General features: G+C 36.7%; 1 pseudogene; it reads left to right on the top strand.

The window, feature by feature from the left end:
• Nucleotides 1–18,028: 18,028 nt before the first annotated feature.
• Nucleotides 18,029–63,252, top strand: LOC129399650 (uncharacterized; annotated as a pseudogene).
• The last annotated feature ends 8,837 nt before the right edge of the window (nucleotides 63,253–72,089 follow it).

The following is a 72,089-nucleotide window of genomic DNA, read 5'->3' as shown; positions in this document are numbered from 1 at the left end:
ACAAAAGCAACCAATGTTGGTGTAGATATGGGGATAAAGATACTCTCCTTCACTGCTGGTGGGAAGGAGACTGGTATTTCTCAAAAATGTCAAGGTCAGCAAAATCATTAATGTCTGAGAAGCAGACTTAAGAAGCTTAAAGAGACATGGCAACTCAACTGGTACACCCTTTTTGGAAAACAGTATGGATGCTTCTCAAAAACTTAGAAATTGAGCTCCCATCTGACCCAGCAATATTATTCTGGAAATTTATCCTAGAGATGAAAAAAAGTACAGTAGAAATGGCATCTTCACTAGTATGTTCATTGCAGCACTGTTTACAATAGCCAGAATCTGGAAAAAATCTGAGTACCCAAGAACAGATGACTGGTTAAAGAAACTTTGGTATATCTACACAATGGAATACTATGCAACTGTTAGAAAAGATAAAGTTATGAACTTTGCATATAAGTGGATCAACATGTAAAGTATCGTATTCAGTGAAATGAGTCAGAAAAAGTGGGACATAGAAAGATTTCACTCATTTGTGGAAAATAAAGAAACAGAATGGGAGACTAACACCCAAGAATAGTAGAGATAAGTACCAGGAGGATTACTCCTCATCTTAGAAGCCAGCCTCACATGCTTAGGGGAAAGGCAGCTCAGATAGAGACCACCAAGTAAAGGGTGCCCAGGATGAGAGATGCGTGCTGAAAATAGACTACTGACAGAACATGATGGTCACTTAATACCTCTATTGTGAACCACAATACCCAAGGAGGGAGATAGCAAAAGGAATGCCCTGCCACAGAGGCACGGTGGGGTGGGGGCTACGGGGTGAGGGTGGTGGGAGGGATACTGGAACCATTGATGGTGGAAAATGGGCTCTGGTGGAGGGATGGGTACTCAATCATTGTATGACTGAAACGCAAGCATGAAAGTTTGTAAGTCTGTAACTGCACCTCACGGCAATTCACTAATAAATTTTTTTTAAATAATAGAAAGTAAAATTTCTATTATTATGTTAACAAATAAAATATAAGCAATCTATCAATAAATAGACTTATTTAGTAGGAAATTTGAACGTTTAAAGTTATTGTGATTTTTTAATAGAAAATGGAACCTGGGGTATATTTTTATGTGATCTATTGTTCATGAGGTCAGCGAAGAGAACTTATATATATGAATTAGTGGTTTTGTACCAAGATGCACAAAAACTGCATTCATGATTCTAAATAAGCATTCCTCACTTTGATAGCTGGTATCCATGGTAGAAATATTAATCCCATCTTATAGATGGAAATGGCAGGTTCAATGTTTGATTTTTTAATTAAAGAGAAGTCATTTCCAGGACCCAGATCTATGACCTCAGAGTCTTCTTTCTGAAGAGTGCTGTGCAGACAGAAAGATGAAAAAGTTAAATTTACAGTAAGAAGCCTGACAGGCATGACTTTAGCCAGAAAGTCAATGTCATTAGCAATAAGGGTGAGTCCTGAGTAGAGGACACACCCTTGATATGGTGAGATTGGTAACAGTACATCACCTCTGTGGATCTCTTAACCTCAAAGAGCCATAACCACAGTCCAATCAGGACAGAATCATCACACAAATTTAAACTCTGGAATATTCTACAAAATACTTAACTGGTATTTCTCAAAAATGTCAAGGGCAGCAAAATCATTAATGTCTGAGAAGCAGACTTAAGAAGCTTAAAGAGACATGGCAACTCAATATAATGTGATGTCCCCAAACGGACAAAAAACATTAGATAAAAACAAGGGAAATGTGAATAAAACATAGGTTTTAGTTAATATGGTGTTAATATTGACTTACTAATTGAAACAAGAGCAGTTCTAATTTTAGGAGTTAATAATAGCAAACCTTGGTGTGCCTCATAGGGAAAATCTCTGTGATATTTCCACATTTCTTTCTGGGAATCTAAAATGTGGCAGGGCAGGGCAGAGCAGACTCCGAAATTCTTTGGCAAAGATAGCAGGATATTGTGTTCATTCTTCCTACTGTTGTCTCCTCAGTGTCTGGCATAAAAACTGGCATATCACAGATGATTAGAAAGAGAAAATGATGGATGAAACATTAATGAATGAGCCAAAGGAACATCAATTCAACTGAATGATTAAAATAAAATGAAACAACAGCAGACAAGGGGGAAATAAGCCAATGAAAAGAAATCAAGCAAAGGGAAAATTTTCAAACTACTGAAAAGAAATCAATATTATTTAACATAATGTTGAGAAAAACACCAAGCAGATTGATTGTATTTTTCAGTTCCATATTTTGATGCTATGTAGGTATGGACTATCTTTCTCTAAAGCCCTAACAATCATTTACCTAATGATCTCCAATTCAGTAATGCATGAAAACTTACACCATGAGTATGTTTATACTTGCAGCACAAGAACAAAGTAAATTCCTTTCAAAATAGACAGGAATAGCAAATCTTTTCCTTTATAATACTTTAAAATAAGAATATAAAAAACACCTTTTTGAAATAAAGAGGATACCTGGAGGAGATTAAGTGGCTTGAGATGTGAACACTATTTTCAGGTAAGTGGACAGGAAAGTGCTCTTGTTATGCAATTCTCTTTTCATATAGCATTTTCCTTCTGTTCAATATTGTTTGTCTATTATATATAAGTAAACAAAAGTGTCTACAATATGCCAGAGCTATTTCCTGCTGAACAAAACAGTGTTCATTTCTTATATAAATGTTGGACTTCATTTTAATGCTCTTAAATTATAGTGTGTTACAAAATTGCACACCAAGACAGTTTTGTGTGTGTGAAGAAGACCTAGAAAAGCACACAAAGCTATAAAAACATGAATACTGATTCTTCAATAATTCAGAGGCTTGCATGATTTTGAATAAAAATTGGGGAAAGTAATGGTGAAATGCAATCTCATGGATAGTTTAAAGCAACTAATCGAGTATAATCTGTATTCATTGATATGTCATTTATATAGATAATCTTTATTTCTTGTGTTTTTCTTTAAAATGCAGACATTTTTAAGCATAAAGTTTGTATGATTTCCTTTCTGTAAGCTCAAATCTGATTCTCTGACTCACATTTGTTAAGGTGGTTCTTCAAATATCACATAAAATAAAGGAAAACAGGAAAACATGAATTTTATATTTGGTTTTTTTAAAACTCAATCTATATTCTGTGCAGACAAGGCAGAATTCTTATTGTGTTGAGTGCTCATTCTACAAAGCATGCTGCAATAGCTCCAAGTGGCTTTGAATTATTTTTGGTAAGTGAGCAAAATAAATATATTCTAAACTTGCAGATCATAATGAGGATTGAGCACTTTTTCCGTATATGTTCTATTCTTTTTCAGGTGGTGCTACCCAGTGATGCTCAGAATTTAGCACTGTAGCACTGTCCTTTCGTTGTTCATCAATTTGCTCGAGCAAGCACCAGTAACATCTCCATTGTGAGACTTGTTGTTACTGTTTCTGGCATATTGAATACGCCATGGGGTGTTTGCTAAGCTCTGCCATGTGGGTGGAATACTCTTGGTATCTTGCCAGGCTCCCTGAGAGGGAAGGAGGAATCAAAACTGGGTCGGCCATGTTCAAGGCAAACGCCCTACCCACTGTGCTATCGCAATTTATTTCTGATATTTTCCTCAAAGTCCTAACAGTTGCTTGCCATATGTATTGCAGGGGATTTAACCAGGGTCCACCATATGCAATGCAATTGCCATAACTATGATGAAATCTCTATGACCCTATATCCAACTCTTAAGATGGATTAACATCATTTACTATATAAAAATTTTCTATTCTTTATAGATGGGCTGGAACGATAGCACAGCAGGTAGGGCATTTGCCTTGCATGTGGCTGACCTGGATTTGATTCCTCTGTTCCTCTCAAAGAGCCAGGCAGGTTACTGAGAGTATTGTGCCCACATGGCAGAGCCTGGAAAGCTACCTGTAGCGTATTACAATGAAAATGTTACTGGTGCCCGCTCAAGCAAATCGATGAACAATGGACAACAGTGCTACAGTGCTATATACATGTTGATATAAATCTAAGGATGCACTACTTCATATGACTTCTATAAACAAAGTACCACCATCAAGATAGTTTAAAAGAGCATGTATTTTTTTTTCTTTTTGGGTCTTACCTGGCTATGTACAGGGGTAACTCCTGGATCATGAAATCAGGAGTTACTCTTGGCATTGCTCTGGGGGACCATATGTGATGCTGCAAATTGAACCCGGGTTGCCGCGTGCAAGGCAAATGCCCTACCCGATCTGCTATCGCTCTAGTCCCAAAAGAGCATGCATTTATTCTGGAAGTTAGAAGTTATAATTCATGATGTCATATCAATCAAAGACTGACAAAGTTTTCATCTTTAACTCTTTTATTTTCTTTCTGGTTGCATTTGTACTACATTATCTATCTATCTATCTATCTATCTATCATCTATCTACCTATCTATCTATCTACTTGTGTACTCATAAGTTCTTTGCTGCCTCTGGCTACATATGAAAAATTATCACAAACATATTAGATATTTGATAGGGCTCATCGTAATGCCAGGGTAATTTCATTTCCAGCTACTACATTAAGTAGGACTTACAAAGACTCTTATTTATAAAGAAAATCATACGGAGATCCAGTGAGTGAAAATGCAGGCTTGTGTTTGGGACACAAAGTTTACCACAGTGTCAAGTATATGTGTCTAGATAAAGATAAAAATATGCAAATTGAATTATATTCCCATTAGAAAATAAATGGAACCCTTAAGTTAAGGTATATTTTCAGATACATTAGTCTATCTGCAAAGCTCTCGGGATGATACAAAAAAGTCAGATGGCCATTATAGCCCTCTCTATTACCTACGCAGAGGATGTGGTACAGAGAGTAGTATGGACAGGTGCTCTGCATTGCTTGGCAAGGGTAGTGAATCATCACTGAATGGAGCTACGGTCACAGGTTGTATCACCATGGTCCCCCTCCCTCTAATCAATAAAAAATCTATACTAACCAAACACAAAATGTGCCCAGAAGTCCTACCTTACTTATACAGGTCAGTCTCTCAAACCAAAGCACAGAGTTATAAAAGGGAAAGCAGATCTGAAAATGTGAAGGAGAGTTTTCACTATGAGTAGTTACTGTGCAAACACAATGTAGTGACAAATTTTTGGTTCTAATTTTTCATGAATGAGATTATTTTACAATATCATTACATAAGAGATCAACTTCTAAGTAAAAGTGTCTTAAATATGTTATAGTTAACTTTTTCAATACCTAATTATATAATCAACCATTTCAAAGTTGACTATTGTAGATCTTATAAAATTGGGCACACCTGATTTGAGTGTAAGAAAGTACTTTTTGTGGTCCAAAGAGAGTATTAGCATCGTGTCCATACTGGGTTTGATAGCAGCATCAGATCACAATCCCAATTCTTTCAACAAAGCATGGAAACTCTAACTAAAAATGGGTGAGCACCTCAACCAATGTGAATTTAAAGTTTAGGTTCAGACCCTGGTCCTAACACTATCTTTTTGTGTGACCAATCTGCCTTGCTGAAAATCCATTTCATTTACACATAATAGAAATATATTCTGCTGCCCCCTACTTAGAAGATTGAATAAAACATATGTATATAAAAGCATGCAAAAATTTTCTCCATAATCATATTAAACACTTGTCACTTGAATCTCAAATATAATTTAATGTCTACTTCTTAATAATTGTAGCCATCAGGATATTTTAATTAATTTTTCCCTAAAAATAGTTGAATTAACTTTCTTGTACCAGGGTCTTAGTCTAACACTTGGACAAAAACCTTCAAGAGACTCAAGAGAATTTGTATTACCAGGTGGAAAATGGTGGATATGCAAACAAATAAATTTTCTATTCTTTAACACTGCACTTTATCTGGGATGCAGTTTTCATTTAAATTTATAAGCTTTATCAGAAGCATAAAAATTCATACAAAAACAGAAAATTTAAACAATGTTTCTTATTTGTCAGGAACCAAATTTTCCTCATCAATAGCATAATGCATGAGGGAGAAACATTTGAATCTTGGTCACCTTACCTGTAAAATGGTCTAATACCAATTACTTATATCACTAGCAAACACAAATAACTGTGATCACACTTGAATATTGTCAGGACTTCATAAGAAACACACAGATACAATATAGAATCTTTTCCCTCCCCAGTTTTATGCAAACAAGGAACTAGGTTTGAGTGTTTTAACAGTGAGAAAAAAAGAAGATGATAGGCAGAGATTGGACAAGACTATGAAGTTCAAGAGACCACACATAATGACACCATTTAGCTTACTTTCACAAGTTCATACTGAGTATTAGCATTGCACTGCTCTTAATTCATCTATGAATTATTTCACATGAGATCATAATATTCAGGTTATAATTTGGTAAACAAGAAGCACTGCATCAGAAAAAGAATTTCATTTTTTTTAGCTGCTCTTACTCCGCTGCTTAGACCTTCTGTTAAGTTTACATTTTCACCTACTTAATCCTTCAGTTCTGTCACTTTTGACTATAGTTTTTCTCTTTCAACTTTCATTCTCTTGTTTTTTATTGGCTACCTGTACTATTATTTCTTTGATCTAATGGAAACAACCTCAAATAATGTCCCTAAAGTCATGTTTTGTTGGAGACTTCCCTTTAAATGTAGGCCCTGGAACATGGTCAGTATCTGTAAAATTCAAGTTAGGGAGAGAACAAACTTACATGCTTGCACAGATTTACAGGTACATAGACAGTCTTGAGGAGAAAGTTCTTAGGAAAGACGTAGATCATCTCCATAGTCTCAAGGCTGTTTCTTATCCACCCTGTTTCCCATGCCCCACACCAAAAGCTTCACTAAGGCTGCACTGACAGTATTTCTTTGTTCCTCATACTAAAGCATTAAGTATGGAATAAGTAGCTGGAGGGAGTAGGAAACAGAGATGGTATCTAATAAAAAGGCTGAGTAGTTCTTTGTTCTGAGCTGTGGAGATCAGCTTACTACCTAGATACTTGGCTATGCTTGATTCATTCTCTGAGACAACTCTGTGGGTTGGAGTTGAAGGTACCAGCAGACTAGCACTTGGGGTGATAAACATCCACAGTTTTCTGAAGGATTGCGGAGTTGGTTGGTACTGGTTGATCCCTGTGTGCTATTAGCTTCACTCATTGACTTGCTTGGGTTTTCTATACCTTACCTATTGTGTCTTTTGTGGTTGGGTTGAATCTTGTCCTTTGCCAGCTGTTCCTTGCTGAGAGCTCTCTAAATAATTCCAATGAGTGTTGTTTGTGCTTTTCCTTACTTTCTGGACATATCAGTAACTTTATGCTCACTCTGATTTGTTTCTTAGAGATCCTATAGAGGGCTACTTTAGATATCATTGACACTGCTTCTCCCAAGCTGTTATTCAGGCTCATTATTTCTTACTAGCATCACATAGCTGGAAAGTGTTTTCCTGGAGGCCAGGTGTTAGAACTCGAAATGAGTTACTATTAGCACGATGCTCAGCTAGAGGGCAGCCAGAGCTATGTACATTTGTCTGTGGGTTCACTGCAGGAGGTGTAAATTTGTGCTCTGTGGAGTGAGGCAGAAAGCTAATATGTGGCCAAAGCTGCACAATTCTGGAGATCCCAAGAAACAATTCAACCTGCAAGCAAAGACAAAACTCATTTGTACGGGCACAATCATCCAGGATCTTCGGTCCCCACTGTGGGGAGACACTGGAAAGTAGCAGGACTCAGGGTGCAAAGAAGCCCCAGTGGATTTGGGATGAGGGACCTCTGAAAGACAGACAAAGATGCATGTTTCAGCAGTTTTATGTCCTCCTGAAGTGGGCACGAATTCTTAGACATAATAACAAATCTTAAAAAATTGTTAGTAATACAAGTATACGACCAGGGAAGAGTTTTGCCCCAAGCCCTCCACATGGAATTTCCTTGCCTCATTTTCCATCCTCATTTATCTTACTTGTACTTCATTCACACCCACACACTATTTGGTGACAAATTTGGAAATAACTCCCAGATTGGCAGGAAGCACATTTCAATACAGCTCAACTTTTATGTGCCATTAGTATCCCACACAGACCATACCTGTGGTCCTTAAAAAACTATTAATGTGAAAGAGAAAGCACATTTTAGGGTCTGAGAAATACGCGTTTCCAACTTTTTTTTGTTTTATCTCACTTCTTATGGTTAGACATAGGCATAGCAAACAATATAACTGTTTGCTTAGCAGCAAGATCAAAGAAGGAAATCACATACACAGGAGCACCCCTTAGATTCACAGCAGATCTACCAGAGGAAACCTTCCAAGCCTGAAGACAATGGTGGGATATAGTGAAAAAACTCAATGAAATAAATGCCTCACCAAGAATACTCTACCCAGCTAAATTCTCAGTTAAACTTGAAGGGACCATACACAATTTCTCAGGAACTTCATAGAAAAAATAGTTCAGAAACTTCATAGACTCGAGACCAAACTTAAAAGAAGGACTAAAAAAACTACTATAAGACAGTGAAAAACCTTACAAGAACAATAAACCCTAGAGAAAGATGGCACAAAATCCCATGACAACAATTTCTCTTAATGTCAACAATCTAAATGCACCAATCAAGAGGCACAGAGGCACAGAGTGGCAATCCACAAAGTGGATTCGGAAACTAAACCCAATTTTCTGCAGCCTACAAGAAACACATCTGAATAGCCAGAACAAACACAGATTCAAAGTCAAAGGACGGAAAACATTCCTGCAAGCAAACAACTCCCTCAACAAAGCTGGGGTGGCCATATTAGTATCCAACAACATAGATATCAGGCTGAAAAAGATCAGAAGGGACAGAGAAGGTCATTTTCTATTCATCAAGGGATATGTACAACAGGAAGAAATCACACTCTTAAACATATACGCACCTAACGAACGACCAGCTAAATACTTAAAAGAACTCCTAACAGAATTTAAGGGGGACATCACTAGCACCACGATAGTAGTTAGAGACTTCAACACTGCCTTATCACCTCTGGATAGATCAAAAAGAACAACACTCAGCAAGGAAACAATGGCTCTGAAAGAAAAAATGGAGGAGACAGGGCTAATAGACCTATACAGGGCTATACACCCCAAAAAGAAAGAATACACATTCTTTTCCAGCGCACACGGAACATTTTCCAAAAAGACCACATTCTGGGTCACAAATCATACCTTAGTAGAATCGGGAAGATAGAAATTGTATCAACTATCTTTTCAGACCATGATGTGCTGAAGATAGAAGTTAATCACACACAGACGCAGAGAACCAAATCAAACACTTGGAAATTAAACAACTCACTATTGAACAATGAGTGGGTCACAAAGGAAATCAAGAAAGAAATAAAAAAATACCTCGAAACAAATGAGAATGAAGACACAAGCTACCAGAGCCTATGGGATGCAGCTAAAGCTGTGTTAAGGGGAAAAATTATAGCTCTGCAAGCATTCCCCAGGAAGGAAGAAAGGGCCTACATAGATAGCTTGACTTCACAGCTTAAGATCTTAGAAAAGGACCAGCAAAAGGAACCCAAACCAGATCGAAGGAAAGAAATAATAAAATTAAGAGCAGAAATTAATGACATGGAAACCCAAAGAACAATACGAAAGGTAAATGAAACAAAGAGCTGGTTCTTCGAGAAAATAAATAAGATTGATAAACCACTAGCAAAACTCACAAAGAAAGAGAGAGATAGAACCCTGATAAACCGAATCAGAAATGAAAATGGGGACAACACAACAGAAACCAATGAAATTCAAAACATCATCAGAGACTACTTTAAAAGTCTGTATGCCACTAAACAAGAGAACCTAAAAGAAATGGATATATTCCTGGATTCCTACCATCTCCCAAGACTGAATCAAGAACACTTGAAATACCTGAACAGACCCATTAATATAAAGGAAATTGAAACTGTCATCAAAAATCTTCCCAAAAACAAAAGCCCAGGCCGAGATGCTTTCACTAGCGAATTCTTCCAAACATTTAAAGAGGACCTGTTGACAGTTCTCCTCAAGCTTTTCAAGGAAATCGAAAAAACAGGAAGCCTCCCAAACAGTTTCTATGAAGCACATATAATACCAAAAGCAGACAAAGACACTTCGAACAAGGAAAACTATAGGCCAATATCCCTGATGAACATGGATGCGAAGATCCTCAACAAAATACTAGCAAATAGAATACAACAAATCATCAAAAAGATCATACATCACGATCAAGTCGAATTCATCCTTAGAATGCAAGGATAGTTTAACATTTGGAAATCAATCAATGTAATCCATCACATCAACAAAAGTAAAAATAAATACCATATGATCATTTCAATAGATGCAGAGAAAACATTTGACAAGATCCAACATCCATTTTTGATGAAAACTCTCACCAAAATGGGTTTAGAAGGAACTTTTCTTAAGATAGTCAAAGCCATCTACCACAAACCTAAGGCAAGCATTATCCTCAATGGAGAAAAACTAAGGTCCTTGTCTATAAGATCAGGGACAAGACAAGGATGCCCACTCTCACCACTTCATGCAAAAAAATGGGCTCAGATCTCCACCTATCACCATTTACAAAAGTCAGATCAAAATGAATTAAAGACCTCAACATCAGACCACCATCCATAAGGTACATTGAAGACAAGGTCGGCAAAACCCTCCATGACATTGAAGCCAACGGTATCTTCATATATGACCTAACACTGGCCAAGCAAGTGAAAACAGAGATAAATAAATGGGACTATCTTAAACTAAGAAGTTTCTGCACCTCAAAAGAAATAGTGACCAAAGTACAAAGACAGCCTACAGAACGATAAAGGATATTTACCCAATACTCATCTGATAAGCGATTGATATCAAGGATATACAAGACACTGGTTGAACTCCAGACGAAGAAAACTGCCAACCCAATCGAAAAATGGGGTGATGAAATGAACAGAAACTTTCCCAAAGAAGAAATCGAATGGCTGAGAGACACATGAGAAAGTGTTCTACATCACTAATCATTTGGGTGATGCAGATCAGAACAACAATGAGATATCTCACACCACAGAGACTGGCACACATACAAAAAAAAACCCAAAAGCAGCTGGTGTTGTCGTGGATGTGGGGAGGAAGGGACTCTCCTTCACTACTGGTGAGAATGCCCACTGGTTCAGCCCTTTTGGAAAACAATATGGATGATTCTCATAAAAACTAGAAATTGAACTCTCATTTGACCCAGCAATTCCATTCCTGGGAATATATCCCAGAGAGGCAAAAAGGTACAGTAGAAATGACATCTGCATTTCTATGTTCATTGCAGCACTATTTACAATAGCCAAAATCTGGAAAAAACAGAGTGCCCAAAAACAGATGACTGGTTAAAGAAACTTTGGTACATCTACACAATGAAATAGTATGCAGCTATTAGAAAAGATGAAGTCATGAAATTTGCCTATAAGTGGATCAACATGGAGAGTGTCATGTTGAGTGAAATGAGTCAGAAGGAAGGAGACAGACATAGAAAGATCGCACTCATATGTGGAATATAAAGTAACAAAATGAGACACTAACACGCAAGAGTAGTAAAGATTAGAACCAGGAGGTCTGCCCCACAGATTGGAAATTGGCCACACATGCTGGGGGAAAAGGCATCAGAGACAGAGAAGGGAACACCTAGTAGAGAATATTGGGAGGACCCACTCGGGTTGAAAGCCGAGTACCAAAAGTGGACTATAGACCGAACATGATGGCCACTCAATCCCTCTATTGCAAACTACAACATCCAGTAGGAGAGAGAACAAAAGGGAATGCCCTGCCACAGAGGCAAGGTTGGGTGGTGGGGGTTGGGGTGGGGGTGGTGGGAGGGATACTGGGAACATTGGTGGAGGACAATGGAAACTGGGATATAAGTCAAATACAAACATGAAAGTTCATAAGTTTGTAACTGTACCCCACACTGATTTACTAATAAAAATTTTAAAAAATAACTGTTTGCTTGAATTTTTACTTTTTAACCAGTGCCATACTAGGATGTAGCTACAGTTAATAACTGCTATTTAGAATTATTGGTATCAAGGATATAGTTGAAGAGGCAAAACAGAATAAATCAGAAAGAAAAAGGGGTAAGGTTAATTTCCCTTTCCAAACATGTTTCTCAATTTAGGACCTTGTTTAACTGCTTATAAATAATTTGGTGTGATTTATTGTGTAATTGATACAGAAAGCACATTTTGAGATAGAAAACAATTCTATTGGGTTGCTAAGTTCCTGAACATTTTGGCAATGACTCAGAGAAAAAACTGTACCTTTGAAATTTCTCACATCTATTCTCAAGCTCTGAGCAGTGAAATTTCCATAAATAGAAATCAATTAACTTCATTTGGAATACAACCTTGGCCATATTATGTCTCTATTAGGTTGAGCATCTCTGAATGTAGCAGTTATGTGTACCTAGGTCGAGAACCCAACATGACGAATCAACTGTCACCTGAGCTGCTCTGGAGAGAGCAGTGTGGAACGCCTTCAAGAATGTCGAAGAAGTTAAGAGGACGAAGAACCTCTGGCTCCAGGCACATATTTTTGACTCCACTTTTCTTTCTGCACTTTCATATGCTTCAGAGACCTGGACCCTGGTCTCTGAATAGGATAAGAGCACTATTTGGGTCTCCCAAAGAGGAATCGAAAGAGCTATGCTTGGAATATCACATTTCATTCAAGTGAGAGAAGAAATCCAGAGTTCCAACCTCCATCAACGATTGATAATCAGGGATGCTGTCTCATTTGTCAAGGCGTCGAAAATCAAATGGGTCAGACGCATAATACAATTTGGAGATGACCGCTGGATTAGATCTGTTACCAACTGGATTCCACGGCATGTCAAAAGAATGCCTGGCTTCCCACCTACGAGATGGTCAGACTTCTTCATCAAGACTCTGAACGAACTTTTTGAGGCTCTTAATGTTAATGTTCCTGGAGTGAGCAGACACCATTGGGCTACACTAGCATGTGACAGGGACGAATAGAGACATTACTGGTGCCTGCTCTAGCAAACTGATGAGCAACCCGATGACAAGTGATACAAGTGAAGTGATGGGTTGAGATGACTACCTGCTTGTCTCATATCTCTGAATGCTATTAGGGCTGTTTCAAGTGTCATCTGGAGTGAATACCTGCTTCCTTTTGTTTGGAATGTCTGTGTAAAAGTCATGAGGATTTCAAGACATGAAATTGGGTAATATTTTAAATATTCAAATTTTGTTAAGATTTTTTCATCTTATTTTTTTATCTGTTGCTGTGCTGGGTATCACACTCAGTTACACACATATAAAGCAGATGCTGAAAGACTGAGGCAGTCTCTACTCTTAGGTTTCTACATAGTTGATTGGATAGAAAGTGGTACTCTTGGTTAGATGTACTGGAACATCTCAAAAGTTGAATATACTTTCTAAGTTTATGGACATGGTCTCTTTTGAATAGTTTATATCTGTTACTGAACTTGTAAATTATTCATCTTTTGATTAATATGCTAATTAAGGATTTGCTGTTTAAAAAGTATAAATATCCTTCATTGCCTACAGTAATCAGAATACGTAATTACTTAAGCATTATGATTCTGATGTTAAATAATTACTACTAGAGTAAAAGGAAGGAGATATTAAATATGCTTGATATAATTTCAAAACTGTTGAAGTGAATAACAATATTTCATGTTGTTTACATAAATATATACATATGTTTGGAAGACTCAAATATTTATTTCCTTTAACATAAGTCATCTTAGATTTTACTTGACTGATAATACAGAGCAGTAATTATACTCTTTAAGTCTTTTTAAAAAGAAAATGTATACTTATTATGCAAATATTTTATTTAAAAATTATTTTAGTAATTAATTTTAAAAGTGCCTATTATTGGAATGGTGCGAATAGCTAGTAATGTCAAATTGAAGTTTTAGAGTTACCTGAAGCTTTTGTAAATGACTGTATATAAACATCATGGCTAGAACATAGACTTCTGCATATATGATATAGTTTTCTTCTGATTTCATACAACGTCATTTGTTTTAAAAGAAGTTTATACTCGATAATAAGTGAGCATATATATATTTTTCATTTTTTGGCTTTTTTTGAGGGTATCCCACCCAGCAATGTACAGGGGTTACCCTTGGCTCTGCAGTCAGCACTCCTGGCATTGCCCTGGGGACCATATGGGATGCTGGGGATCCAACCTGGGTTGGTCATGCCCTACCTTCTCAACTACACTCGGACATCTTAGACATCTTAATTTTCTTTTTTGCTTTTATAACCACCCCTGTTTGTGACTGTGAGGTTACTTCTGGCTCAGTCTTGTATGTAGTTTCAAATATTGTTCAGGAACCATGTGGTGCCAGACTTTTAATTTGTTGGGGATGGGAGGTCCAGAAGTCATACCTAGAGATGCTAAGGGTTTATTCCTGGAGCTGAACTCAGTTGTCAACTCTGGTAGGCTCAGCGCATGTTGAGGAACAAACCTGGGTCTGTCTTATGTAAGGCAACAGAGATCTACCCTCTGTACTGTCTCTCCAGCCTCCACGAGGCTACAGTATGCCAAGGGTGCCCCAGAGGTGGGCGGGTAAGAGCCTTCCTCTCCCCAAGTAACCCGGCCCTGGCAGCTGACCTCCACAACCCAACCACCACCACACTCCAGGCCGCTTTCTACATGCTTGGGCCGAGCCTCACACATGAGTGAGGTTCCACGGAACCCAGCTAGTGAGGAACTTTGTGACCTTAGACTCTGGGCTCAATGGGACCCGGGATCAGAGATCCTCTACCTGCTTCTTCCAGTATCCGGTGACCTGTCACACCGATAAGCTACCTCCTGTTGGCACTAAATAATCTCCTCATTGGCCACCACCAGAAATCACGGCTGCTTTTCCTGGAAAGGAGCATAAAATGAGACCCCTATAACCATGCCACCGGCCTGCTCACCAGGCTGTTTTTACTCAGGTTACCCCAGTGGGGGGCAGGTGAGAACCCTCCCCGCCCGAAGGGACCCAGCCCCAGCAGCCAACCTCCACAACTCAACCGCCACCATGCTCCAGTTTTATGTATATCCTTTACAAATATTTTAAATATTTTTAGCTAATATTTTTAAAAATAATTGTGCATTCAATTGCATAGTTACACAACAAAATATAAAAAACATTATTTTAATCTATTAATCTTAATCACTGAAAACTAAAGTTTGTGTTACTTTCATTAGAAAAATTTGGGTTTTCTTTATTTGTTTATCTATCAACCACTACATCATATTAATGTTTATTTGTAGGCAAAATATGTGTTGAGTAATATATAAATATATGTGCTTGGAGAGGTATAAAATGAATCTTTGGGTATTAGTCCATAGTTAAAAATGATCCTAGTCATTTTCACTTTTAGGTTATTCTGGTCTGTGATACAAAAAGAACCCAAAGTAGGCCTGAAATAAATGTATATTTGCTATGTTCTTACTTGTTTTTATCTTACATCAGATAATCTTTAATTCATGCTTTCTTGTCAGCATCTTCAACATACTTGTACATTTCTTTTTGCACAATTTAATTAAATCAAATTTATACACTCTGCTTATTCTATTATGTAGGTACTCTGTAATATACATCAATAAGACATAATAGCTGGTGAAGGAAACGTTTTTTCCTCTGTAATGCAACTTAAAAAATCTGAAACACCAAATACATTTGATTCTGAATTAAAGTATAAATTTTGAAAGAAAATAAAATATTTGTACACAAATTTTAAATATTACACATAAAATTGTTGAATTGAAAAGTTAATATTTTCTTTATAATGTACTAGGTCACCCTGCATATCTCAGAATTGGGTACATTCATATATGGTTAAAGATGCAACTTATTAGTGCAGTCCAAAGATGTTTTATTATATTAAAATACTTATGATGCTGAAGTCATTTATGCTGAAATCATTTATTCTAAAATCCCTGGTTTTTTTTTTTGCTTTTTGGGGTCACACCCAGCGATGCTCAGGGGTTACTCCTGGCTTTGCACTCAGGAATTACTCCTGGCGGTGCTTGGGGGACCATATGGGATGCCGAGGATCGAACCCCGGTTGGCCGGGTGCAAGGCAAACGCCCTACCCGCTGTGCTATCGCTCCGGCCCCAAAAATCCCTGGTATTTTATCTTTTTAATTTTTTAATTTATTTATAAATTTATTTCTCTATGATTTGGGGGTTCATGCTAGCAGTGCTCAGTCTTACTTCTAGGTCCCTGCTCAGAGAATTTTATGTATGGGAATAGGAGGACCAATGTGATGTTAGAGAATATGTATTTTAATGATATGCATTGTGAAGTATCCTCCTTCTGAAGATCTTGAGCAATATTTATGGTGCATTAAAAGTTCAAATTACATTACAAAAACCTGATAAATTGTGTGCTTTCTCAAAAAAATTTAAAAAATGGATTTTTTTTCACGTTTAATGAATGGATAAGAAATGTTAAATTTATTCTATTCTTCTTTAGAGACTGACATACTGCATGGAATTCAACTTTTATATTATTTAAAAACCACTAAAAATTTTTGAAATTTTTTTGAAAAAAATGAATTGCATTTTATGTGTTGATTCTGTGTCTAAGCATTCATACTCCTAGTCTTCTTATCACATCACCACCTAGAGAGAAGGTTTAATGTGATTCAACAAAGTTACTACTGAATATCTACTGTATACTTAATATAGAAATGTCAATTAATAACTAATGGCAAAAATTGTGACACCCATGACCACGTTTATGACACAGTAAAGTAATACTGGTGGTGTGCCTTTTTATTGTTTGCAAAGAGATAAATTCTTCCAAAAAATGAAACTTAAGTTTAGTTTAAACAATAAGAAAGAAATTATGAATGAGAAACCATTATTAACATTATTGTAAATGAGATAGTGTCTATCAATTTAAAAAAAAGTTAAGGGGCTAGAGCAAAAGCACAGCAGGTAGGGCATTTGCCTTGCATGCAGCCAACTTGGATTCGATTCCCAGCATCCCATATAGTTCCCTGAGCACCGCCAGGGGTAATTCTTGAGTGCATGAGCCAGGAGTAACCCTTGTGCATTGCCGGTTGTGACACATAAATAAAAAAAGAAAAAATTAAAAAATAAAGTGAGAGCTGTCATAGGAAATGGGTGGAAACCATTCCAGGTACTAGAAAGGGCGTGCATTTAGATTCAGAGGCATATCAATGCTTGTCATCCATTTTTTAATGAAAAAATAACAGTGGCTCATTTTTTAATAATAAAAATAACGTGTGTTCATATAATTATAGGTTCTAAGGAGATGAAAATATAAACCAAATATTTTATTTATCCCAAACTATCTACTGACTTTCCTTCAAAATTGTGTTCAGATGCTATAAAAATAAGCTATCCAGCCACCACCATGCTCCAGGCCACTCTCCGGACACTTGGGCTGAACCTCACACACGAGTGAAGCCCGAAAAACCAGGTAAGCAGAACTTTGCGACCTTGAACTCTAGGTTCAACGAGACCTGGAAACAAGATCCTCTGTCTGCCTCCTCCAATCTCTGGCATCTGAAGGAACGGTCAAACCCAGACGCTCCACCCTACCCAAGTCAGATAAATACCTCACTGGCCGACCCCCACTACCCAGTCACCACCACACTCCAGGCCGCTCTCCGGACACACCGTAAGACTCTTAATGTCCATTATTCCCACACCATATTTGATAGGTTTAAATTTGTTGTGAACCATGGTAATAACTCTAAGGGTGATTGGAGGCCGCCCTAAAAGCCTTCCTCCCTCTCAGAGAGCCCCGCGAGCTACCAAGAGTATCCCGCCACACAGCAGAGCCTAGCAAGCTACCTGTGGCATATTTAATATGTCAACAACAGTAACAACAATTGGCCTCATTCATCTGTCACCGAAAGAGCCCCCAATACAGCAGCGTTAAGAAAGATGAGCAAGGAGAGGCTGAAAAAATCTCGAGGACAAACTAGACTGCCAAAACGAAGAAAGACTAAAATGATTGTCTGTATTTTCAATGCACGTACGCTGGCATCAGAAGCATCCATTGAGGACCTGATGGTGCAAGTGCAGAAGATAAAGTACGACATCATTGGTCTGACCAAAACGAGGAGACATCAATCACATCACGCCATTTTTTTTTTTGTCCTTTAACTCATCCAGTTTTATTTTTCCTCCTTTTTTTTTTTTTTTAAATTTATTTATTTTTAATTAGAGAATCACCGTGAGGGTACAGTTACAGATTTATACACTTTTGTGCTTATACTTCCCTCATACAAAGTTTGGAACCCATCCCTTCACCAGTGCCCATTCTCCACCACCCGTAAACCCAGTGTCCCTCCCACCCTCCCCAATCCCATCTCCCCCCCACCCCACCCTGCCACTGTGGCAAGGCATTCCCTTCTGTTTTCTCTCTCTAATTAGCTGTTGTGGTTTGCAATAAAGGTGTTGAGTGGCCGCTGTGCTCAGTCTCTAGCCCTCATTCAGCCCGCAACTCCCTTCCCCCACATGGCCTTCGACTACAATGTAGTTGGTGATCGCTTCTCTGAGTTGACCTTTCCCCGGAACGTGAGGCCAGCCTCGAAGCCATGGAGTCAACCTCCTGGTACTTATTTCTACAGTTCTTGAGTGTTAGTCTCCCACTCTGTTATTCTATATACCATAGATGAGTGCAATCTTTCTATGTCTGTCTCTCTCTTTCTGACTCATTTCACTCAGCATGAAACTTTTCATGCCCATCCACTTGACTACAAATTTCTTGACCTCCTTTTTTCTAACAGCTGCATAGTATTCCATTGTATAGATGTACCAAAGTTTCCTCAACCAGTCATCCGTTCTGGGGCATTCGGGTCTTTTCCAGATTCTGGCTATTGTAAACAGTGCTGCGATGAACATACATGTGCAGATGTTGTTTCAATTGTACTTTTTTGCCTCTCTGGGATATATTCCCAGCAGTGGTATTGCTGGGTCAAATGGGAATTCAATATCTAATTTTTTGAGAGTCGTCCAAATTGTTTTCCAGAAGGGCTGAACCAGTCGGCATTCCCACCAGCAGTGAAGAAGGGTCCCTTTCTCCCCACATCCTCTCCAACAGCGGTTGCTTTTGTTCTTTTGGATGTGTGCTAGTCCCTGTGGTGTGAGGTGGTATCTCAAAGTTGTTTTGATCTGCATCTCTCTGATGATTAGTGATGCAGAGCACTTTTTCATGTGCCTTTTGGCCATTCGTATTTCTTCCTTGGTAAAGTTTCTGTTCATTTCTTCGCCCCATTTTTTGATGGGGTTGGATGTTTTCTTCTTGTAGAGTTCAACCAGTGCTTTATATACCATTGATATCAACCCCTTATCTGATGGGTATTGTGTAAATATCCTTTCCCATTCTGTGGATAGTCTTTGTATTCTGGTCACTGTATCTCTTGCGGTGCAGAAGCTTTTTAGTTTAATGTAGTCCCATTTGTTGATCTCTGTTTTTACTAGATTGCTTAGTTCCGTGTCACCTTTGAAGATACCTTTATCTTCAATATCGTGGAGGGTTTCGCCGACCTTGTCTTCAATGTACCTTATGGTTTGTGGTCTAATGTTGAGGTCTTTAATCCATTTTGATCTGACTTTTGTGCATGGTGTCAGGTCAAGGTCTAAACCCATTTTTTTGCATGTGGTTGTCCAGTTGTGCCAGCACCATTTGTTAAAGAGGCTTTCCTTGCTCCACTTCACATCTCTTGCTCCCTTATCAAAGATTAGATGGTCATACATTTGGGGTTGTGTGTAGGGATATTCCACCCTGTTCCATTGGTCTACGGCTCTGCCTTTGTTCCAGTACCATGCTGTTTTAATTGTTACTGCTTTGTAGTAAAGTTTGAGGTTGGGGATGGTGATGCCTCCCATCATCTTTTTCCCAAGAATTGTTTTAGCTATCCTTGGACGTTTGTTATTCCATATGAATTTTAGGATTGCTTGATCCATTTCTTTGAAGAATGTCATGGGTATACTTATAGGGATCGCATTGAATCTGTATAATGCTTTAGGGAGTATTGCCATTTTGACAACATTGATTCTCCCTATCCACGAGCAGGGTATATGTTTCCATTTCCTCATGTCCTCTTTGATTTCATGGAGTAGCGTTTTGTAGTTTTCTTTGTAAAGGTCTTTTACTTCCTTGGTTAAGCTGATTCCGAGGTACCTGATTTTCTGGGGCACGATTGTGAATGGGATTGCTTTTTTCATGTTCCTTTCCTCTGCCTCATTGTTTGCATATATGAAGGCCATGGATTTTTGGGTATTGATTTTGTAGCCTGCAACTTTACTGTATAAGTCTATTGTTTCTAAGAGTTTCTTAGTAGAGGTTTTAGGCTTCTCTAGATATAGTATCATGTCGTCTGCAAATAGTGAGAGTTTGATTTCTTCCCTTCCTATCTGGATGCCCTTAATCTCTTTTTCTTGTCTAATAGCTATCGCAAGTACTTCCAGTACTATATTGAAGAGGAGTGGTGAGAGTGGGCATCCTTGTCTTGTGCCTGATCTCAGAGGAAAGGCCCTTAGTTTTTCCCCGTTGAGGATAATGCTTGCCGTAGGCTTACATCACGCCATTTTTGACACTGGAGAAGAATTGTTCCTCGGAACATGTGACAACAGAGGCATTGGTGGCATTGGTGTCCTTATCAACACGAACTTGGCCATGAGCATTGATTCATTCAAATGCCTAACAGCCCAAATTGGATGATTCCGCTTGAATAGATGTGGCTCACTGCCTGCAGTTTCTATCTTTGTCATCTACGTGCCAACTTCCAACTACGATGAAGAAGAAATTGAGAGGTTCTACATGGAACTGGAGACATTCTATAAAGAAGACACACCTTCTACAAGATCATTGTTGGTGATTTTAATGCCAAGATAGGTCCGAGAAGGTCACCCGAAGAACTCCACATTTGGACACATGGCCTAGAATGGAACGGTCAGGGTGAGAGACTATCTGAATTCATCATGTTGACCATGACCATCCGTGGTAACTCAGTTCTAGAAGGCCGAATCTAAATTCTGGACATAGGAGTGTCCCGGTGGACAGTTCCACAATGAAATTGACCACATCATATTCAATCAAAGGTTTTGCCTGACCGATGTCGCTGTTGTCCCAAAATTCCAAACGGGATCAGACCACCGTCTCCTTCGTGCGAAATTCTACTCCACAGAGCGGGGAGAAAAGTCTGCAAAATTTAAGTCTAAGAAGACAACTCCCAGAATGACCACTAACTGGGAGCTCTTTGGCACTTTTGCAGCAACATGGGAAGATGCCGTCCTTGACAACATCGACGAAGAATACGATCAAATGGTTCAGCACCTTCATGTCTGTGCAAAGAATGCCGAGAGTGAGAAAGCCACAAACAGACGCCTGTCTTCGGAAACTCTTGAGGTCATTCATCAACGTGGTTTGGTGAGAACCTCAGGCAACCACAAGCTAATGTCTGAGCTCACAAAGCTGTGCAGAGATGTGATAAAAGAAGACCTCAAAGAGAGAAGAGCAGCAGTGTTGGCCAGTGCAGCAGAAACCGGGAAAAGTATTTGCAACGCTCGCCTGTCCTTTGCCAACTACAAGACCAAGATGATTGCCCTCCGATGTCCCGATGGATCTATCATATCCTCCAGAAAGGCAGTGGAGAAAATTATTCACGACTTCTACTCAGATCTCTTTGACAGCCAGGTCCACCTGCCCACGTACCAAAAATAAGCTACACTTACAAAAACTGATAAAGTACTTTGGTAAACACACACTACTTTTCAAGAAAATTGACTTACCTAATTTTTTTTTTAGAAAAGATTGTGAACACAGTCCCCACCCCACCTTCCATCCACCTTGCCACCCTTCTCCCCAGCTCAATTATGTAGCTGAGTTTCTCACATTTGGGAAAATCACAGGGGGCAGCACATCTAAGGTACAATGGTTAGGCTTTGCTCTGGGAATAATCACAGTATTTTCCCTGCCAGTTGTCTGATGATTTCAAATAAACTGTTCTATTACCAGTTTTTGTTGTTCCTTTATGTAATTATAACAGTATTTTAGTTTCAGGATACCTTCTACTCTGTTTTTAAAGATAAGACTTGTAATATTTTATTTCAAAATTAATTTTGCTTTATTGGGCCATGACAGTGACAAAATGTTCAAATGTAAGCAAATATAAGATAGATTCCAAGATATGAAGTCTATACACTCACTTTGCGAGTTTCTTTGCTAGATAATGAACAGTGGAGAATCACCTGGAGATAGACCTTAGATCAACACAGAACACTTTATAGAAACACACTAAAAACATATGCCATTTTAATGAGCATATACTCAGACTACAGAACAAGGAAACTTTATAATTTTTTGTATTTTTTGTCATAAAGTAGATTGCAGAGGGGTTGCTATATTCTGAATATAGGAAACAGTGGGAAAGAATTATGGTAGATCCTTAAATGTCATGCAACAAAAATCTAAATGAATTAATAACTTGGATTCAAGACCTTAAATCATGAAATGCATAGGAGAAAAAAATAGGTAATATGCTTTTTGACATTTGAACTTAGATATGTTTTTAGACAACTGGCTGAAAGAAGGGGAAGCAAAAATAATCATTTGGGATTACATTAAAATAAATGATTTCACACAGACAAACACAAAACTATCATAAAAACCGAAGAAATTCTGAGAAAAAAAGAATATGGAAAGAGATATATATTTCCAGACTTTACTAAAAGCCACAGTAATCAAAACTGCATGACACTGGTACTATGACAGACTCTCATTGTCAGTGGAATGGAATTGTGAGACAAGATGCAAATCCTCACATTTATAAACAGTTAATTTATTAACAGTCAGTTAATTAAAAAAAATGAGCTAGGCATATTAAATGGAGCAAAGAATGCCTCTTTAATAAACGATGTTGGAAAAACTGGTTAACCACATATCAAAAACAGACACACAATATTCAATTCAAAATTGAGACCTTGACATCAAGCCCATGTCTATAAAATACATTAAGAAAAACATAAAAATATTCTCCAATATTTTAACCTACCTGAGTGTTCTCAGCATCATAGGCATTTAAAACAAAAGCATCTTGTTGGTAAGGGAAATTAGAGAGAAATATACACATAAGAATATATCAAACTAAAAAGCTTCTGTGCTGCAAAAATAGAGAGGCAGCCTAAAGTAAAGGGCTGATTTACAAGACATAAAGCACTCTAAAATATCAACAACAACAACAACAACAAAAACATCCAAAAATGGCAAGATAAGCAGACATTAAAACAAGACATAAAGGTCAACTGGTATATGCTAACATGTTTATCATCACTGATTTTCAGAGAAATACAAATCTAAAAGATAATAAAATATCACTTCATAGAGAGAAAAATAAATCTGAAAAGTGTTAGAAACAATAGGTGCCGGCAGGAATATGGTGAAAAAGGACATTTCATTCATTGGTCTTTGCATATTTTAACACTTTGGAAAATGATTTGGACATCTCTCAAAGTATCGAGATTTGAGTATGCATACAGCACGGCAATTCCATTCTTGGGCATCAATCCCGAGAGTATAACAACACTAACCTGAAATAACATATGTAGACCTATGCTCATCACAGTACAATTAACATAGAGCCAGCATCTAGAAACAAGCCCAAGTTCTCCAAAACAGGTAAGCACTGTAGCACTGTCATCCCATTGTTCATTGATTTGTTCAAGCGGGCACCAGTAACGTCTCCATTGTGAGACTTGTTGTTACTGCTTTTGGCATATCGAATATGTCACAGGGTAGCTTGCCAGGCTCTGCCGTGTGGGCAGGATACTCTCAGTACTTGCCAGGCTCTCTGAGAGGGACTCTCTGAGAGGGACAGAGGAATCTAACCTAGGTTGGCCTAGCCACAGTGCTATTGCTCCAGTCCTAATTTAATTGTGTATTTATGTACCTCAGTATTATTCAACTCTGAGGAAAAGATACAATTTTGAGGTTTTTTGCAATTTGGATGAAATTATAAGGTGCCATGCTAAGTGAAGTGGGTCAGAAAATAAAAGATAAATACCAAATTATCTCCCTAATATGAGAATTATGTAGAAACAAAGAGATTGAACAATAACCAGGGCAAACAAACACTGAGACAGAACTGGTACCTAAGTGGCGGGGTTTGGCAAGAGGGAGGGATCAGGGGTATTTATGACTGAATTTGAAACACTGATGGAGGGATTGTTATAGTATTTCTGTAATTGTGGAAAAAAAGACTTGAACACAGTAGCACTGTAGCACTGTCATCCCATTGTTCATTGATTTGCTCGAGCGGGCACCAATAATGTCTCCATTGTGAGACTTGTTGTTACTGTTTTTGGCATATCTAATAAGCCATGAGTAGCTTGCCAGGTTCCACCGTAGGGGTGGGATATTCTCGGTAGTTTGCCAGACTCTCCAAGAGGGATGGAGGAATCGAACCTGAGTCGGCTGCGTGCAAGGCAAATGGCCTACCACTGTGCTGTAGCTCCATAAAAAATAAAACAAAAATACGTAAATATTCTAGAAAATTGAGCAACAGCAAGGTTAGCAAAAAACGAATTTAAAAATGCAATGAGCATCAATACAGACACATTTTCAATGAAAGCTTACACAGCTGCCAACAGTCAAAGGGAAAAATTGCATACCATCTCTCATTCTTTGAAAACGAAAGCAAAACAACCATGAAGTATGACTAATATCAATAAGAATATTTAATATCTGAAATAGAAGAAGAAAATTAATGGAGAAAATATGTAGAAAAGGAAACCCTTAGATACTATTGGTGAGAATGTAAATTGATGCAGCTATTAGAAAAAAAACAGATTTTTCTTAAAATTTAAAATTATAAATGTCATTCAGTCTTGCTATTCACTTCCAAACATTTTTCCAAAAAAATAGAAAGATAAAATTAATTTTAAGGTATGTGCATACCTTGACATTCATTGAAGCGATATTTACAATAGCCAGAGGCTAAAACAATGTATGTGAGCATAAACAGATGACTGAACAAAAAAAATGAGTCATAAATGCCTAGTTATATTACTACCCTGCTATAAAATTAGAAATAATTCCACTTGCAACAATGTGTCTAAACTAGAGATCATCATCCTTTGTGAAACAATTCAATTAGGCAAAATAAAAAAGTTTCTCATTTTACTTATGGCATACAAGGAAAACACATCTATAAATTGAATACAACAAACATAAATCATTGGATTATACAGTCATATATTTAGTTGCTCAAAAGGAAAGAAGGAGGGAGAGTAAATAGAGTAAGGATCAATGGTTTAGAGCAAGGTAAATTTGAGCTTTAAGATTGAAATTAATGCCGTATATCTAGATATTGATTTTTATGATCTGTACATGAATCTTATGTATTGTTATAATAAAATTCTTTTAAATTTAAAATATGTAACTGTGTCAAAATAATTGAATACAACTGAATTACCGAACCATGATATTTTATAGATTGGCTAATTGCTGATTAAAGGGCATCTCTTATGGTAAATAACTTGTAGCAATTATCTAAACACTACAATTAAGTATTCTGTTTGCTCCAGATTATATACCAAGTAGTCACCTCGTATTGCATTTCTATAATATAACCTGAAGTAAACATTACTTTCTTTGCCGTAATGAGAAGCTTAGGGAACACAGGGGTTGCTTAACTTTAAAAATGTCACTTAATAAGTGAAAGAGCTATGATTAAATTCAGCTTATTTCAAAGCTCACATCCTTTTCTTTTTCTGGCCATAGTAATGCTGAGAGGGCACTCTGTCTACAACCGTTAAAAACACAACTGCACACCTTAATCTCCTGGCTCCTTAACTGATCTTATTGTCAGTTGTAGTTATCTAGGTTCCTAGGTCACATAACCACAGTTTCCCTTTAAAAAATAATAATTTTTATTGCACAAGGTCTTTCTGAGGATTAAATGATATCATGCCTGTGGACTGGCAGGAGTGAACATAAAATTTCTTCTCCCCGTTGTGATGTGTCTCTCAATGATCAAACCCGTACAAAGGGCTTGTGGTTGTGGTTGATATTGTTTGCTTCATTGTTGTGGTGCTTATGTTTATTGGGGGTGGCACATAAATTGTTGCATAGGGGAAGACAAATGGAGAGAAACTTGTGGCTTTGGGGTATTCATAAATTGGGCAAATAACTTCCATAAATTTCTCTGTGCCTTACTGTCTGTGAGATCAACAAAAGATCATGTCTAGGGGCCAGAGTGATAGCACAAGCGGGTAGGGCATTTGCTTTGCACGCGGCCAACTGGAGTTCAATCCCTGGCATCTCATATGGTCCTGTAAGTACCGCCAGGAGTAATTCTTGAGAGCAGAGCCAGGAGTAACCCCTGTGCACCGCCAAGTGTGACCCAAAAAGCAAAACAAAACAAAACAAAAACAAACAAACAAACAAAAAACCTTTATCTCATCGAGTCCCCCAATGCTGACAAACACCAGCCCTGGTAGGGTAAGGGACAGAAAAATTGGTCTTTATTATAATCCAGTGCCCTGAACTTCAGATGTTAATCAACCGGTGCTGAGTAGGTTGTAGCATTCTCTATCTACCCTTGAGAGAAGGATCTCAGGATAGGAGATAATGAGTTGATTTTTTTAAACAGTTAAAGCTTTTAAAAAAACATTTATTTTTTTTAACCTAAGATTGAAAACAGGCAAACATTTACTGGGAAAACTTGATCACACAAGTTTGCTCTGCAGAGTAGGAAATGGTTTTTTATATTACTATGTGAATGTCAGAATATGAGGAAAATATAACCTTTCTATTCCTGTATCACTGTCACTTTCATCCCATTGCTCGTTGATTTGCTCGAGCGGGCACCAGTAACATCTTCATTGTGAGACTTGTTGTTACTGTTTTTGGCATATTGAATACACCCCGGGTAGCTTGCCAGGCTCTGACATATGGGCGGGATACTCTCAGTAGCTTGCCCTGCTCTCCAAGAGAGGTGAAAGAGTCGAACCCGGGTGACCCACATGCAAGGTAACTTTATTTATTTATTTTTAAAGAGTACAGCCTGTTCCACATGCATTCTTTACAATTGTTAAGGGCAGTATCTTTGCCAGGTAGGGACGCAAAATTTCATTTCTTTTATATCTAAGATGAGCCTGAATTCCGCTCCAGCTGTGCCTGTGAGCACTTTAGTCCCACATACTAGATTCTTGCTATCTTGTGAAGCAAGAAGGGGCTAAAGAGGCAGAGAGATCTGCATTAAAATCCTAATGTCACTTCATGAGAAATTAATTCAACTTCGACTCCCTTGTAAATGAGAAAATGTTTATGGAGAATACAGTTCATAGAATTCAACTCTACATAAATGTGAATTATAAATAAAGATGCTGCTGACCTAAGATAAACTTCAGCAGGTGTTGGACCTACCTTGTCTTTGAGTTAAATTAATCTAATCATCTAAATGGGGAAATGAGAACACATCCTTTATTCATGAATTGGTAGGATTAACATTGCTAAAATTATCATTCTCCCCAAATTATTATACAGATTTGATGCAGTCCTCATAAAATTTCCATGGAATATTTTAAACACACAAATCAAGTGCTGCCAAAATATATATGGCATAATAAAACTTGCTGAATAGTCACAGAGATTTTTGGGAGGAAACAAACATACCAAAAAAAAAAGTAATGAGAGACTTTTCTCTTCCCAATTGTAAAGTAAGTATAAGAATAAAAAATGCTGGATATTTTCAATATTCTGCGTTATTTAGAATAATAGGACAAGGAAATGGAAGTTCTCAAAGTTGTACACATTTATGGCCCGAGATTTTGGAAAAGAAAAGACCAGAAAAGATGACATTCAGGAAATAAGTAAGAAGAGTTGGAAGTTACATAGAGATATGGGGTAGAAGCCTTCAACATCTGTGAAATGGAGTTTTGGTGTATGAATATATACAAACTATAGAATTAAAACTGCTATAAGCATGGGGACAAAGCTATAATAATAAAACTTTAAATTGCGACTATTTGGGCCAGAGTGATAGGACAGTGGGTAAGATTATTGCCTTGCATGTGGCCCACCTGGATTCTATCTCTAGCAATATATGTATATATGATCCCCTGACCACCACGGGGAGTGATCCCTGAGCAGAGAGCCAGGAGTATGCAATGAGCACAGCCGAAAGTGGTCCAAACTCAGACAAACAAAATGTGCTTGTTAAGGAAGCACTGTAGCACTGTAGCACTGTTGTCTCATTGTTCATCTATTTGTTTGAGTGGGCATTAGTAATGTCTCCATTGTGAGACTTGTTGTTACTGTTTTTGGCATATCGAATACGCCACAGGTAGCTTGCCAGGCTCTACTGTGTGGACGGGATACTCTCAGTAGCTTGCCATGCTCTCCTAGAGGGACGGAGGAATCGAACTGGAGTCTGCCGCCTGCAAGGCAAATGCCCTACCTTCTGTGCTTGTTAAGGAAAAAGACTGAAAATGTGAAGGAGGCTGGGTTATTTTTGGAGGGGTGCTGATGGTGGGATTAGAGTAGGAGGATTCTATGCTTGAAAATCTATTTTTCACAACTTTGAAATCACGGCATCTAAATAAAATAAAATTGTAAAGAAGAAAAAAATTGAAAATCGCAGTGTAATTTCACTGGATTGAAGGCAGACTCTCAGACCAGTGGAATATAATTGAGAGCTCAAAAATAAACTCTAAGAGATATGGAAAAAATATCTTCTACTAATGGTTTTGTGAAAACTTATAAGCCACATATAATTTTTAATCCAAATTTATATACATCACTGTATCACATAACACATATAAAAATAACAAAAATAGATTAAGAATTTTGATATTTGAAAAAAATTCATAAACTATACTGAAGAAAACATAAGTAGAAAACTCTCCATGATACTGACTTCAGAAGCATCTTCAACTATTCAATGCTTTTGATAGGATAGCAAAGCAAAAATAAATAAGATTATATCATATTAAGAATGTTCTGCATTGCAAAAGAGAGAATGACTAGAAAAAGTAAATATGCCACTAAGTAGAAAAGAATATTCACTCACTACACATCTGTCAAAGAGTTAATATATAAGATTCAAGCTCACAAAACAACAACAAAAATCAAAACAAATGGAAAAAAAATGAATGGGGTGAGGAGATGAGTGGATACTGCTGCAAAGAACACATATAAATGGTCAATAGGTTTACTAAAAAGTGCTTTTCATAACTTATCATTGAGGAAATGCAAATCAAAACAATGACATACAACCTCACTCCAATGAGAAAGACACACATAAGAAATAAGTATACATAAATATGAATAGAATGATGGAAATACAAAATGCTAGCACAGATGCAGTGAAAAAGAAATTTTCATCGACTCTTGGTGAGAATATCTGGTTCAGACTCTTGAAAAGTGTGTAGACTACTAAAACAATTAAGAATTAAGTTTATATCTGACCCAGTTATTCCAATACCTGACATATATCAACAAGCACAAACACTAATTTGTAAAGATTTTTGCAATACCTATGTTCATTACAATACTATTTACAATAGCCAGGATATGGAAACAAACCAAGTGCTTAACAACAAATAAAAAAAAAGATGCCATGGTATATATTAACAGAATATTGCTCAGCTATAAGAAAAGACTTTTCTTATAGCTCTTACATTTTCCTGTCATTTGGGTGGAACTAGAGGGTATGATGCTACTAAGCAAAGTGAAAAATAAGGTAATAAGTAATGATCAGAAGTAATAGAACCCTAGAGTTGGCCTAAAGGAACTAAGTTTGCTGAGTGACAGGACTGGTGTGTGTGTGTGTGTGTGTGTGTGTGTGTGTGTGTGTTTGTGTTGTGGGGGGAGGGAAGGTAGATAGCAGTGGAGTGGAGAGATGCTGGCACTATGGTAGTGTTGTGCAGAAATGCTATAAGCATGGAACATTAAAATTATCCTAAATTACCATATTTAAATTCAAATAAAAAGAATTTGTTCTGTAGGAAGTCCTGCCTATGAAAAAAAATGCATGCTATCTGGGGGTCTGAGCAATAGGTGCAACAGGTAAGGCATTTGCCTTGCACATGGCTGACCCAGGTTTGATCCTAATAACCCCACATGATCCACTGAGCTCGGTAAGAGTAATTCCTTAATGCAGAGTCTGGAGCAACCTGTGAGCACCACAGGGTGTGTGGGAGAGAGAGAGAGAGAGAGAGAGAGAGAGAGAGAGAGAGAGAGAGAGAGAGAGAGAGAGAGAGAGAGAGAGAGAGATGCTACATAATCTAAAAGCATAAAGGAGGGCCTCTTAGAAGGCATTAGTAAAACTGTTTCTCTGTCTTGATGCAATTCAGTCATGCATCTTTGTCCCTTAACTATCTTTCTGGGCTCCAAATTTATTATTTTTAAAAGTCTTGAAATGTTGAAACTCAAATAATTCTGGAACATATTACCTATTCCATTTTCCTTTTGTAAGAACAATGAGTTAAATTTATATTTATGTGGGAAAAATTATTATTCCTAATAGCTGTTCTCGCAGGAGAAAAATTCAGAAGAGATCCTGATACTCTGCACTTTCACCTGAACTCTAGAATAGTGAAGCCCGAAGTAACCAATCTTCCAAATTTCACACTAAGTAGAATAATAGCTAGATTCTCTGAAATGTTTCTTACCTTAACAACTTTTAGTCAGTTATTTTTTCTAGTTCTTTTAACAAGACAAATACATGTATAAAAATAGTTAAAAACATATTTCATATGTCTGATTTATGTACTTGATACTTTTTATAAATTCTTGGCTAGTATAGGTTTCTTTCTAAAATGGGATTTTTATTTTTCAATTGCAATTTCTGGAACATGACCTGTTTGTAAAGTGATTTCTTGAAATATGTTCCGCAGCACAGGAATCACAGATGAGTGGGTAATAATGGCTTTTGTTATCAAGGCCATGATATGTCATAAGCAAGCATAATTAACAGAGGTTAGATGTTGCTTTTCTAGTGTTTCTTGAGAGTCATCCTTTTCATTTTCTTTGTATTTGCTAAATATACTTGTAGGAGACCTGAATATAAATCATTTCCAACTAGCTGTTCCAAAGCAATGAAGGTGACTTATGATCAATAGAAAATAAAGAATAAATGCAAGAGAAATCATAAAAAAGGCCACCATTCTATAAAGCATGTCAGAAAATAAGTCAAAGTGTATTTTTGTTCAGTTTGGGGGAACACACACCAAATTTCTTTTAAATGAAAAGTCAAATATGATTTAATCCTCACTTGATTTAAATGGTTAATGGTGGTTTGGGCTTCATGAGATAAATTATGAGTAGTTTAGAGAATTTCTTTTATTGGATAAAAAATTAAATTACAGTGATTAAATAGGAACTCTGAAGGAAAAGTTGAAAGCATTTTATCTTAAAATGAGGCTTTTCTGGAGTTTAAAAAGTCCTTGTTTTGAAGTATGAAGTAAACATGCTATTTGAACGCTTGTAAGTTGGACCTTATTTTAAATCTCATTGTTTTAGACATTTTCAACAACAATATTCAGAAGGTGAGGCATCATTTATATGGAAAGAAGAGTCTCAAAGTCATTCTTTCCATGTAATACAAAGTACTGAGATTAAAGGTTAATGGTAGCATGTGATTTTTAAAGTAATGAATTTTCACTTTAACTAAAGAAAATGCATTTAAAAGTGATGGTAATCCTTTCTGCCACGGATTGTCTTTCTGGCGCCATCAGCTAGTTCACTCTTCCTGTTCTAAACATCAAGGTCATTTTGATAAACCATCAAAACAAATATTACAAATTTCACCAACTAAGGAGTAATTATGTTAGAGTAGAATAAATGAGTTCCTTCATCTGTCAAGAATTCTTAAAATTGACTCAAGTAACCCCTTTCTTTCTTTCTTTCTTTCTTTCTTTCTTTCTTTCTTTCTTTCTTTCTTTCTTTCTTTCTTTCTTTCTTTCTTTCTTTCTTTCTCCCTTTCTTTCTTTCTTTCTTTCTTTCTTTCTTTCTTTCTTTCTTTCTTTCTTTCTTTCTTTCTTTCTTTCTTTCTTTCTCTTTTTATATTACAATATGTGCTCACAGTAACTATTATTTAAATGTTTTTCTCCTGTGTAAATAATGTATGCAACACTGCTTAGTCAAATCCCGTACAACACAAATAATGAAGGAAACAGGTTAATTGATTCTCCTAAGAAGCAATTGCAAGAAATAAACTTTCACTTTAATAGAATGAAGATTTCCATAACCAGTTTGCCCCCTGCAAAAAAGAAATCAAGTAACTATCAAAGTTGACATAATCCTAGATACAAATAGCAAATGAGGAAATGTTTATTCAACTTAATCTACGAATGACTGGTAAAATAGCAAAATATCTGTGCTATATGAAAGAGATGATATATTCCAGTTTGGCATAGTAAGGGACAAAATCGTAGCTTCTCATCTCTTTGTATAAGCTAGAAGTTTTCTTTCTTTGAGGAGAAAAAATGAGATTTTTTATTACATACCAAGACACCATTCTATAGACAAATGCAATGAAGTGGTAGTGGCTATCTTCCCTTACCCAGCCCTCACTGACAAGACAGTGGATGTACCTTGGGTGTGACAGTCTGAAAATAGAAAGGTCTTAATAGCCGTCTTCTTCATTTATGAGGTGGAGGTGGAGGATCATGTTGGTGGGGAAAGCTCAATGGACAATGCTTCTATTCCTCTTCCTCCCACTAAACCCTCAAGATTTATAGAAGAATGCTACCAGAGACAATAGTTTTTATTATGAAGGGTGTTTTATGGAGAAAAGAGAACTATCATAAACTGCTGGTGAGAATATAAATTAATTCTTCCATAAGGAAAAACACTTTTGAGATATCTTAAAAATTTCATGCAATTGAGTTGTTCACTTACAAGTATTTATCCTAATAGATATATACATATATATACACACATAACATGAATTTTAGCACATGTGTGTACCTCCACATTTATTGTAAATTTATTCACTATAGCTAAGATTGAGAAACAACCTAAGTACCCAAGAAGAAGTAACAAGATAACAGTTATGGTTGATAAAATCAGTGGACTGCTACCCAGTCATAATAAATTGTAATGATCAGATGTATAATATATTTTCTCACATATGGGATATAAAGAAGCACAATAACGAAATAAGAAATGGCTAAGTGTTTGAGAAGGATCGCTCCACAGTTTGGAAGTCAGGCACTTGTGCTGGGAAAAAGGCAATTGGGATTGAGAAGGGACCACTAAATAAATGATGGTTGGAGTGATCACTCAGGATGGGAGATGTGTACTGAAAGTAGACTAAGGACCAAACATTACTGCCTCTTAGTATCTGTATTGCAAACCATAATGTTCAAAAGGCATTATGTAAGAAAGAATGTACTTACCACAGAGGCAGTGGATGGGATAGAGTGGGGGTGGCGGGAGGGATACTGACTGGGAACATTGGTGGTGGAAATGTGTGCGGGTGGAGGAATGGGTGCTTGATCATTGTATGACTGAAATTCAATCAAGAAAGTTTGTAATTATCTCACAGTGATTCCATAAAAAAATGATAAATATTTTTAAAAATAAAAAGAAACTGCCAAATGCAACAGAACCTGAGAGATTGTTGAATTTACCTAAGAGGTGAGAGAGAGGCTGTATGGTGGCTATCAAAAATGGTGGAGGAAACTGATATTCTGGTCAAATGGGTGGTGATAGAATGCTACATGCATAAAACTATCATTAACAGAATTTCAAACCATTGTGTATCAACAAAAATTTGAATCAATATATATTAGTAACTCTCAATGTCATATAAATTATCAACAGTGGAAAATCTGGAGGTAGAAGTTGCCTATAATCAACATTAATAGTAAAAGATAGACATTGCTCTTCTCAACAGGTTTGTGAATCCCTTTGTACGCCCCTCCTCATCCAGCCCCTTGCCCACAATGCCAGCTTCCAGGACCAGCCCTGGGGGCACTTGCCCTGACTTCTGCGGTGAGTCCCTGCCCAACTAGCCCTCGCTCTTCTCTATAGGTCTATGGGCCTGAGGATTTGCATCTGGACTGCCTGGGGGTGGTGTGGTCTCCATTGAAGGAGGTGTGGCCTCCTCAAAAGTGGGCGTGGCCTTCTGTATGACCACAGTTATATTCCCATTCCCAGCATTCTTGACTCACATCCCAACCTTTATCACTTAATTCTGTGGAAAACTTCCTGGCTGCCTCAAACCAAATATGACAATAATCCACTGGCCTACTCTAATTCCAACAAAAGACCAGTGTACATAAGAAGATGTAAAAGCCCAATATAAAAGAAAACCTCTTCCAATGCTTCACTAGATGCCTATCATAAGTCACAGAATAATGTCTGAGATGAAGGACGTTTTCTAGAAGGAGAGAAGGGTGACCACCGTGGACTGAGGTTATTCAGAATCCATTCCCATAGTAAGAGAGAAAAGTACTAGTGAACTTGAAGATTCTATCTCTATACAACCACAACAGCATGAAGAAATAGTGCAAATCTCCACTACACGGAGAGGATGAAGAAAAGAGTCCCAAATCCTCAACAGGGGTTACCTAAAATATGATCTCGTCTGATAAGCAATTCTGAGAAGAAATGCTGAGGATGTTTAAGGAACTCAAAGAACCAATGGAGCAGATATCTAGAAAATTAAAGGAAGAAATGAAACAAACACTGAAACAGATAGCTGAGACAATACAGGAGGAAATGAGAGCAGAAATAAGAAAGCTACAGAAAGAAATTCATCTATAGGATTTGGTAGATTAAATTAAAAACTCAGTGGGTGACAGAATAGAATCTCAACAATAGAATCTCTACAGCTGAAGACAGAAGAGAGAACTTGAAGATGAGCAGCAGAAATAGTACAGGCAACAACACAATGGGAAAAGACCTCAAAAAAGTTCGAAGGCAAATCAAAGACAAAGGGGATGACTCCAAAAGAAACAACATTAGAATCATCAGAGTATTAGAAGGGCAGAGAGCCAACTCCAATGAAAAAGGCACAGTTAAAGAATTCATTGCTGAAAAGTTCCCAGAGTTAGAGAAAGCAGGCATCCAGATCCAAAGAGCCAGAAGGGTGCCAGCTGAAAGAAACCCTAATAAAAACACCCCAAGGTATATCATAGTCAGAATGATGGATGCCTTGGATAGAGACACAATACCACAAACAGCAATGTCAGACAATGAAATCACACAAAGGAGCACCCCTTAGACTTACAGCAGACCTATAAGAGGAAACCCTCCAAGCCTGAAGATAATGGTGGGATATAATGAAATAACTCAATGAAATGAGCACCTCACCAAGAATACTTTATCCAGCTAAACTCTCACTCATACTCGATTGAATGATACATCATTTTGTAAATAAACAATAGCTCAGGAACTTCATAGACTCAAAACCAAACCTAAATGAAGGACTAAAAGCCCTCCTGTAAGACAAGAAGGAAAACACCCATAAGCACAACAAATGCTTAGAGAAAGATGGCACAAAATCCCATGACAATAATCTCTCTCAATGTCAATGGTCTAAATTCACCAATCAAAAGGCACAGAGTGGCAAAATGGATCCATAAATGGAAATCAGTATTTCGCTGCCTACAAGAAACACATCTGAACATTCAGAGCAAACACAAACTCAAAGTTCAAGGATGGAAAACAATTCTGCAGACAAACAACTCACTCAAAAAATCTGGGGTGGCCATAATAGTATCCAAAAACATAGATTTCAGGTTGAAAAATATTAGAAGGGACAGTGAAGGCCATTTTCTATTTACCATTTCTTACTAGTCAAGGCATTTGTACAACAGGAAGAAATCACACTCTTAAATGTATATGCATCTAATGAGGGACCAGGTAAATACTTAAAACAACTGCTAACAGATTTTAAAAAGGACATTGCTAGCAATACTTTAGTAGTCGGAGACTTCAACACCGCCTTGTTACCTCAACAAGAACAAAATTCAGCAAGAAAACACTGGCTCTGAAGGAAGAAATAGAAGAGAGTGGGCTAACAGACCTATACAAGGCTTTATACCCCAAAAAGAAAGAATTCTTTTCCAGTGCACATGGAACATTTTCTAAAATAGACCACGTGCTGGGTCACAAAACATACCTCAATATAATCAGGTAGATAGAGATTATATCAACTATTTTCAGACCAGAATGTGCTGTAGAAGCTAATCACACACAGATGTGGAGAACCAAACACATGGAAATTAAACAACTCAAGTTAAACAATGAGTGGGTCAGGAAGGAAGTCAAGGAAGAAATTAAATGATACATGGAAACAAATGAGAATGAAGATACGAGCTACCAGAACCTATGGAATGCAGCAAAAGCCATGTTAAGAGGAAAATTTATAGCTCTGCAAACATTTCTTAGGAAGGAAGAAAGGGCCTACATAGATAACTTGACTACTAAGATCTTGATCTTAGAAAAAGACCAAGAAAAGGAACCCAAACCAAGCAGAAGGAATGAAATAATAAAACATAGAGCAGAAATTAATGACATGGAAACCCAAAAAACAATCTGAACGGTCAATGAAACCAAGAACTAATTGTTTGAAAAAATAAACAAGATTGATAAACCACTATCAAGACTCACAGAGAGAGAGAGAGAGAGAGAGAGAGAGAGAGAGAGAGAGAGAGAGAGAGAGAGAGAGAAACTTAGTAAACCGAATCCGGAATGAAAAAGAAAAGATCACAAGAGAAACTAATGAAATTCAAATGATCATCAGAAAGTACTTTGATAGCCTGTATGCCATGAAACAAGAGAACCTAGAAGAAATGGATAAATTCCTGGATTCCTATAATCTCCCAGGACTGAACCAAGAAGACCTGGAATATCTGAATAGATCCGTTAATATCAAGGAAATTGAAACAGTAATCAAAAGTTCTCACAAAAACAAAAGCCCAGGCCCAGATGGATTCAGTAGAGAATTCTTCCAAACATTTAAAGAGAATCTGTGGCCAGATCTCCTCAAGCTTTTCCAGGAAATTGAGGAAACAGAAACTCTCCCAAATAGTTTCTATGAGGCACATATCTCTCTAATACCAAAAGCAAATAAAGAAACCACTAACAAGGAAAACCACAGGCCACTATCCCTGATGAACATGGATGCGAAGATCCTAAACAAAATATTAGCACATAGAATCCAACAATTTATCAAAAATATCATACACCATGACCAAGTGGGATTCATCTCGGGGATGCAAGGATGGTTTGACAATTGGAAATCAATCAACATATTAATCCATCATATCAACAAAACTAAAGATAAAATCCATATGATCACATCAATAGATGCAGAAAATGTATTTGACAAGATCCAACACCCATTCATGATGAAAACTCTCACCAAAATAGGTTTAGAAGGAAATTTCCTCAAGAAAGTCAAAGCCATCTACCACAAACCTATGACAAGCGTTATTGTCAATGGGGAAGAACTAAGGGCCTTTCCTCTAAGGTTAGGGACAAGACAAGGATGCTCACTCTCACCACTTCTGTTCAATATAGTACTGGAAGTACAAGCAATAGCAGTTAGGCAAGAAAAAGTCATTAAGAGCATTCAAAGAAAAGGAAGAAATCAAGCTCTCACTATTCACAGATGATATGGTATTATGTTTAGAGAATCCTAAAACCTCTACCAAGAAACTTCTAGAAACAATAAACTTGTACAGTAAAGTCGCAGGCTACAAAATCAATACTCAAAAATCCATTGCCTTCCTATACGCAAATAATGAGAAAGAGGAAAGTGACATAAAAAAAAAAAGCAATCCCGTTCACAATCATGCCTCAGAAAATCAAGTACCTCGGAATCAGCCTAACTAAGGAGGTAAAGGACCTCTACAAAGAAAACTACAAAACACTACTCCACAAAATAAAAGAGGACACAAGCAGATGGAAACATAGTCCCTGATCATGGACAGGAAGAATTAACATTGTCAAAATGGCAATACTTCCCAAAGCACTACACAGATTCAATGTGATCACTAAAAGGATGCCCATGAAATTCTTCAAAGAAATGGATCAAACACTCTGAAATTCATATATGGAACAACAAATGCCCATGAATAGCTAAAGCAATTCTTGGGAAAACGATGATGGGAGGCATCACCCTCCCCAACCTCAAACTCTACTACAAAGCAGTAACAATTAAAACAGCATGGTAGTGGAACAAAGACAGAGTTCCAGACCAAAGAACATGGTGGAATATCCCTACACACACCCCCAAATGTATGACATCTAATCTTTGATAAGGGAGCAAGAAATGTGAAGTAGAGCAAGGAAAGCCTCTTTAACAAATGGTGCTGGCATAACTGGACAACCACATGCAAAAGAATGGGCTTAGACCTTGACCTAGCACCATGCAAAAAACTCAGATCAAAATGTATTAAAGACCTCAACATCAGACCAGAATCAATTAAGTACATTGAAGACAAGGTCGGCAAAACCTTCCACAATATTGAGGTTAATGGTATCTTCAACGATGACATGCCACTGACCAACTGGAATCAGAGATAAACAAATGGGACTATATTAAACTAAGAAGCTTCTGCACTGCAAAAGATACAGTGATAAAAACACAAAGACAATCTACAGAATGGGAAAGAATATTCACCCAAAACCCATCTGATAAAGTGTTGATATCAAGGTTATACAAGACACTGGTTGGAATCTGTAAGAAGAAAACATCCAACTCCATCAAAAAATGGGGCGATGAAATGAAAAGAAATTTCCTCAAGGAAGAAATATGAATGGTGAAAAGTCACATTAAAAATATTCTTCATCACTAATCATCAGAGATGCAGATCAAAACAATTATTAGATACCAACTCACACCACAGAGACTGGCACACATCCAGAGGAGCAAAAGCAACTGCTGTTGGAGTGAATGTGAGGAGAAAGGGACCCTCCTCCTACACTGCTGGAGGGAATGCTGACTGGTTCAGGCCTTTTGGAAAACAGTATGGACACTTCTCAAAAAATTAGAAATTTAGCTCCCATTTGACCCAAAAATACCACTCCTGGGAATATATCCTGGAGAGGCAAAAAAGAATAGTCAAAATGACTGTGCACTCAAATGGTCATTACAGCACTATTTACAATAGCCAGAATCTGGAAAAAAAAAAAAACGAATGCTCGAGGACAGATGACTGGTTAAAGAAACTTTGGTACATCTACACAATGGAATACTATGCAGATGTTAGAAAAGATGAGGTCATGACCTTTGCATATAAGTGGATCAACATGGAAAGTACCTTGCTATATGAAATAAGTCAAAAAAAAGAGAGACAGACATAGAAAGATTGCACTCCTGTGTGGAATATAAAGTAACAGAATGGGAGACTAGCATCCAAGAATATGACAGATAAGTATCAGGAGGTTGACTCTATGGCTTGGAAGTTGACCTCACATGCTGAAAAAAAAAGGCAGCTCAGATAGAGAAGGGAACACCAGGTAAAGTGGTTGGAGGACCTGCTTGGGTAAGGAGATGTATGCTGAAATTAGACTATGGATCAAACAGGTTGACCACTCAATATCTCTATTGCAAACCACAACACCCAAAAGTAGAGAGAGAACAAAAGGGAATGCCCTGCCACAGAGGTGGGGTGAGGTGGGGGGAAAGAGGAGGGGGCAGTGGGAGGGATACTGGATCATCGGTGTTGGAGAATGTGCACTGCTGGAGTGATGGCTACTCAAGCATTGTATGACTGAAACACAAGCATGGAAGTTCTAAGTCTGTAACTGTACCTCACGATGATTCACTAATAAAAAATAAAAATAGTAAAATATAGTCAAATTTGAAGACTTTTACTAGTCCTGAGATATTTTCACTTTTCTACACTCAATTCATATCAAACTGGTCAAATAACTAATCTTGTTTGGGTTGGAGCGATAGCACAGCGGTAGGGCATTTGCCTTGCATGCAGCCCACCCACGTTCGAATCCTCTGCTCCTCTCAGTGAGCCCAGGAAGCTATTGAGAGTATCTCGCCCACATGGCAGAGCCCGGCAAGCTACCCATGGTGTATTCAATATGCCAAAAACAGTAACAACAACTCTCAAAATGAAGACGTTACTGGTACCCGCTCGATCAAATTGATGAGCAATGAGATGACAGTGACAGTGACAATCTATATTATATTGAGAAACTCAGCAGGTTTATCTATGAGCTTTGTTCAGTAAATTCAGCAACATCTCTTATATTCCTTCAAAACTTTCTGTGAAGAAATTTTTCTGAACCATGTTTTTGGAATAAGTGCTACAGCAAATTCTGAAAAAATAAATGGTTGCATTATTTATACTAATTTGACAATATGGGGAAGATGTTTGACAGGGTATTGAAATTTAATTTACTAGCTTTCTCAGCAGAGTTCTGATGTTTACACTACAATGGAGATATTGACATCGAAACAATTATACATAGTAAGACTTCAAACAAGACACATAGAGATACCATGTAGAAAGTTCTCTTCTAGAAAGAACTTCTCAACTAGCTCCAAGAAGTGAAGTTTCCTGATGACTTCCTAAGACTGACAGTCGGGGAATCTATCATTGTATTTGATTTAACCATATTACTGAAGTTATTACTGGTGTGTATGCGACTGCTTAATGTTGCCGTGCAGACTCAATTTCTTTCCATCTAGTCTACTATCTTCACCTCTCAGCCAGTTATTAAGCCTTCAGTGTTTTCTGACTTCTGGCCTTTTTCCTCTATGTTTCATTAGTGTTTTCTATGAATTACAAAAATTGGGCAGGAAAGTGGGTCAGCAGAATTTCTCTCATTATCAAGCTGCATAAATGTTACCATTGGAAAAATATTATATGCAAACAGAATAGTTTAGAAATCAACTGATATTGGATAGCATCAACCACTCAGAATTATAATTATGATTTATCATGTATCATGGATATCAATTTATTATTGCAGAATCTCGCATAGGGTAACCCTTCGTGGATAGCTCACAAAATAATGAAGGAGCTAAGTACAGTAATTATTCTTTTTCCAAGGAAGTGGGAGCCATTCATCAACTTTCAGTGTTGGATGTGCCCGAGAGATAAGATCTTAGCTTTTTTAGAAGCATAACTATTGAAGTGAGGAATACTTATAACATGAAACATAGTATTACCTTCCAGGAACTTGCAAATAACATGAAAAAACAAGATAGTGATTCTTAAAATATTTGGGCTGCTAGGTCACTTGGGGATCACCTATTATAATGTCTCTGTTTTATAAATAACAAAACTAAGACTCAGAAATTAACTTTTCTAAGCAGGCTTTGGAGTCATCCAATTTAGAAAGTAGCCTTCTGTTTTGAGCTCATGATCTTTCCTTAAATAACTATATTATAAAGCAGCATGTTATCAATTCATTTGAAGCACTTATTTTGAAAATTCTGAAGCATTTAATTAGTAAGATAAGAGAACACTGCATAGAAGAGGTGGCATTTCATCCAAGTAATTCTCAATGTGGCACCGCAATAGAATGATACATACAATTTCCAAAAGTTTCACTGTCAAAACCTCACCGAGGCAGCTGAGGTTTAATACTTCCCAGGTGATGCTAGCATGTGGTCCAAATTAGAAAGCACTGATATAATAGTAGGATAGGAGTGATAAGTAAAACTTGGATGAAGATATTTCAAATATAAAATCTTACCACCTGTTGCAAAGAACTGAAGTACAACAGAGTGCTTTGGAAAGACTGTAAAAACAAATATTTAGAAAAGTACTTATTGGGGCCAGAGTAATAGTACATTGGATAAGGTGCTTGCCTTATATGCGGCTACATACATTTTATTCCAAGCACTTTGAACCCTACCAAGAGTGATCCCTAAGCCCAGAGCCAGAGTTAGCCTAGAGTACCTCCAGATATGACCCACAATACAATAATAATAATAAAAGTTATAAATAGAATTTATTTATTACTGAATGAATCCATACTATCTAGGTAACTTTTAGAATTATTTTATAATGGTCAAAAAATACCCTGTAAGATAACATGGGTTTGTCCTTTCTGGTTTGCCACAGGAAGCTTAGATTCACTGGGTTACTCCCATCACAGTGTTCCCATACCACTGTGTTAGTTTGTAACTTCTTTCTTGGTGTTCTATTAACTTGTAAATATTGTTTTTCTCTTCTCTTTAAGGTCTTTGCACAGTAAATTCAGAGCAATGTCCTTTTTGTGTGGGCACAAGAAGACAGTTAATGTTATGCTTTTGTAACATGAAAGTTAATTGACTTCAAATGATATTTACCTCCTGGGCGTCTGTTCTCTTGACTTAAGCCTCAGTTGCCCTAACTTCCTGGCACCCCCAAAAGCAGGGTCCTGATGAGGGACTGGATGGACCCCGGGCAAGTGGTATCCTATGTGCTATCCTGGCATCGAGATGGGTCTGGCCAAAGTGTCAGAATGCTTATCTATAAGTTAAGAGCATGGTCATGGACAAATTCTGTCATGATCCAAAAATTAATAACTAGATTCAGAATGATTAATCTGGCCTGAGTACTGTAGTCTGAGTCTGTGGCAAGATGTTCCCAGGAGAACTGCCTTTCAAGCCTCTTACTGTGTCCATACAAAAATAACTAATATTAAGATGTTAATTAAGTTATTGGACTGAAGAGAAGAGGAATACCCCTAGGTGGTGTTTCCAGTGCTTGAGCCTGATGAAAGTCAGGAAGGGCTTTCTTAAGCTAATTTTGCTACCTGACTTGGCTTAGGCCCAGAGTGCTAGGGTGGAGAGACAAAGCGTGGGGAGATGACAGACAAAGGAGTTGTTGGGAGACAGAGCAGGGAGCAAAATGGAGCACAGAGTGATGAGTGGAAGAGACAGAAGGAGACAGGAATGAGGGACAGTGTGAGGCTAAAGTGGGGGGCTCAGAGAGATTGAACAGGCGTGTAGGGAGGATGTAATAAAAGGCAATTGATCAACCAACCGGCTTGGCCCTTATTTCCTCCTCCGTCTGCCCCAGGATTTGGGCCACCCCAGCTGAGTGAGTAATCCAAGACCACCCGAACCCAGGAGGTGAGGGGAAGAGCCATCAGGGCCTCCCCTCACCACTGGGAGGTTATACAATACTATACAATACTATTTTTTTCTTTTTTCTTTTATATTTTAAATTTATTTATTTATTTTTATTGAAACACCATGAGAGCAGTTACGAAGTAAGATTTCCTCCGACTTACTGTAATTATCTGTAGATCTTTAGTCCTAAAGTTGAATTTTACAGTTAGAATATTTTGAGGTTACATTTCACTGCAAATTGACCTCATTTTCTCTGAGACTGCCCCAATTATATCATTTAGTGATAAAGATAGCTAAAATAGTAAGGTGAGGACCAATGTTTTGTTCACCCCCTTTTTCTATCATTTGCATGCATAGTTCATAAATGATATGATTCAATTCAAGCAATTAATATATAAGGTGTAAATAGTTGTGATAGTCAGTCATTGGTCAAACTTGATGAGGTATGTTGAAGTCTTTAGTTCAGGGCCATCATCCATTATATCTGACCCTTTTCCCTTCAATTCCTTATTTGTTTTCAGAATAGCATGTGCAATTTTTGTGACAATTAGCTATTATGTGGTTACACGCATTTTTTTTAGCTAAAAGTGGGTATACCCTCTATTTTTTTAATTTCCCTTAGCTGTCACAAATATTTATTTATTAGTTGTACATTATAGATGGGAACACCAAAGCCCAGGAAATATTTTTGTGACAAATAATTGGGAAACCTGGAATTGGAACCCAGGTTTTCTGACTAGACGTGGTATGACAGACTCTCTCTAATGCTCACTGTTTTAATCTATTGATGTTCAGGATTGTGACTGACTATTCAACCTCTGGTCACACATGGAAATTGTGACATATAATTAAAAAAATGCATTACTAGGATAAATATAATGTTCTACAAGTCTTGCTTACTCTTCCAGAAATGTGAAAAAAGAATGATCAGCCCTCTAGAAATTGTTCATAAATGAAATGACTCTGCTTATATTTTGATATGACTTAAATAATTTACTAATCCATTTAAGTAATGGGTATTATTTTAACCATAGAAGAAGTTAACAACCAAAGGTTTAGGTTCATTAAAAAAAATATTTCTGTGAGGGGCACCGGCTGGGTAAGATAAAGAAGCAAACATTATGACAATAATAGCTGGAAATGATCACGTTGCACAAGAACTGAGTGTTAAAGGTAGGTAAAAGATATGCCTGATAACTTTTCATAATCTGAAATTGCAAACAGTTATGTGCCCAAAATGAGAGAGAGAGAGAGACAGAGAGACAGAGAGACAGAGAGACAGAGAGAGACAGAGAACAGAAACAGAGAATAGAAAGAGTCATGCTAGGGTGCTGGGGGAGGGGGATTGATAGGAGTGAAACTGGAACTGGGGTCACTGGTGCTGGGGAATGTACCCTGATGGCCAGATAGGTTTTGGAATACTTTATGATGGAAACATAATCATGAACAGCTTTGTAAGGGTCTATCTCATAGTGATTCAATTAAAACATTTTAAACAAAAAGATAAAATCTACCCTGTGTCCAAAAAATTTTATCCTCTGACTGGATACCTGTGAATTAAAATGAACTTCATAAAGACAAAGAAAGTTCCTTATCACTAGAGGCCTTTAAAAATAGAGGGCTTACCTATTTTATTTTCTAATTTATTGAAGACTTTGCATCAGAAAAGGTGAACATTTTCTACACAGGTTATAATCACTAGTTGGTAGGTAAGTTTGCTGATACTTGGGTTTGCTTCAAACCAATAAATGAGTGTTCCAGATGAATAGAAGTAGCCATTGAAAAATGCAATAATTGTTCAAAATTCTAATAGGCAGCAAAGATTTATAATTTCTGAATTTGAGGTTAAAAACTAATAATTATCAAACATGATTATTTCATGAGAATACTTAAAAATGCTGATATATGTTCAGATCAATTATTGAACTTTATTCATTCAAAGTTTTTGGGAGGAGGGTCATTTTGGGGAAAATATAGACATTTCTCATTTTAAAGATTTGCAGGTGATTCAGAAAAGCTTTTTAAATTTTTGACATAGATGCACTTTTAAAATATCTGGCCAATGGAGCTGGGTTAAATGAAGTTATAGACTCTGTTCTAATAAAAATATAAAAATATAAGTGCCAGTTCCATTAGGTCCAATTTATTTCTTCATTTCTTCTCTCATGAATCAGAATATCCCTCAATTCAATTATGCTCATTCTGGGTTTATTTTATTAGTAATATTGTATCAGTAACACTCTTCTTTTTTGCCTATTATTATTCTCCTAATTTTAAAACCAGATGGATCTACATGAAGGCTGCATGGAGCATGAGTGAGCCATTTTCTGACCTCTTACTCCTTATATATTCATTTTTTTGCTTTTAAATAACTACTCTCTAGGTGCCTATGCAATGAGTATGATGAGAAGAGATTTGGAAAGACATTCATTCAATTCCATCTTTTTGTGAACAATCTCATAAAAAAGATTGGGGACTCATTCTTAAGATGTCTATCTTCAGAACCCAAAGGTCAAGATCCGGTAATCTTAAACAAAATGAATACATTAACCTTATAGTAGAAATAGTCATTCCTTTGTGTCACTTAGCATCAGTTATCAAACCACAAAGGCACACAAATAGAAATGCATTTATTTATTAAAATACAGCTTTCATGTACATTTGTATCTGAAGTCTTTTGGACTTTCAGTTCCATCACCCAAAATTGTAGATGAACCATATGCTACAGTTTTCTCATTTTTTAAAATATATAATTTATCTCATCTTAATAATCTTTATAACATACATATACAGTTACATATAAATAGATTATGGATACAGGTGCCTTTTAAGGATGTGCACGAAAATGCCATCATAAAGAAACAACAGATAACAAAAAATGATAACTGGTACATATTTGATAAACACTGTTGTGTAATAACATAAAATATTTTTGTTGAGCAGATATGGCAGTTACCTGGCATGTTTCTGACCAGGGTTAAATTTCCTAGATCCCAGATTTTTTCCTGAACCCCACAAGGAATGATCCTTCAGCACAAAGCCAGAAAAGCTCTGAGCACAGACAGGTATGGATAGTAACAATGACAAATAACAATCATCATCATCACTATCATCATCATCATCATCATCGTCATCATCATCATCATCATTTTGTTTGGGGAGATAGCTCAAAGAGATGAGAATATGCATCAAATTCAGGATGCCTTAATTTCTGGCTCCCCATGATTGAGAGCCCCACCAAGAACAATTTCTAGATACTGCTGTTGTTTGCCCCTTTGCTTCTTGAAAAAAAAAAAAAACACAACAACAAATGTTTCAAAAGATCAAAATTTGTCCATGGGAATATAACTATTTAGGACAAGTTACATTTTTTTTTCGAAAGCATTCTATCTTTTCATGTTTTAAGAATGTTTCTTTGGGTCATGACCTTCAGCAACTGAAAGATTATGCAATTTGTGAATGTCTATTTACTTTTCAGCCTGCCATCATCAAAATAGGAAAAGACTTAGGAGGTATTTTTTTTTCATTTTTATTTGTGTAAAAACAAGTAGAAATATGCTTTTCTTTCTTTGTCAGATAAGTGTTGAGAAAATATTTTCGATCAGACTCAATAAAATTAAGATGTAAGGCAATTTAAGCATAGTTAAAACCATGTACTGCTAGGAATCAAGAACCCCTGAGCACAGAACAACGAATGGGCCCTTAAAATACCCTGGTGTAGCCCAACCACCCCTCCCACTAGCGAATGATTGAATAAAACCCGTTTTTGGACATATTTCAAGCATTGTGTAAATAAGTCATATAAGGAACATCAATTTATCACCCCTTCATACTAACTTGCCTGCTTTTGTCTTATGAAAATGCTTACATTTCATAGATGTTGGTTATTTACTATGCACAGAACTTCAGAGGTTCCACAGTGTACTCAACAACCCTTTCAGTCATTGACTTTGTCCATTAAATATCCATACTGCACGTTTCAAGCCAAGTCTAATTATTTTCTTCAAAATATATTACACCTTCAGAAATGAGCTGGGCTGGAGCAGCAGCACAGCGGGTAGGGCATTTGACTTGCATGCGGCCTACCTGGGTCTGATTCCTCTGTCCCTCTTGGAGAGCCTGGCAAGCTATCAAGAGTATCTTGCCTGCACGGAAGAACCTGGCAAGCTACCCGTGGAGTATTCGATATGCCAAAAACAGTAACAATAAGTCTCACAATGGATATGTCACTGGTGCCTGCTAGAGCAAATCAGTGAGGAACGGGATGACAGTGATAGGAAATAAGCCATTTTTTTGTTGTCAGAGACCCATTAAGAATGTATTACTATATACTTAAGAAAATATGACTGTGGGCCAGGGACATAGCTCAATGGGCTGGACTGTATGCTTTTATACGGTAGCTTTGGATTTGAGTCCTGGTACTACAAGGTTTCCCAAGCGCCTCGAAGAATAACCTCTGAGCTCTAAGCTTAAAATCACCATCGAACACTATCAGGTATGTCTCAAAGCATCTCTCTTCATTCCTCAACTCCCAGAAAATAAATTTAAAAAAATCACATCTTTCCAGAGGAAATTTCCTGGCATTAGTACTATAAAATACCTCAACACAAAAATGTCATCTAATTTTAGTATAATTTTCTCTTCCCCAACCATCATGGTTAACGGAAACTATCTATAAATAGGTCTTACTATATGTACAAGGTACATACAGTGATAAGAAAAATAAATAATAAAAATGGTACCATTTCTATTTATTATCCAGGTAAAACATTGCTTACCTAGACAAATGCAAGTATTCCTATTATCAAATCAAAGAGCAGTGGTAACATCAGCTAAAACTCTCAAATTGAAGAAACCTAAGTGAGTTGAAGTTTGGTGACTGGAGAAAATTCCTGTCCAAGAAACACCTGAGAAAGCTAATTCAGAACATATTTGGGGATTCAGATGTGGTGCTCGTGTGAAGCAACACAGAGATGGCTCAGCAGAGGCCAGAGATAGGGGGGGGGGGGGATGTATGCAGGAAACTCAGTGAAGAGGCCAAGAAGCAGTTATCCCAGGGAGACTTGACTCATCTAAGAAAGTTACAATGCCAAAGATTTCTTTCTTATTTTTTTGTTTTCCTGTGGAACCGCCCCTAAAGCAGTGTTCAGATGACATGGCGTCACCTTCAGAGATGCTAAGGGAGCATGTGGTACCTGAGCACTTCAGGGTGTGGCACCAAAAAAATATGAGTCCTTGCATATATACCTTGTCCCATGAGCAATCTTCTCTACCCGTCAACATTTTTTTTTCTCTTGAGGGGTCGTACCCTAGTCTTTGCTCAGGGTGTGCTCCTTGCTCTACACTCAGGGATCACAACTGGGCATTCTCAGGGGACCAAATGGAGTGCCAGTGATTGAACCCAGGTAGCAATATGCAAGGTAAATACCCTAATGTCTCTATGGGCCCCATCTTTCTTATTTCTTAGGAAGGTTTCTTGATGCTTTCTACCCAGGTTCTAGGAAGCTTTGCTTATTTACTGCAGGATAGGGGGAGCTCTCTTGGGAATCATGTGAGAGTCTACCCTTGAAATGCAGTTCAAGCATAATATTTTCTATAAGTTTTCTCAGGACTGTTATTTTGATCACCACCAATAGAGGAACTATTTTAGGTACAACCTTGCCCAAATTCTTTTAGAAGCCACACTCAAAGGTCCTGGGGGATTATGTGGTACCACAAATCTAACCTAGAATTTCCACATGAAGATCATAAACTCCAGCCATGTAAACTATCCTCCCATCTGTGCAAATTCTTAATTCTTTATATATCACGCTATAAATTTTCTAAGCAGGCAATTAATAAAGCAATTGGTACACAGAAGTATATGGATAATAGCCATTGATTGAAACACAGCTCTTTACCACATAACCATGAACTCTACTTATTTGTGGGATCAAAAAATATTTTTAAATTCAGTAAAGATGTTGCATTGGCAAGCAGTCTGATGGATTTCTATTTGTTTTAATTTCATTCTTAGTCCATGTGTGAAAATTTTTTATCTGAACTCAAGCTATATTTAATACCCAGAATTTACTAAAAATATTTTCTCTTTTATGACCAACAAATTATCAATGAAAATAATACTCAAATAACTGTCACAGACTTTCATGGGACTATCTATAATGCAAACAAATCACTTTACAAAGAGAAATTTTGTATGTGTTGTTATTCTTGTCATTTCTGCTTCATCCTCTCTAAAATGGTGACCATATTGTGAATTATAGACAAGTTATATTGTTTCTAACTAACATAATTTAGGTAAATTATTTCAAATAAAATGCTTATTTTAAAATATTTAAAATAAAATAAAATAAAATATATTATTGTTTAAATATGGCAAATTAAAATTAGAAAACTTTGGTTTAGTAATATTTAGTTTAGCAATTTATATTTAGTAATGTAAATATAAAATACATAGACCAAAGATAAATGTATGAAAAAAACACATTCATTTTTCTTTCATGGATCCTCAACACAGAAAGTATGATATGATTAATAGATTTTCAATATAATTTAGGATCCATTTATTTATTTCTAAATTTAAGTTGATCATCAAATTGTGTCTAAGAGAATTGTTCTTGAATAAAACCTTTACATAAAGAAAAACTGTTAAACGAATAGGGGAAAATTTTTTCATGCTCAATGTCCCTTTTCTAAAGCAACTTCTCTGAAGTCATCTAAGTGCCTATTAGTAATCAGGCTGTAATGTGAATTGCACATTGACACATTTTCTTTTGAAAAACATGCATTTATATCTCTACAGCTTTCTCTTCTTTTTTCAAAGATAATTTCCAATTGGGTGTAACCTCTCCCATCATTTTAAGGAAAATATACAGGAAAAGAGCCGAGGTCAATTGAACTCTATGCCTCCTTCTAACTCCATGACATTCTAATATATTTTCAAAAGGCTTCTGAAATAAGAGAAAAACGTTGAAAAGCAACCACTGGGAATTGTCTAAGATATATATATATTAATGGTTGCATCCAAAGGTCTCTTTCAAGCATAACCTCTAGTGTATTTATGAAAAGAATGTATAAGAGAGTATGATAGAAATGCAGAAAATGTTTGGCCTCTGCATTTATCATTCTCCTGACACAAATCCCTCCTGATCTGTATGTCAACAATAAAAAAAAACTAACTGCAAAAATCACATTAATCACAGGACACAAACTACTCCTCTGTTATCTGTCTCGAGGATTATATGTTAACTCTTACTAAAATCAACAAAGAACAATTTTGTGCATTTTATGCCCTACTAGATCTTTTTTTTTTCAGCTGTGAAATGATGGTGTTCAAGGGGAGCTGCTGACTTAGAAGATAAGCTGGACTCAAGGGCTAATTAGCTCACCCAGCTGGTCATCCCATCTTAGATAAGAACACTGGTTCAGGGACTCATCTGCCCATTGATATTTATTTGGTATTCATGGTTTTCATGTGACTTAGCCAGATAAGTCCTGTTCTCCTGTGGCTTTCCTTGAGTCCTTAGTATTCTGGCCAAGTGCACATAGCTTTAGGCTTCTATTTTCTCATACTTAGAGACATTTAAATTTGAGGCGTAAGAAAACATTTGCTTAGGGTTGACTAGCATAAATATGGGTAAGTATAAAGTGTACTGCTGCATAATTTCTGAGATCAGACCCTTAGCTTTCAATGTAACAACTTAAACTAATCTGCAATAATTGATCACCCTGCATATGTTTTTAGGTATTAGAAATAAATAAATAACCTATATCCTTAAAGAATTCACAGAAATTTAAATCTGTGACAATGAGTTGTTCCCACTCTTTAGGTTTTAAAATATGAGTAGGGAAGGGAGTCTGAAAAACAGCATGAGCTTATTTGAAGAGACATATAGGAAATAGCTGGTAGACAATGAGTGTGAACATTGCAAAGCAACAGCCGATGTGACAGCCAGTGCAAAGCTGTAATAATGGCAAAGCTCTATAAAAGTATGAGGTAAACATCCACATATGAAGAGGACAGGTTATGCCATACAGAACCATACATTTGTGAAGCAGTATTTTGCAATGATTTCCAAGTTTGAAAAATATGCAAATCATCACACACACACACACACACACACACACATACCCTTAAGGTTTTTTTGTTTCTTTGCCCTCACAGGAACATTTTCTTTTAATATATAATATTACTTTTCTGACTAAGTATCTGGCTCTCAGGCACACATAATACCCAGTCAAAATATTAGCCAATCAAAAGTATAACTTACATCTTTTTGTTTTCTCTATACTTATTAAGTTGCTTAATATAGTGTCTCAAAAATGTCACCCCATATGTTTCTCACTTACTATAATCTTCACATGAACTACAGTCAATTTGATTGAAATATTACTTCCTTTTTAAGGTATTGGATAATCAAAAAAGCTATGTGCTATTTAGAAATAGAGCTGGAATTAGAGAGAAGTAAGTTATAATATGTTGTGAAATATCATAAACATCATTGTGTTCATTTAGGTTTTCACTGTCCTTCCTATTAGTACATTCAGATGTGATTGATTCTTATCCATCGATCTTGCAGCCTGAAACCTTGACAAATTTGTTTTTAATTTCAAGAAGTGATTCTTTATTTTACATTCATTGGAATTTCTACATTATACCATCATGCTGTAGATACAATGTTTTTCTTCCGTTATGTACTTAATTTATTTATATTATCAGATATGGTAAAGTTAATGTTTTATCAAAAAGTGTTTACAGGAAAATCAATAACATGATAAATGACAATCTTATACAATTAGCAGTGCAATTAGGACATTTATATATTTAGAGGACTGAATACAGTTCTTCAAAGCTAGGAAAAAAGAAAGATTGCAGTTTATTAATCACAATGTATTTTATTTATTCATTTAAAATATTTATTTTATTTATTAATCACAGTTTATTAATGGCAGTTTATTAGTCATATTGGTTTTGTGGTTTGGGAGTTCTGGCATCTTCTCTCTTGTAGGAATGAGTTAATCAGGGTCTGTTGAAACTTAGGAAGTGTCTAGATTCAAATGAGATCCTCAGGACTTACCAAAGTTGGGAAATAAGAAACTTCTGTTCAAGGCGGAGTCTCCAGTAAGAAATCAGGAAGCCCTGCAGAAACAACTTCAAGCAAAAAGTCCAATGAACAAGAAAGGAACCATGTATAAGTAAAAGTTGTAATTGACTTGGTCATGGTTCCAAAGAGGATTTATAACAAAAATGCGTGTAGAATATTTAAGTTGCCAATGATATAACAGAATTTAGCTAACATCAAAGAGAATTTATTAAATCAAGAAACTGAGATATCTAGCTTTGAGTTTCATGGATCCAGGTGCACAATTATGATCATTATTATTCTTCCAAGTTTTTTTTTCTTAATACTTTATACAAATAAAACAATGGCTGTTGGTAGTGTTAAATTCTTTATACTGAGTAGCCTTGAGATCAAGGAGATTTATTTGTCAGTACTTTCATCAAAAGTCAGTGGGACTATCTTTGTATTTTGGTCACTGTTTCTTTTGAGGTGCAGAAGCTTCTTAGTTTAATATAGTCCCATTTATTTATCTCTGTTTTCACTTGCTTGGCCAGTGGCGTGTCAGCTTTGAAGATACCATTGGCTTAAATAGCGTGGAGGGTTTTGCCAGCTTTGTCGTCAATGTACCTTAGAGATTCTGGTCTGATGTTGAAGTCTTTAATCCATTTTGATCTGACTTTTGTACATGGTGATAGGTGGAGATATAAGCCCATTTTTTTGCATGTAGCTGTCCAGTTTTGCCAGCACAATTTGTTAAACATGCTTTCCTTGCTCCACTTCACATTTCTTGTTCCCATATGAAAGATTAGATGATCATATATTTGGGGGTGTCTGTCATAGTATTCCACCCTGTTCCATTGGTCTGTGGCTCTGGCTTTGTTCCAGTACCATGCTGTTTTAATTACTACTGCTTTGAAGTAGAGTTTGAAGTTGGGGAGGTTGATTCCTCCCATTTTCTTTTTCCCAAGAATTTCTTTAACTATTCGTCTACAGAATGGGAAAGGATATTACCCAGTACCCATCCGATAAAGGGTTGATATCAAGGATATACAATGCACTGGTTGAACTCCACAAGAAGAAAACTGCTGACCCGATCAAAAATGGGGTGATGAAATGAACAGAAAATTTCCCAAAGAAGAAATAAGAATGGCTGAGAGGTACATGAGAAAATGATCTACATCACTAATCATCAGGGAGATGCAGATCAAAACAACAATGAGATATCATCTCACACCACAGAGACTGGCTCACATCCAAAAAAACAAAAGCAACTGGTGTTGGCGTGGATGTGGGGAGAAAGCGACTCTCCTTCACTGCTGGTGGGAATGCCGACTGGTTCAGCCCTTTTGGAAAACAATATGAATGCTTCTCAAAAAATTAGAGATTGAGCTTCCATTTGACCCAGCAATACCACTCCTGGGAATATATCCTGGAGAGGCAAAAAGATATAGTAGAAATGACATCTGCGTTTCTATGTTCATTGCAGCACTATTTACAATAGCCAGAATCTGGAAAAAACCCGAGTGCCTGAGAATGGATGACTGGTTAAAGAAACCTTGGTATATCTACACAATGGAATACTATGCTGCTGTTAGAAAAGATGAAGTAATGAAATTTGCATATAAGTGGATCAACGTGGAAAATATGCTGAGTGAAATGAGTCAGAAAGAAAGAGACATAGAAAGATTGCACTTATATGTGGAATATAAAGTAGCAGAGAGGTACGAGCTTGCAATGATGCAATTTCTGGCAGAAATTTCTCTGAACTTAGTTACTAAAATGCTAAAATACAGAAATCCAAAACTTTGTGGCTGCTATTGTGGCCACACAACCTCATATCTCTTCAGCAGGTCTCACTTTCAGGGAGGGGAGAAACTTCAAACAATAATAGTGAGGTTTTCTTTTGAAATATTGAATGTAATCAAAGTAAAGAGAAAGTAAAGTGAAATTTATCAGCTATACAGGTGGGGGATGGGAGGTGGAGGGGAGGTATACTGTGGTTCTTGGTGGTGGACTATGTGCACTGGTGAAGGGATGGGTGTTAGAGCATTGTATAACTGAGACTTAGCCTGAAAGCTTTGTAACTTTCCACATGGTGATTCAATAAAAAAAAATTAAAAATTTAAAAAATAAATTTTAAAAAAGTCAGTGGGAAATCTTTCTGGTCTGGATTTGCTCTTTGACTATCACCCCCCCTAATAACTATGATTACAAAGAAATAATTCATCATACTGAGATAATCACTTACCATATGACAGTCAGAATCTCAGGGATGAAAAATGAAAAACAGGTGGTTCTCTACTGTTCACATTTTCTAAAAGTGGGGAAAATATTTTCTAAGAAAAAAGAACAGTAGATTTTGTAAGCCAAAGACTACCAACTGGGCAGGCGTTCAGCAGGGTTTGGAAAACCAACAAAAATAAAATGTGAACAAAGATAACCAAATTCATGTTTCGGAAGTAGATGCTATATAGTGGAATTACTGGGTCATATGAGAGAGCTCTATTCTTTTTGGATAAATTTCCATACTGCTTTGCATATGCTCTGAAATAAATAATATTCCAACCAACAGTGAATCAGGGCTCCTTTGTGTCTCCTATACACTTTTTCTTGTATTTTTGATAAATGTCATTCTCACTAGTGTTTGATATTCATTAGTGTTTAGATTTAGATTTTCTTGATAATAAGTGATAATGAACACCTTTTTGTGTATGTATATTGGCCATCCATATGGCTTCTTTGAAGTGTCTCTTTATCTTCTTTTCCAATTATTTTGGTTCAGTTTATTAGTTTCATTGTTTCTGAGTTTTATGAGAGATTCCATCCAGATCCCCCATTTTCCAGTAGCTAGGCAGTGACAGCCAGAGACTGCCACTGCCCCCAGCGCTCTGTAATCCCATCAACAGCCAACATGCAGAGACTATAAAACCAAACTCCCTCTTAATAGCCTAGTTCTCTTACTTGGAGAACCTGGCAAGCTACGGACAGTCTATTACCCACTTGGGAGAGCCTGGCAAGCTCCCCATGGCGTATTCATATCTAAAATACAGTAACAGATGTATACATAACTGCTGGAGAGCCTGGAAAGCTACTGAGAGTATCCCACCTGCATGGCAGAGCCTGGCAAGCTACCCGTGGTGTGTTCAATATGCCAAAAAAAGTAAAAATAGATCTCATTCCTTTGACCCTGAAAGAGCCTCCAATTGTTGGGAAAGATGAGTAAGAAGAGGCTGCTAAAATCTCAGGGCTGAGTGTAATAGAGACGTGCTTGCCCAAGTAAATCGGTGCCTGCCCAAGTAAATTGACGAACAACGGGATGACAGTGATACACTGATGAGACCTTTATCTCTTCTATATTAGTACTTATCGAGTTGTACCAAATGCAAATATTGCCTTGCATTTAGTAGGATATCTTTTAATTTACCTTGAATTTATTTTGCATGCAGAATATTTTTAACTTAACATAGTCAAACTTGTTAATTTTTTTTTAAATAAAAATTTTATTCTATTAAATCACCATGTGGAAGATTACAATGCTTTCAGGCTTAGGTCTCAGTTATACAATGCTGAAACAACCATCCCTTCACCAGCACCCATATTCCACCACCAAAAGAAAAAAAAACCCACAGACACACCTCCCATCCCGCCCCCCCACGCCCCGCCTTGTAACTGATAAGTTTCATTTTACTTTCTGTTTACTTTGGTTAAATTCAATATTTCAACACAAACCTCACTATTGTTGTTAGGAGTACCCCACTAGATTCAGACCTACTGTGAAGACAAATGAGGTCGCGCAGCCGCACTAGCGGCCTCGCGGTTTTGAATTTTAGGACCTTAACAACTAAGTCCAGGGAGATTTCTTCCAGATATTGGATCATTGCAGGCTTGAAAATCCAATCTGTGGTCGTCATAATATGGCGGACACCGCGCCCTTCATCCTCAGAGAGAAAGAGGCGAGAGAGAGAGAGAGAGAGAGAGAGAGAGAGAGAGAGAGAGAGAGAGAGAGAGAGAGAGAGAGAGAGAGATACCTTTCCCCTCCAGGGCTTAGTTCGCAGGCTGGAGACATTCTGCGAAGAGTTGCCCATGCCGAAAGAGGTTTTTTAAACTTGTTAATTTTTGAGTATAGTTTCATTACCAATATACCCACATACCAAAGACACTGAGGTATAGATTCTGGAATGTTTTGCCTACATTTTTCTCAGTTTATTTTTATGGTTTTTGATTCTAATCTCATGGCCTTTTATCTACTTTGAATTAGCATTTGTGAATTGCGCAAGCAATGGATATGGTTTCATCACATTTGCATGTGAATTTTCACACATATGTTCATCATAGCATACAATAGCCAGGATATAGAAACAATCCAAATATTTAATTACAGATAAGTAGGTAAAGTACCTTCATAAAAATGTAATATTAAGCAAGCACAAAGAAGGATGAATACATGCAATTTATTAAGACTTAGATCTGAGGTGTCATGTTAAGTGAAGTAAAAATTCATTTATGTATATTATACAGAGTAACAAGATAAGAAAATGGGGTCTATTAAATGTGGGTAAACAAAAAATCCTGTTTTATAGAAAGTATAATGCCTATGAATGGGGGTAAGAGGGTATCAGAGAGAGAAGGTGAACTGGCTATAATTTAGAGGCATTGGTCAGGGACCTTGAATACTTGCAGTGATTAAGTAACCATACACATCAAACCCATAAGAATAAATACCATTGTAAACATCTCACCCAAACTATAAAAATTAAATCAAAACAATAAGTTTGATAATTATGCAAAGTAGAAGATGGGAATAAACTTTGGCACATTGATGAAGAAACACTTACACTGATGGTGCCTTTGGAATTGGAACAGAGAAAAAGCCATAATTTTAAATATTTTTTTCTTTTTTCTGATCTTGTTAACCTTCATAAAATTCCCAGAAAACTATTATTAAAGTCTTACCTTAATAAAATAATTCTATTCCAATTAAGTATGTGAAATTACAAAGCTCGTGAGTATAGAACTAGTCCCTATATCTAGCTCTGTGTCCCTAAATCACATGTAATGTATGCATACACGTTAAGGTTTATATGACTTACAATTTAAGGCTACCTATTAATTTATATCTATTTCTATATAAAATATATCCACAGGGACCTTCCTTTAGCAGTATATCTGAAAAAAATTGTTCTGCAACCCAGAATTTGAATTTCATACTGAAATTCATATGCAGGATCACTATTTGGGTTAAGAATCTCCCATACCTTGCCATATGTTCCATACCTTCATGGTCTAAACTATTATTCACATATTTGCAACTTTGTTTCCAGGTGCGTATTACCAGTCTTCAAACTCTAGGATTGAAAGAACAAAGCAGGATTGGCAGTACTGATATGGACATCCACTTCTCTGGTGCCACAGATTCTGCATCTCCAAGTCATAGCTTGCACTTTTGCCTGAGGTTGGTAAGAGATTCCTGTGCACTTGTTGTTGTCTGTAGCAGGGAACAGGTTATTCATACTCTCTAGTTTTGAGAGCTACATTGACATCGGTCATCTGCCAAAGGCAATGGAACTTATTTTTTGAGGTCGGGAGGGGTATACCCATCAGTGCTCAGATCTTATCTTTGATTCTAAGATCAGGTGCTGCTCCTGGTGGGCTTGCGGGGCTGTATGGGGTGCCAAGGATCAAACCCAGGCTGACTGCATGCAAACGTTTTTGCTTCTACAGTCAATGTCATATTTTGCGTTTCAGAACAGGAGAGATATGCCGAAAGTGCTAAGATTTGAAAAAAAAAAGGAAAAGACTATAGAGAAAGGAGTAAAAAGATGACAGTTTTTGCTCTGTGTCTAGGGTAATGCTATCTTTTCTTTTCTTTTTTCTTACGTCTTGTGTGTGGAATTGGTACAAGGAACTTAGAAATGAACTTTCAAAAGTTTACAGAAGAATTCAGTTTCTTTGCCTCTTTTGTCCTATTTAAATCTCATTCAAAGGCAGTGTCAAGCTATTAAATATCCCCATGATTTCTTTGGAGAGATCAACAATATGTTGAGAATCACCTCAATAGCAGATAAGCTTGTAAGGTTAATTTTATTGACTGACTTCTTGACTACCTCAGACCTCTGGGCCTTCTCTCTGGCAAAGTGGAGCACATTGGGTTTAAAGACATCTTTATAAATACCATGGATTTAAATACAAGCTGCACAATATTACATATTTCAGATTGGCAGCAAAGTTAACATCTACATAGACTTTTATTTTTTCTAAGAAAAGACCATGCTGTAAATGTTCAAGCTGCCACTAATGATTTGGGAAAATATAATATTTAGGATATTACAGGAAATATTTAAAGAAGAAAACCTATCTTTGACAATGATCTTGCTGAGCAGAAGTCTCCTTGTGAAAGGAATACAGAGTCTGAGAAAGTTGAGGACACTAAGAAAGATAAAAACTCTCTCCAAATTGCTGATAATGTCAGCTACACGTGCTGGCACTCCCCTGTAGTATTCATCTCCAATTAGTCAAGGAAGTTTGGCAGAAAAAGCAGCACAAGATCTTCAGTGATGATCAGCTTTTCTGAAAGGTAATATCCTATTTCCCAAAAAAATATGCCAAATACAAAACCACACAGGTCTGTTGCTAAAGATATAATGGAATTTTCTGTTATCATCTATATAACATGGATGGAAACAATGAAGTTATTCCTTAGGCATGGAATTATTCCACACCAGGACCATCTAAATGGAGAAATTTGAAAAAAGCCAAGTTTTCCCACCAAGGATATTATGAAAGGAAGAGAAAACACCAGATCTAGAGTGCTAATGTGACAAATTAAGTGACTGGCTAAGACTAAGAGTAAGACAGATGATGTTACCACTCCAGAGATGGAAGCAGGGATAACTTCAACTCGGCTTAAGTCTAAGAAAGCAGAGAAGGCAGGAAAGAGTTGCATGGATTGAACTAAGAACAGTGGAAAAAAAGATGGGGATAAAGTAAGTGGAGTGGTGTTTGGTGGTTACAGCTATCAGGGCACTCAATACATCTAGGACCACAAAAGCAACTTCATTTTCCAGGTGAGTGAAATCCAGAGCTGCCTTCCCTGGCTTCAATCTGCTGGAAATCAGATAAGAGGATGTTTACAGTCTACTTTGCTGCTGTTTCATTTTCCCTTCCTTTACCCAAATATGTGTCTTAGAAGAGAGCTTCAGAGGAGCAAAAGTTTAATCTCATGACCCATGAAGCAGTCAGCCAGATGAGAATCGCAGGAAAGGCACTGTGCTGTCCCTGTCTATGTTCTCATGCGAGACAGGCATGATTCTCATCTTTGTGAATTGATAACAATTCCAAAATCATAAGTACCTGACCCTTTTGATTCTATATGATATATGTTCATATATCAATATAAATAATATACTCAAATGTAAAAACTTTTGTTTTTAAGTATAAAGAAGCGTTGATAATACATTTCCTAATGCCAATGGCATTTTGAGGTGTGTCCTACTAATCCAGTTGTAAATTCCTGATATCCTTCCTTCATGTATTTTCCCCTCAGGTATTTGTTCTACAGACATTCATTTCAGATTTTTCTAACTATTCTGTTATCTTAGTTTCTTGATAATATTCATTTCCCTCTGCCTCCAAAAGGGCTTCATACAAAAATAGATTTTTGGAATAAAATAAAATCCTGGTCATATTAATTTTTACCATTCAGATTTTTCCAGTAACTATAAAATAGTTTTCACTGACCTTGAATTTCTAAAACTCGAAATAAAAGTCATACTTCTAAATGCGTTAGCAGTCAAGAACACAAATGGCAATAGGGTGACCTGGGGAAAAAATCAGAAATGTTTAAATCTTCATTTTAGATAATACACTTTGGACATTTTTTACACACAGTAGTGGAAAATAATTCAAGCATTTTTTCCCCAAAGCTTAGCTCTCCTATGGCCCATCTAAGGAAGATGGAGAGTTTTCGGTAGTATAATGAATTAGTGATTGAGAGGTTGTGCACCTGCTCTGCATCTAAATTCATGCTGATGCTAAAATCACAGGTAAAATTAACGAACCAAAAATTTAGGAATAGGCTGGGATGTGGCTTTAAAGCTTAAGTCCTATAAGCAATACATTCTCTGGACCTGTTACATATTTTATAAATACATGTTTAGTTTCTTGTTGTATTTATAAGGAGCTTTAAATGTATGGGATGTTTGCAAAGGCCTTTATTTATTATCCCTAATTGCACTTTGATGAATCAAGTTGTATAGTCATGAGAAGAAATAAGAAGGGATTGAACAAAGCACTTTATTACAGATGACTCAGCTGATGCTATAACAATGGTTGAGCTTTGTTCCTTTATTTTCTAAACTCCTCAATCCATCAGCCAGAGTAATAGTGCAGAAGTAGGACACTGCCTTGCATATGTCCAACCTGAGTTTGATTCCTGGCAATTTGTATGGTTTCTCCAAGACCTGCCAGAGTGATCCCTGTGTATAGTTGCAGAAGTAAGCCCTGAGAACTACTTGGTGTAGTCCAAAAACAAAACAAAATAAAACAAAAATTCTCAGAATACTCATTCTTCATATGTATCGAATTTGAAGATAGTACTGTAGCCATGTATCACTTGTATCACTTGTCTTCCCGTTGATCTTCTATTTGCTCTAGCAGGCACCAGTAACATCTCCATTTGTCCCTGTCGCATGCTAGTGTAGCCCAATGATACATCTTTTTAATGCTGCTGTATTGGGGATTCTTTCAGTGTCGGGTGAAGGAGGCCTATTGTTATTACTGTTTTTGGCATATCGAATACGCCACAGATAGCTTGCTAGGCTCTGCTGTGCGGGCAGGGTACTCCCAGTACCTTGCCAGGCTCTCTGAGAGGGATGGATGGAGGGTTTTAGAGTGGCCTTCAATTGCCCTTAGAGGTGCTCCCATGGTTCCCACCATATTTAAACCCTATCAAATATCACATATGGTGCGGGAATTATGTGAAATAGGTATTAAGTGTCTTCTGGTGTGTCACACAGCCACTTCGCAGCCATGCTGTCCAGAAAGTGGCCTGGAGATTGGCAGTGGCTGGGTAGTGGATGTAGTGCGGATGGGCCGGTTAGGTATTTATCTGGCTTGGGTAGGGTGGGGCATCTGGGTTTGACCCACTCTCTAAAGTGATGGAGATTGGAGAAAGCAGACAGAGGATCTTGTTTCCGGGTCTCATTGAGCCTAAAGTTCAAGGTCGCAAAGTTCTGCTTACCTGGTTTTGTGGGGCTTCACTCATGCCTGAGGTTCAGCCCAAGTGTCCGGAGAGCGGCCTGGAGCATGGCGGTGGCTGGGTAGTGGATCCATGAAAGAAATACTATGCCCATATCTCGTTTTTGCTAATAACAATTGAAACTGACCTCTGTATGTTAGCCCATTGGACTATTGATTTGTGTTATTTTTCATCAAAAGACTTTAAAGAATATCACTGGTATTTTAGTTTAAATTGACATGAATACTTTTCCTTTGTTGATAGAAAAAAATAATATGTGTAGACTTAGCATAAATAGAATGGTAGTGTTAAAGAGGAATCTTCTTAAATTTACCTGTGTTGCAGGATATTTTACTGGGATTTTATCTTCAGTATTTTGACTTTTGAAATATTTTATAGGTTTAGCTATGTAGGCGATACAGGTAGGAATAGAGAGAGGGAAATAGATATACACATACAGATATATATAAATATATATACATGTATGTATATACAAGCATATATCTGAAGTATTCTTTAAACCTGGCATTTTAAAATTAGAAACTTTGTAAACTTTAAAACCTCATCCTCCATTTCACAATAGGACATTTATATCAGAATCTCTAGAATGACTACTTCTTTATCTATTCACTTATCATTGGATATTAATTCTTTCCATATGCTGGCTCTTGTGTTAAGTACTGCAATATTATCCTATATTTCCAGCATAGCCTTAATTTCAGAAAAAAATAAAGTCAAATTTGTTTTAGAAAAAATTTAATTAATATCACTATCACTGTCACTATCATCCCATTGCTCATCAATTTGCTGGAGCAGGCACCAGTAACGTCTCCATTATGAGATTGTTACTGTTTTTGGCATATCAAATACACCACAGGTAGCTTGCCAGACTCTGCCATGTGGATGAGATACTCTCGATATCTTGCCAGGCTCTCTGAGAGGGACAGAGGAATCGAACCCGGATTGGCCACATGCAAGGCAAACGCCCTACCTGCTATGCTATAGCTCCAGCATATATGCAGAATAAATTGATATTTTTAAAATCATTATTTTTCTAACACCTAGCAAGTAATAGATATAGACTACAAGCATGAGTGCCTAACAAAATCAACTTGAAAATATAGTAGGGAACTTTGTAGTGAACAAATTGGGTTAACAACATTTAAATTTATTTTCAAACATTAAAATGTAACAATAAAATAGTATGTGTGTCATGTGCGATTCAATAGCAAATATTTGGCTCCATATTTCAAGATTTTTATTTTTTAAAAATAGCATATATTTGATAAAGAATTTAAACCTAGGAAATTATTAATAGGATATAGGATAAATGAACATATAAAATGATAAAAGATGCAATTTGTTGCATTCAGTTTTGAAGATTCTTTAAGAAGTAAAAGAGTATATGTATGAAATTCTCTATTGAGCAAAAATGTTAGATTATCATGTTGTACACCTAAAATTGGTGCATAGACGGCGAAGATAGAACGAAATCGAAAGAGCCATGCTAGAAGTGTCACATTTCACTCAAGTGAGAGAAGGAATCCGGAGTTCCGACCTCCATCGATGTTCAAGAATCAGGGACGCTGTTTCGTTTGCCAAGGCATCAAAAATGAGATGGGCTGGACATGTAATGGGATTCAGAGATGACCACTGGACTAGACCGACTAGATTCCACGGGATGTCAAAAGACCGCGTGGCTGCCCACCAACAAGATGGTCAGACTTCTTTGTCAAAATGTTGAATGAACAATTCGAGGCTTTTCCTGTTCCTGGAGCAAGCAGATATTATTGGGCTACAGTAGCATAAGACAGGGACAAATGGAGAAGTTACTGGCACCCACTTGAACAAATCGAAGATCAACAGGATGACAAGTGATACAAGTGAAAAGTGATACACCAAAAATTAATTTAATGATATAAACCATTTTTTAAATAATTAAATATGAAGGGAGAAGTAGAGACACAGATTGGGGCAATATAAGCTTTCAAATCAACAAATTCTGTATAATGCTAGAATATTTTTTAATTAATTTATTTTTTAATTAGTGAGTCACCGTGAGGGTACAGTTACAGATTTACACTTTTCTTGCTTGTGCTTCCCTCATACAATGTTCGAGAGCCCATCCCTTCACCAGTGTCCATTCTCCACCACCAATGAACCCAGTATCCCTCCCACCCCCCAATCCCATCCCCCCACCCCACCCTGCCTCTGTGGCAAGGCATTCCAATTTGTTCTCTCTCTTTCCTTTTGGGTGTTGTGGTTTGCAACAGAGGTATTGAGTGGCCATCATGTTCAGTCTCTAGTCTACTTTGAGCGTGCATCTCCCTTCCTGCGCAGGATCTCCAATCACATTTTACTTGGTGTTCCCCTCTCTATCTGGGATGTCTTTCCCACAGCATGTGAGGCCAGCTTCCAAGCTATGGAGTCAACCTCCTGGTATCATATATTACTATTCTTGGGTGTTAGTCTCCTACTCCGTTATTTTATATTCCACAGATGAGTGCAATCTTTGGTACATCTATACAATGGAATACTATGCAGCTGTTAGAAAAGATGAAGTCATGAACTTTGCATATAAGTGGATCAACATGGAAAGTATTATGCTAAGTGATATGAGTCAGAAAGAGAGGGACAGACATAGAATATTTTTAAATTATCTTCTAAACAAACCTATGAAAAATATCTGGAAAAACTGAGAAAATAATAAACATTTAGCTCAATTACCATGTCAATGTGAAAAGTGAAAAAAATTATTTAAAGGGATGCATACTCAAATATTTACAAATGTGTGAATTTTTTTGATAATCAAAAACTATACAAAAGATAAAAAACTGAAAAAGAAAGATGATTGGTAAGGTGTAAACTGGATAAAACTATACTTTGGAGTATACGCCAGTATTTCTGTACAGTTTTTAAGCTATTTTAAACTTTTCATATTTCCTTTTCAGAAAGTGTAATACTATATATATGATAGTAAGGAGAAATTTGTAAGATTGATATAAGCTTAATTGTTCAGTAGAAGAATTCTTAGTATCAAGAATTGCCTGTGAAATGCATGGGCATGTGAAATTACATGGCATGCTCTGGTAACCAAGAGCTTTTCAGTATCAGTATTGCTGGAGATTCCATTAAAAGGACATATGGATGACAGGAGAAAAAGTCAGATTATTAATGAACAGACAAACAGTGCTATAGAATGGAAAATGAAACGGTCTTTAAGGCCAGGATTGTAACCAGGCACCTTTAGCTGCATCTCCTTGGAAAATTGCTTTAACCTCTTTCAGTCTCTAATTTATCATTTTGAAAAAGAAGCAGGGCAATACTTGATTCCGTGTGTGATCAGCATAATCAATGGAGAGAATGTGTGAAAATAATAATATGGAATGCAAATTTTGGTCACTATTATTGCCAGTTACACATAGTTGGTATATACGCAAAAAACTATGAGCCCAGAAAAAATATAGTAGGTGATGCTAGTGTAGGATTTTTTATTATTGTTGAATTGGTGCTATTACTCCTGAATGCACTTTGATGAATTACAAAAAAGAAATTGGAGTGATCAAAAAACCTTACTTTTTTTTCCTCACCAAATATTAAGCACATTCTAAAATTTTGAAAGCAAATTAATAGGAATAAAATTCCACTTTTGTTTTCTAGCTAATTAGTGTCCTGTTCCATTTTCATTCTCTTTTTCAGACCTTACAATTTTTCACATAATTACATATGGCAAAATATTCTATCCAATAGTATTCATTCTTTTTAATTTTATTTTCAGAATATTACACAATTATATATGATTTTTAAAAATCTTATATCTTAACCATCAATATTTTATATTTCCCCTTCAGTATACTTGTTTATACCAAAATTTTAGGCCTCCCATTAGTATAGTTATTTATACCAAATGAAGTTGTGGGTCAAGAGAACATAAAAAGTGAGAATGTGGAATTTGTTATTTGATTTGATTTGATTAAAAAGCATCATGACTTTGTTACATTGCTAAAAAGGCACTGACATCCATGGCCTGCAAAGAAAACACTACTGTTTAAATAATTCACTATATGGTAAACTTGGGTAAAAATAAAAGCACAGTGGAATGAGTTGGCTGCTTTAAGGAATGCTGAGGATCTTGGTGAAAATAAAAACCATGCCATGCATTCAGTTTTCAATCCAAGTTCCACTGCAGACCAGAAAGTTTGTGTGAATGTAACCTGATCTTCTCTGGTCAGATAACTGAGATTTATAGAAACAAACCTAATCCTAATTTAGTAGGTGACTAAATCACCATGCAAATAGATACAAAGAGAGAGACATAAAGGAAGATTCATTTGGGAGTGGGGTGGATAATTGGGCCATATCTCGAGGTGCTCAGAGCTTACTCCTGGATCTGTGTTCAGGGTAATTCCTTGCAATGCTCAGGGACCACTCCTCAGTGTTTGTGGTTCATGTGGGAATTAAACCTGGGTCTGCCAAGAGAACCAAGAACCTTAAACCCTGTACTATCTCTCTTATCCTGTGTTAATCTGCTCTGGGCCAGACTCCTGTATGTGACCAGGAAACTTTTCTTAAACTTTATTTTCTTCTTTAGTCATAAGAAAGAAGGAAATCCTATCATTTGTGATGATATGCATAAAATATCAGAGCATTTTGCTCAGTGAAGTAAATGAGACTGGATAAAACAAATATCGCATGATCTCATTGATATTTAATCTTTTTAAAATTTAAACTCAAAGAGTAAAATGGTGGCAGACTGGGAGTAATAATTGGGAGAAAAGAGGAAATATTCATCAAACAGTGCAGTCTACTAGTTGTAAAAGGAATAATTTATGGGTGTATAATATACAAATTAATGTCTATATTAAAAACACTGTATTTTACATTTGAAAATTTCTGCAATGTTATTTAGATTATTACACTGTAACATTATCAAATAGATAAAAATTACATAATCTAAAGTATGTGCCCTAACTATGGTAATCATTTTGCAACACATTTGTTTTCAAATAATTATGTTTTACACCTTTACCATTAATAAAACAATTTACGTTAGATATAATGTGCGTACCATTATATATATGTTTATATTAATGCTTTTCTTAGTCTTCTATAAATGCACTATACTATGAATAAGAAAAAGGATACTGCAGTAGTTTATGAAACAATTCTATTTTTTCAATATGGAAGATCAATGGAACTACATACATACATATATTTTTTGTTTTGGTAAAAGTAGGCTCTTTGCTGACTTCTTTTGAGAAAACATCTGAAAGTGAAGGATATTTACTTCTTATTTTTGAATTGTTGTTTTGCATTTTTGTTTTTGGCTTATACCTGGTCATATAAGGGATAGTCCTGGTGGTGCATGGGGGACCATAAGGAAATGCCAGGTATTAAATCCCAGTTAGCCACATGCAAGGCTAGGATGAATGGAAATGTTACTGGGCCTGCTCGAGAAAATCGTTGATCAATGGGATATAGTAATGACAGTGATGTTTTACACCTTGAATATGTACAAAGCATGTTAATTATTTTAACAAAGCTAGGATAAAAATAAGTTGGACCTTAATATTAATCCATTTATTTACTTATACCTGTTTGGTAGCTATTTTAAATTAAGTAATACATACTACTGAGAAAGGTTTCATTTTATTTTTAACTATCCTTAATTATGGCACAGCAGGTAGGGCATTTGCCTTGCACGCAGCCGACCCGAGTTCGATTCCCAGCATCCCATATGGTCCCCTGAGCACCGCCAGGAGTAATTCCTGAGTACAAAGCCAGGAATAAACCCTGTGCATTTCCAGATGTGACCCAAAAAGAAAAAAAAAACTATCCTTAATTACTTTGTTGATTACTGCATAACTTCTTAAATTTAGGAATAATTGATGCTGCTACACCCATCTTATATTCAAACATTGATTGTGACATCGTACTTACTTTTATTCTAGCAACTGAGTTCAGTTTTGAAAAAAATAACTGAGAAAATTGAAGCAAGATCTAAAATTAAAATTGACATACCAGATACTAGTCATGTAGAATTTTTACAGAACTTGAGTATTTACAATTTCCTTAAAATATCTTGTTACACACTAATGAATTGATTGTAATGTTCTAAAGAACCTTGGCACACAGTTTCAGAAACTCAACTTTATACCTATAATCAGAACCAAGTCCATTTGGTGTCCAGGGAAAAGTGAATAAAGTAGTACCCATAAAGAGATGCAATACATACCAAAATAACTCACAGATTTTCACAATGTGCACTGACATACTTGTGGAATATGGATGAAATGGATATTGAGGGAGCTAAGTTAATAGGTATGGGGTCCAGAAAAAGATTTAGTCTTACAAAGAGCAGTTGTCCATGTTCTTGAATGACTGGTACACTGACCCTCAAATTATAAGGACAGTGTACACATTAGTTTCTCGAGGTCGCTTTTGTGGAATTCTCCTTTCCTTAAATATGTCGAATGACTGCAACTTATGGTGGTAGTAATTTTTCCTCGATTTGAAATGTTACTATGATGCAGACTCAGAATTTTTGGAGTAGATCTCATATTGGCTTTCTTTCTATCTAAATGAGTACAGGAATATCTTCTGTGTCCTTACCCATATGCCTTCTTGTCATATTAAAAATACTGGCAGTCATTTGTATATCTCATCAATCTCCCCCATTAATTCACTCAGAGCTAGTGCTAGACAGCAGATGGGCAAAAATGTGCTTCCACCAGCCAGCTTCTCCCCAAAGACTGTGACTGTTATCCTCCCAAGCCCGAAAGCTATTAATTACCTGTACTGATAGTAGTCTCAGCTCTTCTCAGAAGGGAAATTTTCATTATCTCAGTTTTCAAAAGTGGAAAGACACAGTGCCTTCTCTGGGTCACAGTTTCTTTCAATTTCTGTTCATTTCTCTAACCTTACTGAAAACTGGTTCTTATCTTATTTGTTATAATGGGGAAGCTCAACAAGATAGTTTGACTTATCCAGTTCTCACCCACCCTTAGTAGTCACAGATGATTGTGACAATTTTATACCAGGACTCAGAGAATTGGTTCTGGAATTAAATAAGGGAAATGAGCAAGGGGCAGTCTCTGTTGGTGCACTTGATTTGGTTGACAAAATGTTACAGAAAAGACTGGAACATATACAGGGATTATTACCATAGCAATAAACCTTTCAAACTTTTCTTTTTTTTGCAAATAAGCATCATTTAAGGAACGAGAGGCAGGTGGTAGATATACTTCTGTTGTGCTATTTAATCACATATGGAGAGATACTAGAAGGAAACGTGGAATGATTACATAAAACGGTCCTTGAATAAAATGGACTTAAACCTGTTGTAAATTTTTGCAGCTCTACTTCAAAGAACCCTTCTAACATTTTTCTAAAATTCAATGACATGTGAAAATATACTTAAATGGACAAATTAATCTAAGATGCATCCCTATAATATTCTAGAGACCAGAATACAATCAATTTTTCAGTTGCATCTTTGGGGGTGAGTAATAATAAATGAAAACTGAGAAGTGAAGCATTGGAATTTAGGGATCATTTTCAAAGAATATGGTATTTGAACTGAGCTTAGTTTTGAAAATTAGAAGCACTTTTGTCAGTAAATGATGAACAGTTTCATTAATGACATGTATATATACAAGTCAATGGTTAGTTGTATAACAAATTACTCTTAGTGCTGTGACTGTCCACTGTGAATAGGAAAGAGGTGTGAATATCCTGGGTGCTGACAGGACAGGAGGCTGACTGAATACATCATCATGTAAGCAAGTTGTCTGTGCAGGGGTGTGTGTGTGTGTGTATGTGTGTGTGTGTTTGTATGTGTATGTGTGTGTTTGTATGTGCATTTACACATGCACACAGAGGCATGCAATATTAAGCAATGGAAATAATTAGATTTTCTTTAATAGACAGTGGGGTTAATATCCCCACCCATATTCTGAGAAAATTATGTAGAATTTAAAGGATAATACCAAAAGCAAATGAAGGGTATTGATTTGAGGGTTTGCGAGATTAGATGGCTCTTTTCTCACATAAAAGGCTATTACACTTTAGAGTGGTTGCCCACATTGACTCATGGGCTCCAATCTAGGTTACCTTAATTCTCATTTGAGTAGCTTCCTATTGTGCTGCAGTCACTGTTTAAGGAAGCAAAATACCAGGTGGTATATTGCAGGTACCACACAACTCTTAATCTTAAATGGAAGGATTTTTAATTATATAAATTTCTGAATAATAAATCTATAGAGCATTTTGTATAAAAACCTTTAAGTTCTATATCTGCTGACTTTAAGATGATAAAATATGTTTATCTTCTACTTCCCTGGCTGTTTAGTTAGGATGAACTGAAACATAACATAAATTTGTATTGTAAATGAATGATAGAGTACACAAAATGCTTAGTAACAAAAATAAAACCTGTTTAATAAGCCTTCATATTGCTCAGACATTGACATATGCAGAACACATTAAAATAACATTGTCGATTCCTATTTCACCTTTAAAATATAGCAGGTTTTTTTCACTATTCTGTAAAGCCCATAATAACCTCCTCACAGATGGAGTCTTGTTACTCGTTTCCAGAAAACTTATATCCATTTTCTACAACCCCACTAAATAGGAAAATTGCAAGAATTAGCAAACCGAGAGGTGGTAATTTTAAGCACTCACAATTCATCCATGGTTCTACAGAACTACTTGTTATTAAGTCCATGAGAAATAGTTTCATTAAACTTTTGGGCATATTCGTGTTGACAAATTAAGTAGGTGAAATATATGGAAAACTACGGTTTTCTACAAGTTTGGAGTTCCTTTCTCATTCCTCTATTCACTTTTCCTCTTTCTGATTTACCGTTATCCATCTTTCTTTCCCCTCTCAGGGAATTCTAAAAGCCTTTGAGCTTTCTACTAGCTTTCTTACCATTTTGACTTGTTTCCTTGTGTTAACACCAATTCATCAAAGGGTCAGTCAGTGAGAATGAGAAATATATTAGAGAGTAACATAATATTAGCTAGTCTAAGCAAGTCTATTAGGTCTAATCAGAAACTGTTCTAATAGAAATTAGGTCTGTCATGAGACAGTGTGGGGGACATAGATAAAAATCACAATCAATAGCCATCCAGCTTCGCTTCTTCCCGGTTAACCTTCTCCACAACCTTATTCCCACTGTTCTCTGATCCTATGATACACTGTCTCTGCCAACTCAGTATAAAATTTTCAGTACAAAATTTCCAGTGACCGAACACTTCAGAGTCCTTGATATGACATAGGTGGTGTCTACCCAGGAGGGAGGGGCTCTTCCTCCCGTCGGAGCTCCGCATCCCCTTCGGAATAGGCCCAGTGATATCAGACAGAGTCAGCCTCACTTGGGACTGTGGAAGTGCGAACAGAAGGAGTTATTCAAATTCTTGTCATTCTCAATTTTACTATTTTTTAGTATATCTGGTGAATACATAACCGTTATTCCTCATTTTTTTTCTGTAGAGATTTTGTTACTGCTTGTCTTGGATTACACATAGCAGTACTAACTCTGCCCTCAGGAATCACTTCTGGCAGGGTTTAAGGGAACATATATGGTGCTTGGGATGTAACTTGGTTTTAGTGCAAGCAAGGAAAGCTCATTACCTGCTATACTATCTCTCTGACCCGCTATAAAAATTTTGAGCAAAAGTTAAAACTTCTTATATTTCAATGCTTGAACATTAAAAAAGCTTAAAATAATGTTATAGCTTCCACCATTCCTTACAGCTGTGTAATATTTCATTATGTAAATATACCCATCTTTATGATCTACTGATCTGTTGTTGGATATCTAGGTTGATTCCAAATCGTAGCTATTGTACTGAATTCTGTAGTGGATAATGGTGTGCATATGTTCTTTTGAATGAATGTCTTTCTGTCCTGAATTAGATCCCAAAAGTGGAATTGCTACTGAGAACTCTCCATACTGTTTTCCATAGGGGATGAACCAGGCAACTCTCAGCAGTGGATGAGAATCCCATTTCCACCAAATCTTGCCAACACAGATTATCCCAATTAGTTTTTCCAATGTTTTAATATTTTTATTTAATTTTGTTACAATTTCACTGAATACTTTCTTCATTTTTTTTTTACTAAATAAATGTACTTTATTTGACAGCACATGCTTTGGGCAACTAGCATTATAGAAATTACAAAATGTCTTTTACAAAATAATCCAAAAAAGTGTTATATTCAATTTTAAGAAACAATATAGGGGCTCGAGCAATAGCACAGTGGGTAGGGCATTTGCCTTGCCCGCGGCCAATCCGGGTTCAATTCCCAGCATCCCATATGGTTCCCCGAGCAATTCCAGGAGTAATTCCTAAGTACAGAGCCAGGAGTAACCCCTGAGCTTTGCTGGGTGTGACCCAAAATGCAAAAATAAATAAAAATAAATTTATAAAAACAATATAAAGCTATCACAGTTATGCAAAATTTAATGGTGGTAACAAAATATTTTTACCAAAGATCTGATGTCTTTATTTTTATAGAGATATGTTTTTTATTGAATCACCATGAGATAGAGCATTAAGAAGCTGTTCATGGTTGTGTTTCAGTTGTACAATATTTCAACATCCATCCATCCGAGAGTATAATTTCCCATCACAGTGTCCTCAGCTTCCCTCCCACCCCTTGTTCCAGTTACTTTTGATACATATCATTCTCACTGGTGTCAGAC

Source organism: Sorex araneus, chromosome X (assembly GCF_027595985.1).
Source record: "Sorex araneus isolate mSorAra2 chromosome X, mSorAra2.pri, whole genome shotgun sequence".
NCBI lineage: Eukaryota > Metazoa > Chordata > Mammalia > Eulipotyphla > Soricidae > Sorex > Sorex araneus.
This window is presented reverse-complemented; position numbering and strand designations above follow the sequence as displayed.